A 72,089-nucleotide genomic window follows, 5' to 3' on the forward strand; every position below is an offset into this window, starting at 1 on the left:
CACAGGCACTAATGGAACAGTGGTACCAGGGACTTTCTCTGGCCATAGCTGAGTGCAGACTCCAGAAAAAAGATATAATAGCTCACGTGGGGCTGGAGGACTATGTGGTGGGGACTATGTGGTGTGCCCTTTAGTTCTATTCTCAACCCGACCAACCTCTTCCCCACCTCCAGAGACAATCTGTGGTATACAAACAAGCCTCTGCAAGATTGGGAGGACAGAGGCAGGATGATGCCACAGATGCACTGTTACTTAGAAGGGAAGGAAAGCTGTATTTGTTGAGATATAATGGTTATAAATAATCTGTTAGCTCTTAAGAGTAACAAAGATGTAGTATATTATATTGCACAACAAACAAAGTGGGAAAGAAAAATCTAATCATTATATTTCTACAAACAGAGATTATTAAGGCATGATCCACTTCAGTAATATGTAAGTAGAGTCTGAATGAGCTCTTCCCTGACATCTACTGAAGAGCTGTGGAAGATGATTTCAGGAGCCAACTTCATGTGCACGGATATACCCACTCTACTTAGATGAGCAACATGATGAAGCTGCTTTGACCAAATGATCACATTTGGCAGGTATTGGATTGCACTTTGTTACTGAGTCCAGGGATACTAAAGGGTTGTTATCCTTGTCACGTGAATCAAGGGGAATCAATCAGAACCGTGCTTGGTATGCCCGGATTCAGAGGTTCATCCTCAACTGAACTGTGGTTGCTAAGCAGGGGGTAGGGGTGCCAAAGCCTACTACAGATGAGAGAGAATGGGGACAGGGGTTTGTGCCTGATAGTGTGGGTATTGCTTAAGGGTTCTATACCCCATTTGATATTTTTGGAGATTTTAGAGTCAGTGAACTAGTATGTGGGTCAGTGAGGGATACCTCAGGAAGTACTTTGGGGTGGAGGAATTTATAATGGGTAATTTTCCCAGGTTACTGGGAGGAGGCTCGAGACGTTTCTGTGTCGTATTGTTAAAAAGGAACCCCTAAATATTAAATCCAGCCCTTTCCGCTGCTGACTCTACCTGGCAAAAAGATTAAAAATAGAAGGCCACTGTTCAAGTTCCATAGCATTTGTTTTGAGATAATTGTAATTTCAGGAAGTCATGGCTATTGAGAGTCCACCTTCAGAAAGAATTACAGGACAGGTACTGTAGCAGTTTTATAATTACTGGTTTCATTGTTGTATTGTATTCATAAATTGGCATTTACACTCCCTAGAGATTCTATTTCCCCCTTTCTTTCTCTTGCTCTCCTTCTTTAGATTGAGGATACAGAGACTCTTAAAAGTTCATTTGAGTGCCAATCACACTATTAACAATACTCCAGAGACAGCATATCCTTTCCTCAGGCAATGCTGTGCAAGGTTATTCTTATTAACAGTTACTGACAGTAATAAAATCTGGGAACATACCAAGTTCAAAATGGATTCTGTCTTTCATACTCATCCTACAATAACTCAGTGGATTACACAAATTTAGTCTCTCTGTCAGAATTATTTCTTGTGAGGTCAGGCTGGAAGAAATACAGGAGGCAAAGGATGTGCTTTAATTAGGCTGCAATTTCATTCACCTAAAAGGTCTGTGAATATACATTAATAAATCATACAGTGCAGGTCATCATTATTTCTTTAATCATTTCCACCTATTTAGGAGGGTTGCCATCAGCCTTCTCCTTTTCCTAACCTTGTCTGAATTAGCCCACAGCTGGGACCCCACTGCCCTATCCTCTTATGAGGGTTAATAATACTGAAAAGTAGGGAGTTCAGCATTTCCACTATACTAGATGCTAGGATCCCCAAATGCCTCTTCCCCAGCTACCTTGAGGGATGCTTTCCTTTCAATTGCCTTCCTATCCATTTTGTCCAATAACTGTATCCCTTACATGATGAGTATCTGCACTGGCATCTGCCACAAAGAGGTGCCTACAATTAGTTTGGCTGCATCCCTCTACTCTGCCTGGGTTTCCAAATATTTAGCAATTCCTTCCATACTATATGACAAAAATATATCAGCTCCCCAATCGGAGAGGTGTGCTCTATCCTCCCTGAATAACACAAGTGCCCAGTAAATTATGTCCAAATGAATAATTACTAATCGGGCTTGGCTAAATATGAATGTAGCCACATCCCTATCCATGAACCTCCTTGCCTCTCACTTTATCAACCCATGGAGGCTTCATGCCTTCCTGCTATACCAAATAATCATCACTCCCAGGAACAAAATCTAGATCCTCATCAAATCTCTCTTAGCTCTGATCAAGTCAGCCCCCTTATATATTCCCCAATCATTTTCACTGAGGTGAAGAATAATCACATCCGATGCCTGCTTCCAGGCTTCCAAAGAGAGTACAAGGGGCATCGTCTGAACCCAGAGCATGTCCCTCCTTTTATGCTAGTTCAGGACTGCTTCAGTGCATAGGCCAAGCTGTGGTGTCGCAGCATCCTGCCTATCTGCTCAGTACACAATGTTGTGCCCACAGAACCTCACACAACTCGCTTGGCCTGTTCGTGTGATTCTGATATTGCAAACATAGACAATTAGCTCTGATCCTTTACCTGGGGTCTCATGTACACTCTATGTACCTTTGAATGCCATTGCCAACTGCTTGACCTTAGATGAATGGGAACCCAATTCATGTACCTGTAGCCCCAACTTTGAAGAGATCCTTAGAATCAAGATTACCACTTTCTCCTCCCACTATAAATCCCTCCACTCCAAAGTACTTCCTGAGGTAACCCTCATTGACCTACGTAGTAGTTCACTGACTCTAAAATCTCCAAAAACTCTACCAGTAATGCAGCCTTGAACAAAGTCATGACCTGTCTACTTCTGCATATTTGTTTCAGGACTTGCCCGAGATCCCTAAATCACTGAACAGTGATGGGACATCAAAGATCCTCCATAGACCTATATTTCAAGAGTACTCCACTAATAATCTCCAGACTGAGAACATGCTATGAGGATCTCAGTAATTCCTCATTCAACTGGCAAATGTATGACCTGATAGGTGGCTGGAGATGGTAGATGATGACAGACCATTGGTTGTCAGCAACACCATGTAGTGAAATATCTGGTACTCTGGAATAGGCCATATCACAGGCAGACCGTCGCACCTCTGAAATTACACAAAATCATTAGAACTCCTGTCACAAGTAGACAGGGGAGAAGGCTAGAAGGAAAGTCTAGAGAAGCCCAAAATCTCAAAGAGATGGGATTGCTCTCCTCCTCCCCTGTGCCTAGATAGTAGGTAGACATGGGGAAAAGCCTTATGTGATGGAGAAAAAAAAACATTTATAAAGCACATTGTGTTGAACTTGTCACTAATGTGTATGAGGACTCTTCGAAGTAAGAATCCAGGGTGAGTGCCCTGTAACACTCCACTTTTGGGTCCTCAGAAATAGACTTTGGAGAAAGATGAGCAGATGGGGATGTTGGCTGACTGAAAGATGGGAGAACAGGAAGGAGTAAGTTTCACCATGATTGCTGCCAGCCATACTATCTCATGGTTACCTGAGATCTACTGTGACATGGTTGGGCCTTCTTTGTCCTGATCCTGAAAGACGTTCTAACCAGACTGGGTCACAGTGATGGACCCAAATGACTTTGCCCCTGCCATCTCCACCTGCTTTGGCTTAATCCTAAACACTATCTGAGATGTGATACTTTGTCATCCCCTTTCCGTTGTATGTCCTTTTTCTTCCCTGCCTTATTTCTTCTTTTCCCTGTCCTTCGCCTTTTGCCTTATCTCTAGTAAGAGTGGCCTAGCTGGCCCAGACTGTATATTTTGAAACACTGTTGTAGGATTGTTACCAAAGAGACACTCACTAATTTGCGCAATGCTGGTTCAAGTTTGGCAGATCTTGTGGTGGTGGATAAGAAGATATGCTGGGCCTCCGTTTCTCCAGCAATACTAAGTATCAACACCAGAGGCAGAAACTGCATTTTCTGTCTTTCCTGTTCTTTCCTTTACTCTTTTGCGTATGTCTGTCTTGTTTTGCCTTCTAATAAGTGAGATTGGATTTTAATAACAACAGCTTTAACCTCTCTCAACTAACTTCTCTCTTCCTCAGAAAGAACAGTTTTTACGATCTTTAATACCATCTGAGAGACTGTCATACAGAGTCGGTGGGGGAAGAGACAGAGGGAGAGGTTCCTTCTAAAAACTCTCTTCAGCTAAAGGAAAAGAGAACAAGCAGTGTTGTTAAAATAAAAACTTTACATAGGATTTTACACTACAAACAGTTTAACTGTTTTTCCTTCTGCACTGTATTTTTGATAAGAGGTTGTATCAATTACACTGCTCTACAGCCAAAATGCTTCTGAAATAAATGTAGTCCAACTTTACTAATTCTGGGTCACTGAGAACGAAAAAGATGCTTAAAATTATTGATTGGCTCTAGTTTTCAAGGTATGCTATTGGGTCAGTATACACGACCCTTGACTTGGGAATGGCAGAGGATAAGTGAGTTATAAAAGGGAAGGGATCTCAATTTAAACCAGAAATGACTAAAATACATCTTTGACTGGATCTATGAATAAATCTATGACTGGGTTTGCACAGTACTTGCTTTTTAGGCAAAACAATGAATGATGCAATCTGAAGCTGGTATTGCATCATACATGATATGAATTGTATCATGTTATTCCTAGAAGTCATGGATGATGCAATCATAACGAAGCTTACATCACTCTGCTGAACAAATTACCCTATATCAGCTCTAGAAATCATACAGTGTCATGCTCTCTTATTTGTCAGTGTATGATTTTGCAAAGGGACACATTTCTGTTTAGCCAAAGTGAGCAGAGATGCCTCGTAGTTGTGTGAAGAGTGCAGATAACTTCTGCTATGTTTGCGGTGAAGTGACTTTTGCATCACAAAAGCGTAGTCTAACCACTATGGTTAAGAAAGCCTATCACCTTTCTTTTGGCTGCAAAATTGGAGATCAGGACAAGAGTTGGGCCCCACATATATGCTGCAACACTTGTGCAACAAATCTTGGCCAGTGGTTGAACAGGAAAAGGAAACCTATGCCTTTTGCAGTGCCAATGATTTGGAGAGAACCAACAGATCATACCAGCAATTGTTACTTCTGCATGGTGCCTCCAGTTGGGAAAGGTGTGTCAAAGAAGAAAAAGTGGACTGTGCATTATCCAAACATTCCATTAGCTATACTCCCAGTACCCCAGTGAGAAGGACTGCCGGTTCTTGGTGCACCAGAATCATTCTCACTTGAGTAAGACAAGGAAGAGGAAGAGGATGAAATTTCTGGTCCTGAACCATCAATGTCACAGGACCCACATTTTCTCCCATCCTCCTCCTCTGAACCACACCTCATAACACAGGGTGAACTGAATGACCTTGTCAGGGATTTGGAACTACCCAAGAGTAAAGCAGAGCTGTTCGGCTCCAGACTACAGCAGTGGAATCTCCTGGCAGGCTATCAGGGCAAATGGAGCCCATCATTGCTTGCAGACTATTGCTGGACAGTGACAAGAGATGCTCCATTTAATGAATACAAGAGACAAGCCAAGAAGCGCCGAGTAGACACTGAATAGGACTAAACTATGTACAGAATAGTTTTTTGCCTTTTGTTTCATAATAAATTTTATTTATATAACCCTTTTGCTGATTTTTAAAGTGTTACATAAACAGAACAGGTGAAATATTATCATGTAAAGCAACCATAAACACATGCAAAGACCTAGGTTTACAATTTATAATTAAAACTCTACTATCTACACAATATACTTAGACATAAAATGTAAAAACTGAAATATCTTAGAAACAGTAGCCAATCAGTTGTTTTAATTGTCATATTTGAATTCAGCACATCAAAATACATAATAAATATCACATTTTATCTCTGAAGCAGACGACTTCTCAAAAATTGTAGACCAGTGTAATATGTGCTGTCACCAAATTCATCTATAAATAAATCACTCAAATTCAAGACAAGTATCTCCACCCACCCATCCCCCACCTCTGCACTGTGTTCCTCATGTGAAGGCCAAAACTATAAGATGGTTAAAAAAAATTAGGAAAGTCCATGTATGATGGATCTATCAATGGCTATTAGCCAGGATGGCGAGGGATGCAACAGCATTCTCTGAGTGTCACCAGCCTGTTTGTTCAAAGCTGGGAGTGGACGAATGGGGATGAATTACTCGATGATTGCCTGTTTGGTTCATTCCCTCTGAAGCACCTGGCATTGGCCACTATTAGAAGACAGGATAATGGACTAGATGGACCATTGGTCTGAAAAAATATGGCCGTTTTATGTTCTTATGATATTAAGAGAACATAAAAGCAGATTTAGTGTTCCCATTGATTGAAAAACTTGTGAACACAGATGATATATTTCCAAAGCAAACGACATCAAAGTCCAAGGAAACACCTATCTATCTATGATACTTATATAGCCCCCATTACCATATATCTGAGGGTTAGATGCACTAAAGACACTCAATGGCACAATGCCCAACTATTAGGCAGCTAAAAAAACACAGGAACAGCCATGAGGTGCTCCTGTTTCCATCTACCAGATAGGGCACCCTGGCAAGACAGGTATGTATCATCTATTCTCGGTTGCTTTGTGTATCTCTAGAGCTTAGGCAGAAGAAAGGTGTCCTGGCATCTAATGTGAGACAGCTGTGCAAATGCCCAGAGGCTGAAACATAGGCATCTAGGGAACTTTAACAGAAGTGAGTTTAGGCAACTATGGGATTCTGCAAGGTGAGGATTGTATATCACAGTAGGGCTGAAACTGTGACTTACGTGCCTAAAAATGGAACTTAGGCTCTTAACTCCTTTTGTGCATCCAGGCCGGAGTGTCTCACAACATCCCATGAGATAGGGAAACATTATTATCCCCATTTTACAGGTGAGGAACTGAGGCACAGATAAGCTTCTTGTCCAACATGCCACAGGAGGAGCATGGAGCATGTATCTAATTTTGAATTTGAATGGAAAGTCTTAGTGATAATTAATTGCCAATTTTATAACTATAGAACATCTGAAATTCAAAAATACTAAATTGTTAAATTATCTACACAGCCATCAAGGTTTGCCAACATTTCTTTCCTAAGATTTCATAAAACTACTAATGGCACCTTCAACAAACCCTCTTTGCTCCAGGCTTAAGAAAATCGGTCACTTCAAAGACTTGTAAATGTTGTCTGCTAACATAAGTTCCCTTCAATAAGAGAACAAAGAGACAATGAGCTAAAATTGCAAACTCTTTTTTTTTTCCCCAGGATTGTTTTACCAGTGAGTATATGCTGATACAGATCTTTTGGCTGCATAAAAGACCTCTCCTACTGCTTATTCTTCAACCACAGAGCACTCTAATCTGATATCTGTGGTTTCAAATGCTCAGGATTTCAGGTCACAGAGAAATAGCTGGTAGGATATAAAGAAGCTGCAGCGCAGGAGACAGATTATTTTTTTATGTTGAGAAAAATAGGGTTGTAAAGCAAAATCCACCATAATTACATTAGACAAAAGACACCAGGGAAATATAAAGACTTCTGTGCTAGTTCAGATAATTATCTGTAAGATATTATACTATAAGTTAGGTACCTGGGAGTTCAAATGCACAGATGAGAGCTGACAAGTGGAACATTCCTCGTAAGAGAGAAGCATGGTTCCAAAAGGGTTGTAAGTTATGCTTCACAACATTTTATTTTTTAAATAGTTTATCTAACATGTTTTCATCTTGAATTTGCAGCTGTTGCTTGTAACTGTTAATAACTTCTAGCATGAGCAATATACTCTTCATGATAATATGTTACATTTGTCTAGACTTGCATGGATATCCTTATAAACAGATATTATGTGGTTTTATAAAACCTGGAAAAAATAGTTCATATAGGAGTTTTGAATTATTATTCCGAAATTTAGTTAGGAGCAAACTGTGGATCTCTTATTCACCCTGGTGAACACTTATTCATGCAATATATATTCACTGAAGTCAAGAAGTGATCACCAGTGAGGATGGGTTCCAGTCTGATCTTTTGTAATTAAAAGACAAATTGTGACAAATCCAGCTGATTGCCAAGTAAATCATTTTAAATGTTTGTGGGGGTAAAAATGTAATTGATTGTGGCTTTGCTCTAGGAATCATCCTGTACTTGAAGTTGAATTGGTCCATCTTCCAGGAGTGGTTAGGGACAAGCAAGTAACTGCCTCAAAGGTTTAATTCCCTGCTCCACCACAGATTTCCTGTGTTAACTTGGGCAAGTCATTTAGTCTCTTTTTGGCTCAGTTCCCTGATCTATTAAAAGAAAATATTTAAATAATAGGGATAATGATACTTCTTTACCCAATGGGGGAAGTCTGAGGATCACAATATTAACAATTGTGATGGGCCCAGTTGCTATGGTAATAGAGGCCACATCAGTAGCTAAGAAAGACACACTGATCATGAAAAATCAAGTTAATCTTGAAAAAGTCTGGAAAGTGAAGTGTTGGTTGCTGAATACATGTAAGGTAAATAAAGCAAAACAAAATAGAGCTAGGACAAGCCATAATGGCAGATTGAGTGAACATAATGAATTTTTAACATGGAGTCATACAACAAAAACACCTTCGTCACAAAATGCAGGAACATTCTCAGCCTGAGAACTTGCCCATAGCATTTGCAGAGGAGAAAGTTACACATCAAAGGAGAGGTGATAAAGTACTCATCAAAAAGGTAAACCTCCCGCAATACCTCCTGCCTGAGCTGCTGCAGGGGCTGTTTAGCAGACACTAAGGCTGAATACATCTTGTCAAAACAGTGCTGTGTGACATGAATATTTTAAGAAACACATATCTGTTACTCAAAATTATTCCTGATTTGGCTTCACATAGCCACTTCTACCACTTGTCACTACAAAGAATGAGGAAAGTGATACTAAGAACATACTTCATAGACAAATCCACTCATATGGGCTGTGATTTAACTGTTGTAATTTCTCCACAGAAACAAGATAATGGCCAAAAAAGTGGTATGTCTAGATTTTCTTTTTTTATTCCAAGCAGACAATTTCTTATTAATTGCTGCTCAAGATGTTATTTTATCAGAAGAGAAAGCTTTTGTTTTCCTGCAGTTTGGCAAAGGAAAGATAGAGCTCTAACATGAAATCCTTTAGCATGAAACAATGGGCTTGCGTCTTTACTCAGTGGCATCTAGGACAGAGAGTTACAGTGCATTCATTCTCTCTCTGAGAAAGTGGATTCACTTGTGCTTTATAATCTTCATTACAAAAATGGACACTCTTTGTCTCTTCCACAAAAACACAGATTTTAAATGTTTTTGTAGTTAATATAATTAATTAGATGGCATCCCTGAATTCTAATGCCTGATCTATGACACAAGGGTTGTTGTAAGAAGAAAAAAAATACCATGTCCATATTTGCAGGAAGAATATGTACAAAACCAGAAAGATATACAGATACTATTGCTTAATAATTATATACTTTGCTATGGTGCTCATGTCTGTAGTATCTCAGTACCTCACAAACATTGAGTTTATCCACAATACCCCTGGGAGGAAGGGCCAAAGATAAATACATTCTTCCATGTGGCACACAGAAAATATTAATTCCTGTGTGAATACAGAAAAGAAAAATAGGAAGAAAGGGCAATTGAACTCTGCAGTTCACAGGGATCCAGTGACAGGACTCAAGAAGGGGGCTGACAGTTCAGAGTGACTGGAGAAGAAGATTTATTTAGTGGTTTGCTATTGCTAAACTGAAGAGAGGGAAAAGGAAGAGTTAGAGAGCTCTGGAAGAAGTTCTGAGTAGACCAGATAAGAGATCTATAACATCAACCAGGCTTTTGGTAATGAAGATGGAGAAGTATGGGTGAATTTTAGAATCACACTTGTTTCTGGGAGGACCTTACACCCTTTGTGAACATTCCCTGCATATTACTCATTTAGTATGTATGTTTGGTTGTCACACTCCCTACAGCAGCCTCATAAAATGAAAAATGGGGGAACAGGCAGTTTCAAAGAAGCGCCCCTGTCCCTTTCAAATATCTGGAGGTTGTAAAGACTGTGATTTTAAAATCTGCATTTTAGATATCCCTTACTACCTGAGCGGTTCAGCTGAGCTCAGAACAGTAGAAGTGTTACTGTCTCGTAAATAGGAAATAGCCAAATGATGGCACCACAACTAAAGTGAGGTAGAATTTGTCTGAGGCTTACCCAAGGAAGGGCAGCTCTGCTTTGTGGGGGACAGGGGAGGAAGGAAGTCAGAAACTGCTGTAAAAAAGGTGCTCAGTGGTTAGCTTTGCTGCAGTGACTCACTCCCCGCCCCCATGTGCATACAGGTATGAAACCTGGGTGGTGCAAGTCTCCTTGCTCCATGCAGTGAGGAAGCCAGCATGGCTCCAGGGAAGCAGCAAACAGGATTGTGAAGCAGCTTGGCTCCAGGGGCATGGAGAAGGGTGAACTCCGGAAAACAGGGGACTGTTTCTCCCAGGCCCCACAGGCAGGAAAGGTCAGGCAGAGGCAAATTACAAGTAGGCCACAAGGGGGGTGATTTAGTAAGTGAAGCTCAGTGTCTACTGCAGTCACGAGACAGTGTGGCTTCAGGCCCATGCAGAAAGGGGATAGTGGAAAGAAGGGGAACTAGCATCCCCCTGCCTCAGGTGAATTGGCACCCAAGGCTAGTCAGCTTCTGAAACAATCAGTCTGCATGGGGAGGGGGAGGGAATTTAACTGTTTCATGTACCAGAGAGCAGGTTGCTGCTCAAGTGTCTGTACTTTTGCTGGAAAGGAGACAAGCAGAGGCAGCAGCTGCAGCACAGGGTAGTCCCAATGGAGCCTAAGGGCTGTAAGGGGACCCAAGAGAGACAGTATTGCAGCAGAGGCAGTAGGTGCTCAGAAGTGCAAGGCCTACTAATGCCCTGGGTGGTATGTTTAACAGCCCAGGGCATAACCCAGGACAGCCTCATGGACTGAGGGAGGGAAATGACCAAGGAGAAGTGTCCACATATGCAGGTGGGTAGGCTGTGTGGATTAATGGGGTAATCAGCAGAGCTGTGCAGCAAATGCTCAGTGAAGTTGTTTCTGGGGTTTTCTCTACAGCATTACAACACTTTCAAAGGGCACAAGATCACCTAGAACCAGGATGTTCTCATCCACTGAACACAAGGGATGGCAATAATGCTGATCCCAGGGATAAGTATGATTTGAACCACATAGAGTTTTGAGGGATGACTGGCAGAGGTGGTAGCCGGACTTCCAGTCTAGCAAGGGGCAGTTGCAGGGGCCACAGTGAGGTGCAGGAATCGTGCTCAACCAGTCACTCAGTGAGTTCACCTGAGGGAGACAGAAGTAAATACTCTGGGCCCAGGAGTGGGAGGTCCAGAACCCTGGGCCGACTCACCTAGGGGTGGCACCTTCAGTAGGGGCACTGATGGTATTTCACAGTTGCTGCAAGCTAATTTGCATTTACTACAGCAGCTTCGGGCAGCTAGGTGTGAGGGGTCTGCACAGGGTGACAGGGTAAGCACAAATATGTTTGGGGCCATGTCCTGGTTTAAATATGATGAGCAGTTTCAATTAAGGGCAGCAACACAAACTGGGATAAGGTGGGACATACCGCATCACACTCTGTGGTTGGAGTGGATGACACCAAGGGCGCTAATAGTTCACACAGACAGTGGTTTGTTCATACTACAGCAAGCTCAGGAGGGGCCCCAGGCACATAATAGTATTTGCGGGACATTTAATGAGGGTGGTTGTTTTTTCAACCCCTGTAGATACAGGAATGTTTGTGAGACATGTTTTGGGACTCATTCAACCCGTTCTTGCCAGAGTGGAAAGGGAAGATCACAGGGAGGAAACAGGAAAGTGTCAATCACAGGTTTGGTGCAGGTGGAACAGGGTCTGGGACACAGAGCACAAGCTGGGGAGGGGGATGAGCTGGGGTTGGTGCAATGGGCATGGGCTCCAATGCCAATTAGGCTGAATATATTAAGGGATCTCCTATGGGAGAGGATTACAGGAGGATTTCAGATCCCTTTTGTGGGAAATGGAATTCATTTGATGTAAAAAAATTTAAAGTCAGTAGCTGGGATGGGACATATTGTTCAAAAAAAGATTGCACAAGAATTAAAGGAAGATTGCTGGGCCAGGATAGCTGGGCCATTTAATCAATTGCCTATAGCACATTTGAGAGTTTCCCCCCTGGGGCTGGTCCCCAAGAAGACCCCAGGGACATATTGATTAGTTCATCACCTGCCATGCCCGTAAAGTGGCTCTGTTAATGATAGAATAGACCCAGCACTATGTTCCGTATGCTATTCCTCCATTGATGAAGCAGTTCAAATCATTAGGGCATGTGGCCCTGGGGCACTAATGGCTAAATGTGATATCAAGTTTGCTTTCTGACTATTGCCGGTGCACTTATTGGACTTTGACCTGTTGGGTTTCTGTTTTGAGGTGCAATTTTATTTCAATAAGGCTATGCCCATGGGCTGTTCAGTATCCTGTGCAGTTTTTGAGAATTTCAGTACAATGTTGCAGTAGGCAGTGGTGCAGTCAATGGGACTAAACCAAATAGTGCATTATTTGGATGATATTTTGTTTGCAGATTGAGCCGGGCCAAATGAGTATGTTCATCTGTTGAATGGACACACTGGCTAAAAATCTGGAGGTACCCCTAGAGGAGGAGAAAACAGAAAGTTTTTCCACTACATTGACCTACCTGAGCATTGAGCTGGACACCAGAGAGGGCGTATCTCGGCTTCCTCAGGATAAGCTTTGTAGAACTGATAAATGAAATTGTTTTTAATTGTTCATTTTGTATTGTAATTCAAACCCCATTTTAAAACACTCACTCCATTTTGTAAAAGCTTCCTCCAACCTTCATTTTTGCAAACCCTGCTGTAATCTTATTAGTTTAGTTTAGATGTGTGAATGAGGTATGTATGAATGATGGAATCAACCTCCAGCCCCAGCCTGTCCTGATGAGATAAAGTTCAAATATCAACGGCTGAAGACCTAGACAACAGCCCTAAACAAAGTAAGAAGCATCCACCCTAAAAAGAAAAGGACAACAGAACAACAGAAGGAAGATCAAAGCCAGGTTCAAGGCTGAAAGTCATGCCTGCAATTAATGGGTGATCAATCTAAACCCAGAGGCAGCGTGACACAGCAAGACCTATAGACTTTGAATCCAAACTAAAAGCCTATAAAAAAGAAGGGTGAGATGAGAAACTCTGGGTAACATTCTGCTGCCAACATGGAAGGACATCAGTGCCTGCCCAACAGAGATCCAGCTCAGCCTTGTGCCCAGCTTTCCTGGCCAGTTAGCTGCCACAAGCTACGAACCCAAGCTGCAAAATCAAGCCATGAACTTAAGCTATCTTCAGGACTGGTAACTATGCAGCAGCTGCAGAACACCTGATGAATGTGTGTGTGTGTGTATGTGTGAATGTGTGTATGTGTGTGTGTATAGGTATTAGGTATAATGTGAATGTGTGTGTGTGTATAGGTATTAGGTATAATGTGTGTGTATAAGAATTAAGATATTAGTTATTAGTCATAAATTGTTATCATAATAAATGTGGCATCTTTGCCTTGTCCCCTTTAATAAGATCCTGCTGATTTTTATTGGTCTAATATAATTGGTACAACATTTTGGTGGAGAATAGTGAAAGGGGGATTATTGGTATTTTTGTCTCACTTATTGTAAACCAATCTGTGTGCACACAACCGGCTCTACAGAGCACGGTTCTATTCTTGGTTAACCAAATCCTGCTGGCCCCCGTGTGGGTAGCAGGAAAATAAAGAGCTCTTAAAATTGTTAACAAAACCTGCTGGCCTCCGCGTAGGTAGCAGAAAAACATAAAATTGTTAACAAAACCTGCTGGCCTCCGCGTAGGTAGCAGAAAACTTAAAATTGTTAACAAAACCTGCTGGCCTCCGCGTAGGTAGCAGAAAAACATATTTTGTTTAACAAAACCTGCTGGCCTCCGCGTAGGTAGCAGAAAACATATTTTGTTAAACAAAACCTGCTGGCCTCTGTGTAGGTAGCAGAAAACATTTTTGTTTTGTTTTGTTTTGTTTGTTAAAACCTGCTGGCCTCCGCGTAGGTAGCAGAAAACTTTTTTTTTTTTTGTTAACAAAATCTGCTGGCCTCCGAAGAGGTAGCAGAAAGAAAGAAAGAAAGAAAGAAAGAAAGAAAGAAAGAAAGAAAGAAAGAAAGAAAGAAAGAAAGAAAGAAAAATCAGGGGCAGGAAGAGGGTCCCAGGGGCCAGCAGTGCTGCTTGCTGAACAAAATTAAAAATGTTTAAAAAAAGGCAAGGGAAAACAGTCTCAGAGGAAGGAATGGCATCAAAAGTAGCTTCTACCTCACCTTTTATTAAAAAGATAATGCCTTCTAAACAAATCCTGCAGAGATATGGGCACAGTCCTTAGACTAAACAAGCCCTTGCAAATATCTGCACCATTTTAAATCTAGAGGATAGCTTGGCCCAATATATCCTCATATGTAAACCCCCAAATGCAACAAAAAAAAAAAACACTGCAGGGATCTGGCTGCTGTGGGAGGCTTGTAATGACAGCTACCTCCACCTAACAGCCTGTAAAAAAAAAAAAAAATCTCTAAAAGAGAAACTATTCCAACTAAAAAAAAAAAAAAGAAAAACAAAAAGAAACATTTGAGACCCCAAAAGGGGCAGACTTTTGGGACCCCTTTGGAGAGTGAGAAGGGGGATATTTGGGTAGATTCCTCCTCCCAGGGCCAAAATGCCATTGCAACAGTAACAACAGTGCCTGCTTCTGCCTCAGACCTCCAGGCCATGGCAAAGTGGCTGGAAATTTTAAAATGGAAAAAAAAAAATCTAAAGTCACAAAAAAATAAACCACCTAATTAGCATTTGTGCAGCCCCAAGTACCAAACACACTGTGGCAAAGACTGAGCAGGATCTGCCATGTGGAAGCACTGTCCTAATTTGTTTCTAAGCTTCTATTTTTCAGGCTCTGAACCAGAACATCAGGAGAGCTGGTACCAGCTGAAGAGTTATAAAATACCATGGTTATAGTGTCGCGACAAAGTCTGTGTTCAGTGTTCTGTGTTGCAAGTTCTGTGTCTGTCTCTAGTGGTGTGTGTTCAGTGTTCTGTGTTGCAAGTTCTGTGTCTGTCTCTAGTGGTGTGTGTTCAGTGTTCTGTGTTGCAAGTTCTGTGTCTGTCTCTAGTGGTGTGTGTTCAGTGTTCTGTGTTGCATGTTCTGTGTCTGTCTCTAGTGGTGTCCTGTGCTAGCATTGGGTCCAAAAAAAAAAATTACTACACTAGACAGGACAAATGTCTTTTCCTTTCTTTACTTCCCCCAAGTCCATCCAACTTAGCAATCACAACTTGTGTCCAAAAAACTTTGGTCCCCAGTGCATCAGGTTTATTTTTTGTTAGGTTATCTAATAGTCATTTTGCTGTTAATTTTTGTTATTGATACATTTGTATTGTTAGTTACATTTGCTTATATTGTTAATTCCACACTTTCCTCTATGCACTCTGGTTCTACTCCCCCAAGCCCTAAAGGGTAGTTCTTGGGCCCCCATAACCTGTAAAACCTTGGTCCATAATTGTAAGGCCCCATCTTTCAGGTCCCCAAAAACCTCTTAAAAACAACTGTTAAAAATAAAAAATTCTGCAACATTTTAGCAACAAAATGTTACTTTAAGTCCAAATCAGCTTAGCCTTGCATGACAACTGTGGTCCTCCTACAAAATCTTATTTGCTGTGTGTGCTTAAAAAGGTCCTAATTTCAGTAACTTTTATTATTTAATGGCTAATGCTGCTTCAAACTTGGTCCTCATTTTATTTGTCAATGTACTCAATGATTGTAATGGTTTTATTGTTTTCATTTATGTGTAGGTTATATCTGGTGTTTAGTCAATTGTAATAGGTTTAGTTATATTCACCTAGTTATAATTATTTGGTTTGTTTGCAACAAATCACTTTGCCCTACAATGTCAACAACTACTGTAATGGTCATAAATCAAGGGGCAAAGTGTTGTAAAAGCAGCCCACCTGGTCAGCACTTCTAAATATAATTTTTCATCCCCTCATTGTCCTATTAGTAATCCTAACTGTTATGTTGGTTCTGCCTTAAAACAATTACATAAAGTGTGACCCATTCAATGCCCCTGGATTGAAGGGTCAAAAGGGGGACAATGTAGAACTGATAAATGAAATTGTTTTTAATTGTTCATTTTATTAATGTAACTTCTGTTCACCATTCACTACACTTGTCTACACTGTAACTTCTGTTCTATATTGTAATTCAAACCCCATTTTAAAACACTCACTCCATTTTGTAAAAGCTTCCTCCAACCTTCATTTTTGCAAACCCTTCTGTAATCTTATTAGTTTAGTTTAGATGTGTGAATGAGGTATGTATGAATGATGGAATCAACCTCCAGCCCCAGCCTGTCCTGATGAGATAAAGTTCAAATACCAACGGCTGAAGACCTAGACAACAGCCCTAAACAAAGTAAGAAGCATCCACCCTAAAAAGAAAAGGACAACAGAACAACAGAAGGAAGATCAAAGCCAGGTTCAAGGCTGAAAGTCATGCCTGAAATTAATGGGTAATCAATCTAAACCCAGAGACAGCGTGACACAGCAAGACCTATAGACTTTGAATCCAAACTAAAAGCCTATAAAAAAGAAGGGTGAGATGAGAAACTCTGGGTAACATTCTGCTGCCAACATGGAAGGACATCAGTGCCTGCCCAACAGAGATCCAGCTCAGCTTTGTGCCCAGCTTTCCTGGCCAGTTAGCTGCCACAAGCTACGAACCCAAGCTGCAAAATCAAGCCATGAACTTAAGCTATCTTCGGAACTGGTAACTATGCAGCAGCTGCAGAACACCTGATATGTGTGTGTGTGTGTGTGTGTGTGTGTGTGTGTGTGTGTGTGTGTGTATGTGTGTGTATGTGTGTGTGTATAGGTATTAGGTATTAGGTATAATGTGAATGTGTGTGTGTGTGTGTGTGTGTGTGTATAGGTATTAGGTATTAGGTATAATGTTTGTGTATAAAAATTAAGATATTAGTTATTAGTCATAAATTGTTATCATAATAAATGTGGCATCTTTGCCTTGTCCCCTTTAATAAGATCCTGCTGATTTTTATTGGTCTAATATAATTGGTACAACAGCTTCAGGAGCTATTGGGGTTGCTTCAGAGAGCACTGAGGGCTTAAAAAAAAATCAGGCTGCAGGAACAGCAATCTATTTTGGGACACCTGAACTTTGCTTGCCCTGGGGCGGGCATTTTGTGCCTGGCTGGCAATGGTAACAACAAGGCATAGCCAGGCCACACCATTACATACAAGTCACTAGAGAAAGGAAGGAAGACTTAGGGGTGTGGGAAAGATTTCTGAGTCCATTTAATGGGGTATCATTATGGAGGGAGGAATGGTTATTACAAAGGGGGTTAAAAATCCAATCAGATGTGGCAGGGGGTGCAGGTGTTTGGGGTATTTTATCAAGGCAAATGGTGTGCACAAAAATGGCCCACAGCCTGGATACAAAACAGGGTTGTGTGTGACGTGACCTTCTTGGAATTTTTCCCCATTTTAGTTGCGGTGGTGATCTGAGCTGGCTAATAAAAGCATGTGCTTCTGGTGCAACAACATGGCAGTGGTACAGGTTATCAATCGCCAAACTTCCAGATCACACAGGATTATGAAGTTGGTAAGGGCGTTTGCTCTACAATGTCCTTACCAACTTCTGTTTTTCTTCAACATCTGTTTTTCTTCAAAGCACGAGCTGGGCATGGATAAAGGCATAGCAGATGCCTTGTCTCATTTCCAGTTTGACAGATTTCACAAGCTTGCACCAGGGGCTAGCAGTGAACCCAAGCAGATGCCACAGACTCTCTAGATCCTCCGAATGTCATGTGGTTGGCGAAGTACAGATTTTTGGCTTCAGCTTACAAGTTGTTTATTTAGTTTTCTTTTAAGAAGTCTTGTCAATTCAAGGATCCAGAGAATGGGTAGCCTATACAGCCTTATGTGGAGGGAGCTTATTGCAGTACTGGGTCAAGGACAATGCAGCTGCTGTTGCCCCTTGATGATCACAAATGGGACAGTGGGTTATTTTTCCCCAGTAGGGCTGCTAGGCAACAGGCCATTTGGAAATATCTGGGAACCGGCATGATTGTGAGGAGGCAGCCAAGTAAATTGCTGGTGCCTCCTTGTGCCAGATGTTCAGTCCATAGGGAAGGCAGCCAGTGAGCAGATAAATGACCTGGTAAAGGACTTAAAAGAGGTACTGGATAATGGAACAGACCGGGGGAGGGAGTTGAGGACTCCTATGATTGGTACACAGGGAGTCAACCTGCCCCCCACCCATTCTCATAGCCCACCTTAACCCTCTTACGAGGCTGGTAGATGGTAAGGTCCAAGCCAGGGGTCGACTGGGGGACCTGGATGGAAACAAAGAGGGGTTGGTGGAAGCCCCAGAGAATTGGTTTAAATAAGCATGGATTTGCCTGCACTGTACACTTTATCTGCTGGGTAGTCCCAGACATCAATATAATAAAGTTGCGGCCTGATTAAAATCCAGAACAAGTGTCCTGTCCTTCTTGTGGTGTATCCAGACAATTAAATCGTAATGGTGACAATAGTGTTTTAAAGTTTCCAGACATCTTACAAAAATGTCATGACCATGGCATTTAACATACATTATCAGCACTCCAAAAATACACATACAAATTTCAGTTACAGATTTGCTGGACAAAAGCAGTAATACACTTGGAAATAACAGGACTATTTTTTTTATGTCTAATTCATTATTTCATTTTATTTGATTTACATAGGTATTTTATTTTACTGTGACTCTTTGCACTCAACCTAACTAAAAGTACTGTTTACTACCCCTTGATAGTTTCAGGCATACACTAAAATAAGCCAGCAAACTTAATCTGTTTGGTGCCATATGCTGAAAGAACAGTGGAGGTGCTTACAAAAGCAGTAAGATGGGTGCTTGCCTTTTCTTTGTTGACCTTTATTAGAACATTTCTGAATACTTAGCAAACAGGTAACCTGTGGGGTGGGTTACCATCAATGTCAGCAAACCCCATATTGCTACAAAATGACAAAAATACACCTTGAGCAAAATGGTCTAAAAGTTCTGCAAATCTCCTGCTTCCTCCCACCAGAAATCTGAAAACAGAAACCTGAAATGTGTTGAATAGCCATCTGGTATATGATGTTTATGGGGATATATAAATTCAAGTGGGAGACTGCTTGTTTTTATTGTACATATAATTGATAGCATTTTGTAATTTAAACTTACCAAAAACAAACAAACAAAAACTATAACCAAATAAAATAAACCTTTTCTATGTTTTAATGGCGTTACAAATAAGCATTTCAAACTAGAATGTACATCTGAGCCATTATTTAGTTTCTTTACCAAGGTGTACATTTTCTAGGAAATTGCTTTATATATCTTAGTTCCAAATTCATTGTTTACAGAAATTGAAAGCTCAAGGAAATTTCCTGAATCTGAAATAACATCTTTCTTTTTTATAGCCATATGTTCATTTCATCACACTTAACAGAAAAGCTGCTTAAAAATATCTAAAGCCTAAATTAACTTAAACTTAAGCTTCAAACCTAAAGAAATACAAACTGCTACTTAATGAAGAATGTCAGTGTTTTAATTTAATATGTGCCAGTAGAGAAGAATCAGCTTCCCACTTCTCTGCATAGTGTGAAAATATCTATGACACAAGAATAATTAACTTATTACAGATAAGCAAACCAGTACGAACAATGTAAAAATCAACCAGAATATGTGGCAAGCAACTGAAACAGAATTGAGGTAGAACTTTTCCTGAGTTTTGTAAAAGTTCAGTTAATTTTTTTTCTTGACATATTTGAATATATTATTATTAGCCTGAGAAGTCAGAAGACCTTTCTCACAGAAATTCCAATACAACTATATCTGGAAGTACTGAGAAGCACATTAAGCCACTTCTTCACGTGAAAATTCATACCTAATGAATAAGCTCAAATAGTTTCAGATGAATCAGAATTCATTTTAGAAGAACAAGATGATAATGATAATAATAATAATATGTCTTGCTTATCTACAGCCTACATATATTGAAGTGAGTTTAAAACTCATTTATTTCAGTGGTACAGAATAAGGGCTGTAATGCCTTCCTACACAATCTCATCACGCTTTACAAATATTAAATAATTTAGACTTCAAAAACACCCTTGAGGTAGATAAATATTTGTCCCTGTTAAATAGAAAAAAACTGAGGCATGATTTAAATAATTCAAAATGTTGAGATAGAATGGGTTTTGTGGACAGAGAACTAGGCTGGGAGTCAGGAGATCTAGGTTCTGTTCCTGGCCTGCAACATCAGAGGGCTTTTCGTATACCCAACTCATATGCAAGATTAAGAGGAGAGAGGGTCTTTATGCCTGCTCCCTCCCTTCTGTACTACAAAGGCAACAGATATAATCTTGTATTTAGAGGTAACCTGGAAGTGAGTCAAGTATCAGAGGGTAGCCGTGTTAGTCTGGATCTGTAAAGTGAGTGTGCAATTTGGATTTGGTGATGTTCAAAATGCACCACATATAGGGGTTGCATCTCTATCTTCCAACTCCATCCACACCCCTGTCACAGATGGCTATTCATAAGTGTTCTGTCCAGGATACAGATTAGGATGAGGCACCTTCATGTTCCCAGAGCAATATACAGTCTTCTTAGGCTATATCTACATATGAGCTAGGAATATGTTTCTGCAGCTCACATATATATGTTAGCTGTAGATTAATAAGAGCTAGCACAAGTGTAAATAGTAGTGTAGTCACAGTAGTATAGGCAGTGGTAATAGCTACACAGTTTAGCCATGCTAAGTACATACCCATGGGTTTCAGGAGGGGTGGATTTGGCACAGCTAAGCTCTTACAGAGTTACCACAAATATACATATGTGAGCTGGGGAATCACACCTCTAATGCACAGTGTTGACATAACTTTTTAGTGTAAGTGAGAATCAAGACCAGAAGTCAACTTAATACATATGTAGATCACTGAAAAAAATATACTGCATTATAAGATAATAAGTAGACTTACTCATTCAAGGTGGAAAGAAGACTGAGAGGAGCTTTAGGGCCTGATCCAAAGCCACATGAAGTCAGCAAAAAGACCACCACTGACTTCAATTGGTTTTGAATCAATTCATTTGTGTGTTTGCATTGCTGGCTTAGATGCGTATAAGCTATTGACCTGCTCACTAGACAGATGGAAGGAAGCAGGGTGAATAATGAATATTTTAAACTTGCATAAAATATTTGCAAAAGAAGAAATAAATGGCTATTTGAACCAATTCTGGACAATTCTTATACTTACAGACAAAAAGTAGAGCATGAGGATTCTTTTCAATGTAAACTTTCTCCTGATTTTTTCAGCCATGTGCCCTCACAAATGATGGGAATTGTTCAATATCTTACATCTCCTCAGCAGGAGGAAGTCGTGTGAAACTGGAGCTTTCCTTACCAAGTGATAGCAAGTTGTAATACATCAATAATGCAAATGTTGACTGACATGGATTGCACCTTCCAAATGTCCTTTTTTTCCAGAGGTTATTTTTATTTGACTCATGACACCTTAAGCATCAATTAATTTTAGTTAGTAGTAATTTTAGTAGAGAAGAATTTTTTAAAGAGTTGGTTTATCTATTTTGTGTGTTTCTATTGTGCCTACTGGTTTAGTAGCTAAACCAGGGAGTGGCAACTTTTGGCACACAGCCTGTAAGGGAAATCCGCTGGCAGGCCGGGACAGTTTGTTTACCTGCAAAATCTGCAGGTTCAACAGGTAGCAGCTCCTACTGGCTACGGTTCGCCCTTCCAGGCCAATGGGGGCTGTGGGAAGCAGCGCGGGCCAGGGTATGTGCTGACAGCTGCTTCCCGCTGCCCCCATTGGCCTGGAACACTAAACTTCAGCCAGTGGGAACTATGATTAGCTGAACTTGCAGATGCTGAAGGTCAACAAACCATCCTGGCCCGCCAGTGAATTTCCCTGATGGGCCTTGTGCCAAAGGTTGACGATCCCTAATCTAAACACTAAGGACCAGATCCTTGGTTGGTATAAGCTGGTGTAGCTCTATTGAGCTTGTGTTCTCACATGAGGAATTTTTTTTGTTTGTTTGTTTGTTTAAAATGTCACTTCATCCAAGTGATGCATTGTTAAAATTTTAAGAAAGGGATCCCTCATACATGTTGACATTCCCAGGTAAAATACTCCTTTAACTCAGAATACTGCATCAGTTCCATACTCTTCCCTTTACCAAATAAATCTCATTCCTTTCTCTCTCTCTCACACACACACAAATACATCAATCTGTCCACTTTCTCAAACCATCATTCTTTCCCCAACTCCATCACCTACTACAAGTGGCTCCCCTACTTGATTTCTGTTCTGCACAGCAGTTCTGTACCCATTGAAGGTTGGGCATTCTGTGGACTCTGCCTTTGAAATTGTTAACTGGGTGTGAAAAAGACAACTTCTGGTGTTGGGCAGGTTGACTGCTTGAGGAATGGCTACTCTTTGGTTACTGAAGTGGGCAAGGCAAACCTGATTTGTGAGGAAAGTGGTTGGAATAGTGGGTCTCCTCTGCTTTCTAGCAGTCCCTTCTACCTGGTGTGGAAAGTGAGACTAGAGGTGGGGATTGAGAAGAAAACACGGGAACCGAAACATGGGATTGAGAAGGAATCACGAGGAAGCTGACTCTTCAAAATGTAGGCTGTGATTGGGTTAGTAAAAATTGGCAGAGAGAGAAGAAATCTACAAAGGCTACAATACTCTACTCTATATAGCGCTGGTTTGACTCTTCCTCCATTCCTTCCGATCCTGGCACACTGCAGGAGCAACTGGATGACATGGGAGTTATGTAGGAAATATCTCATGTTCTTTTAGCAGCATTTGTCTTCCTTGAAGCAAAATTGAGGTCCACATTGCAGCTATGTGAGTGAGCAGCAGGCAGCTCAGTTCTACACTCAGACAGGATTGGACATTTTAACCTCTTTCATATTACCCAATTTCTGCCACCATTATTTATAGCTCTATGTGTGGAACTAGCTAAGGACTTTGCAGAAATGTCAGCAAAAGGATTTCTTGAGAAATACCCCAAACTTACTTGTCTCATTTTACATAAATGGAGTAAATGGGGGTTGGGGGGGGGGCGGTTACAGCATGTTGGGTGTTGAGACCAAACTCTTACTCTTTACAATCCTAGAAAGTGATTTGTATTTTTAAGACTACTCTCAACAAGAAAAGAGTAAGAAATTCAATAAAAATTAAATAAAAGTAAGATTCGAGTTCACAGGGCCCAAAGTTCTCCCTGCTTCAGGAACTTATTACTTGATCCTTCCTGAAAGGATCTGCTATTCTTTCAAACAAAAGAAAGAAACTTTGCTGCCTAATCTCTACAGTGATATGTAACAGCTAAGATTTTTTTGTTTTTATTAAGAAAAGCTGATCCAGTTGGCCTCAGATTATGTTTCCCATATACAAAATTGGAGCCTCACTGTTTTAGAATTTGGCCTCACTGATTTAGAAATCTTTAAACTGTTTTATTTTCTTCTTTAATTAAAACATTATAAACATATTTGCAGTTTCAGAGAACAACTGTTTGGGTCTTTTCAATTTTCTCTGAATATTCTTGCCTTGATTAACTATTCATGCTCATTCTTCATGCATCATTTGTTGTATGAGAAACACCTGCTACCTGCTTCTACTTAGAAATAAGGACATATTCACAAACTATAGTGTTAAAAAGGAAGAAGATCAAATTAAAATCTTGTTGTTTGATTTGCTTTAATTTAGAATTGCTGATCTGTTTTATTCATCCACATATTTTTTGTCTGAATGGTAGAATAATATCATGGAAATGATCATTGGATGGATGGATAGGCATAAACATACATGGATAGATATGTCTTAGGTCTGGAAACATTAAAATCTATACTAGATAAATTAGGAAGCAATAGGACAAATGAAAACAGGCCACTTTCTTGGCCTAGCCTCCTGATAACTTGTGCAGACTCACAACAGTACCTATCACATCTGAAATTTTATGTGACTAGTATGATCACACTATATCCTCAGCCTCTATAGATATTGGCCTTCTTTGCAGATCATCTGATGGTTCGTCTCCATACTGTGAACTTATAGGCAACGAAGCTGCTCTGCCATGATTTACAGGTAGATATCACCCAATATTAAGACTGAGGACCAGTGTGCATGCTTGTACTCACCTCTGCACCATAGGTATTGGATGTAAGGTGAGGGAGAAAGAAGATGCAAGCAGGGAGACAAAGAACTGAGGGCAAGTATATACTACAGTGCTGCATCAGCGCAGCTGCATTGTAGCACGTTTGGTGAAGAGGCATTATGCTGATAGCAAAGCACTCTCCCATTGGCATAATTACTCCACCTTGGTGAAAAGTGGAAGCTATGTCAGCAGGAGAGCATCTCCCATCATCATAGAGCTGGTGTGGATAGTGCAAAACTTGTGTCACTCAACGCAGAAGTTACATCCTTAAGCAACATAGGTTTTATGAATTAGGCTGAAGGATAGACCTGCCCTGAGAGTAGATTGATAAAGAGTGAATGAGGATGAGAGCTAGAGAGGAAATCAGAAAGATAACATTCTCACAATTGGTACTAATCACTATGCTTGTAGGCACTCTGTGCAGAGAGTCTAAGAAATGAGTTAACTTAGAAGTTGAACCACTCTATGATCCATAGACGTGGACTCTCCAAGTCACAGCTGGGGCACATAGATGAACCACTCTGCAGAAGACTGCGCTGCTCCATTCCATTTTTCTATATATGCAATTCTTGTGAAAGGTACCCCATTGATAGATCTGGAGATTCAAGTCAGTTATTTGTTAACATACTTATTTTCACTAGGACAAATACTTGATTTGAATCTCCAGATCTACAAAAGAGGTACCTTTCACAAGAACTGCATTCACATAGGTCTTCCTATGTGTGCACAGGGCCTCACACAACATGGGCATTATTGTCACACTACTATTACTAAACAACAAAGCAAAGCACTGAAAGGATGAATACAATGCAGTGAGGTCCCAGAGGACTGGAGAAGTGAAACATTGTGCCTATCTTCTAAAAGGGGAACTAAGAGGACCCAGGCAATTATAGACCTGTCAACCTAACTTTGATACCTGGAAAGTTAGTGAGGCAATTATTAAACAATCAGTTTGTAAGCATCTAGAGGATAATAGGTTCATAAGAAATGGCCAGCATGGATTTGTCAAGAACATATCATACCAAACCAGCATAATTTTCTTCTTTGACAGAGTTACTGGCCAAATGAATAGGGAGGAAGCAGAATACAGTTCTTGCTTTTAGTAAAGCTTTGGATGCAGTCCACTTGACATTCTCATAAGTAAACTAGGGAAATGTGGTCTAGATGAAACTATTATAAGATGGGTGTAAAACTGGTTGAAAGGCAGCACTCAATGATTCACATTCAACCTAGGAGGATGCAGCTAGTGGGATCTTGCAGGGTTCAGTCCTGGGAGCAGTACTATTCAATATTTTCACTAGTGACTTGGATAACGGAGTGGGGAGCATGCTTATAAAATGTGCAGATGACCCCAAAGTTTCAGATGGGTTCCAAAAATTTTGGAAGACAGGATTACAGTTCAAAATGACCTTGACAAACTGGAGAATTGATTGAAATCAACAAGATGAAATTCAGTAAACACAAGTACACTTAGGAAGGAAAAAATCAAAAGCACAAATACAAAATGGTGAGTAATTGGATATGTGGTAGCTCTATTGAAAAGATCTGGGGACTGTAGTGGATCACAAATTGAATATGACGCAACAATGTGCAGTTGAAAAAAAAAGTCCAATATATTCTGGGCTGCATTAACAGGGCTGTCTTATATAAGACATGGGAGACTATTGTCCTAAGCTAGTTGGGACTGGTGAAGCCTCAGCTGGAGAACTGCATCCAATTCTGGGTGCCACACATTAGGAAAAATGTGGATAAATTGAAGAAAGTACAGAGTATAACAAAAATGATAAAAGGTTTAAAAAAGCCTGATCTGTGAGGAAAGGTTAAGAAAATTGGAGATGTTTAGTCTTGCAAAATGAAGACTGAGTGAGGACCCGATACCAGTCTTTAGATATAGTAAGGTTTGTGACCAACTGTTGTCCACATCCACTGAAGGATAAGAAATATCACCTGCCTGAATCAACGGGAGGGGAAATTGATGGGAACAGCAGGGAAAGGGGACAGTCACAGTAGCAAAGGAGGGAGGCACTTGCCAAGAGACAATATGTAGCACCTACCAAGGGAGTTTCTGGCACCCACTGGCCAGCTTGGGGAGAGTGGTGCTGATTAGCCAGTATTCCTTAGGTCCCAGTATTTAGCCCTGTTCTCATTTTGCTGCTACGTCCACATCAAATTAGTTGGATATTAGTAAAGCTCTTCTAACTATAAGGGTAGTTATTCCAGAACTTAAGCTTCAAAAGGAGATTGTGGAATCCCCACCACTGGAAGTTATTAAGAAAAGGTTGGACAACAAGTGAGGGATAATGTAGGTATACTTCATCCTGCCTGATTTATCAAAGTCCCTTCCAATCCAACATTTATTGATTCCCTGATGATTATAAAATCAGTGTTAAATAGACTGTATTTAGTGTGCATTAACGTATATATCTGTCACATCCTGTCACACCATTAAATAATATATCAGGAATGTTGTATGTTTGTGGCCTCCACTTTATTTGTAATTACTCTGATCACCTATCCTGTTATCTACAGATGAATTGGACTATTATTTGTAGGTACTCCAATTACAGTAATTAGGGAATTAAGCTTTTCACCAATTGGTGCAAAGAAACTGTGGTTAGAAGAATCTTACTCAGTTTAAATATTCACAGGACATATGTCATAAAATGTTACAAGCTCGATTGAGTTCCAGCGCTGTTGAAATGTTAACAAATCTCTCTCTCTCTCTCTCTCACTCTCTTTCTCTCTCTCTCTGAGATTAGCAAAATGATAAAACTATAAGTAATACCAGAAGAAAATACAGATAATTAACAGTATATGTATATAGTGTGATGGGGCAAGGCCAGATGGCTCCAGTAAAGTCCTGAGGAACAGGTATGTTAACCCCAGGCTAAAAAAATCCCTAGGACCAAGGGATCCGAGAGGTCTTCCGCGAGACCTCTCCGGGCTGCCGGTTTTCTACCAAGACCTCCTCCGGACCTGGAAGCTCTTTTCAACGACCAGGTCCCTGGTGGCCACCGTGGGGGTTGACCTCCTCGCGGAGCCCCTGCTACACAATCCCCAGCTTCGTGTGCAGGTGGCGGAGTCCCCCACGGTGTGCCAGAGGTTGGTCTCGGCGGGAGTCACCAGGGTCGGAGACCTCCTGGACTACGACTGGGGAGACTGGCTGGATCCCCTGACGCTCGCTCAGCGCATGGGGCTCTTCAGACCTCGTACTCCCCAGCGCGTACTTCAGGAGGTGAAGGCCGCTTTACTGCCCGCTGCTCGGGCTTACCTCGACCGGGTCCTGCGAGAGGGCACGCCCCGCCCACCCTCCACCCCAGGCCCCGTGGACATTTTTATCAGGCCCCTGCCCCGTGGACCCAATTGGCCCCCTCACCCTTTCACTGCCAGCCGGCTGCATGATCTGCAGCCGGTTTTGTTCCAGACCGCGCCACGGAAACATCTGTACTCGCTCGTGCTCCATACCCTTCACTACCTCACCCTCGCATCCCGCCCCGATACCAAATGGCGGGACCTCCTGCCGCCTCTCGAGGGTGAGGAGCCCCGGTGGGCCAGCTTGTACTCTGCCCTGGTCCCGAGGCCCACCGGGGATATCAGTTGGAGGCTCCTTCACGGAGCCGTGAGCACGGGCGTGTACTTGGCGCGGTTCACATCTGTCCCTAGCACCTGCCCTTTCTGTGCTGAGAAGGAGACCTTGGCGCACGTTTATTTGGAGTGTGCCAGGTTGCAGCCCCTGTTCCGGCTCCTCCTGAATATTTTCCTGCGTTTTTGGTTGCACTTTTCCCCTCATCTTTTTATCTACACGCTCCCCATCCGTGGCCCCACAAAGTCGCGGGATCTCCTTCTCAACCTCCTCTTGGCCCTGGCCAAACTGGCCATCTACAACACCAGGGAGAGGAGGTTGGCCGACGGGATTTCCTGCGACTGTAGGGCCTATTTCCGTTCCTCCGTCTGCTCACGCATCCGGGCAGAGTTCCTCTGGGCGGCGTCCACTGGCTCCCTTGACGTCTTCGAGGAGCAGTGGGCGTTGTCCGGGGTTCTCTGCTCGGTGTCCCCATCGGGTTCCCTTCGTTTAGCCCTATGACCTCACTCCCGATCCTGTTTTTTTCATTAGTTGTCCCCCGTAATTATTTGGTGTCCCAGACCTGTGGGTCCTCCCCTTAGGCTGGGGGGAGGCCCTTTAGAAGTGGGCGGGCTTCGCCCGCCCACCCCCGCTGGATGCCAATAGGACCATGGTAACCAAATGGCAGTTGCTCCAGGTTAATCAAGGCACCTGGGGCCAATTAAGATCTTTCTAGAAGGCAGTGGAGATAGCTACATTGATTAGAACACCTGCAGCCAATCAAGGCAGGCTAATTAGGGCACGTGGGTTTAAAAAGGAGGTCACTCCAGTCAGGCAGGGAGGAGCCAGAGGAGAGGAAGTCCGTGTGAGGAGCTGGGAGCAAGAGATGCAAAGAGCTGATACTGAGAGAGTGTGATACTGGAGGACTGAGGAATTATCAGACAATCAAGCATTATCAGACACCAGGAGGAAGGTCCTGTGGTGAGGATAAAGAAGGTGTTTGGAGGAGGCCATGGGGAAGTAGCCCAGGGAGTTGTAGCTGTCATGCAGCTGTTACAGAAGGCACTATAGACAGCTGTAATCCACAGGGCCCTGGGCTGGAACCCGGAGTAGAGAGTGGGCCTGGGTTCCCCCAAACCTCACAACTCCTGATCAGACACAGGAGGAGTTGACCCAGACTGTGGGTTCCACCACAGAGGAAGATCACTGAAGTGAGCAAGTCTGCCAATAAGCTCAGGACCCACCAAGGTAAAGGAGGAACTTTGTCACAATAGCTAATGTCTATTCTTAGAATGTCTGATTTTTCAAGTATTTCCAAATAACCTGTATGATTATATTGTTCTGTATTCATATTTCCAGGTTCTTTACATTCAGCAATATGTTCAAGCTATATAATATTCTTAATTTTCCTATTTGTAACTTATTTACTATGGGGTCTTGAGACTTATATTCTAGAACAAACCAATTTGAACTGTGAAAATCTTCATTTCTGCTGGGAATTTTATTTTTATATTTTTAGCTCCCTCTCCATCTGCCTTTGAGCAATTTTCTGTGCTTCAAGGATGAGCAAGCAATATTAATCCAATTTCTAGTTTCTGTGAGGCACATCAAGTTAGATCATATGCACCTCAATTCTGCTCCTTGGGAACTATGTGTTCATTTAACTGTTTCATTGTCTCATTCCTTCTGATCATGTGTACTGAAAGAAAGATTATATATCGTGAAAAACATAGATGGTGGTGGTTGTTGCTGTAACCCTTTCTAAAGGAGAGGTATTACTGGATGCTGAGAGGTACCTTATCAATCTTGACCCAAGGGGCAAATCCTAGTGTATCTCCTTCTCCTTGTCCTACTAAGAACATAAGAATGGCCCTACTGGGTCAGACCAAAGGTTCATCTAGTCCAGTATCCTTTCTTCTGACAGTGGCTAGAGCCAGGTGCCTCAGAGTGAATGAACAGAACAGGTAATCATCAAGTGATACATCCTTTGTCACTAATTCCCAGCTTCTGGCAAACAGAGGCTAGGGACACCATCCTTGCCCATCCTGGCTAATAGCCATTAATGGACCTATACTGCATGAAAAATAACTGAAAAATGTGCTTATATAATGGATGTCTGATTGCAAAGTTAACTGTGGAGAGATGAGTATGTCTTTTTTTAAGTATATACACATACATATAACATGATTGATTTTATCATTGAAAGTATAGGGAGTCCTAAAACTTTTTACGGGTTGGGAAAAATAATTGATGTTTCTCTTTCCATTAATAAGACAGCTAGCTCATTTTAAATTCCAGGGCATCTTTCTCTGTCTTTCTTTGTTCTCTGTGCTCTGAATAAGGAAGCACATGTGTACTTCCTCTGTTGCGTTCCAGGAGTCAGGCATGCAGAACTAGCTGTGCATTTGGGGCACTTGTATAGCCCCAGAGAAACTTTCTGACTTGTATCTCTGCTGACAGGCTGGTAAGATTTGTGGGTCTGCTTTTAAAATATATAGTCTTGCATGACACATCTGAGATATAGCCTGCAGAAAATGATGAGTTGAGAGAATGAATCAAGTGTACACGTGTATTAAAGTGGACAGCAATTTTTTTCTACTGTTATGTTTGTTAAATGAATAACACAAGCTATATTTAAAAGAAAATCACATCTATAGGGTCTGACCTTGCAAATAAGTCTTTAACTGGAGTCATACAGGTAGTTCCATTGAAATCAATGGAACAGCTTGTATAAGTAGAGTTGTAGCTCTGTTGATCCCTGGATATTAAAGAAACAGGGTGGGCAAGGGAATATCTTTTACTGGACCAACTTGTGTTGGTGGAAGAGACCATCTTTTGAGATCTGAAGAAGAGCTTTGTGTAGCTGGAAAGCTCATCTCTTTAATCAACAGAAGTTGGTCCAGTACAATATATTACCTCGCCCACCTTGTCTCTTTCGAATGAGTAGAGGTACTTGATGGTTGTTGGCTGGGTCTGGCCCATAATAACCTATATTCTGATCTTTGCTTCACAGTTGTAAATCTATAGTCAATTGAGTGCTATCTTAAGTACTTATATAGACCCCAATTCCATAATAGCTGAGCAACTATCAATCATTTGATGTATTTATTCTCAGAACACCCCCGAGAGACAGGAAGTGATATTATCCCCTTTTATGTTTGGAGATCTGACAGAAAAACTAAGTGTGGTGAAGCAACAACTTGCAGCCAGATATCCTGAGTCACAGGCTAGCGCCCTAATCACTTCATCATCCTTCCTCTCCAGTTACTCCGTCTTTGCACCAATATCACTGAGAGCAGATTGTTTTATGATATTTGCTTATTTTATAATCTAAAATATTTTTTAAGAGAAAAGAGGGTTTGTTCTGTGCATATAATATTCCTTTACAAAATATTAGTCTTGTTTTGTTGGCTGTACTTGGGATTTCTATATGTGTGTTTCTCAAACTCTTACTACCAAGGTAACTTTTAGTACAGTAAGTGAACTAAAGATAATAGCATAACTGGAAAAAACGTAAACTCTTACAAAATTGTAAGGATTTGGAAATATATCTCTCCCCAATGTTACATGTGGCAGAAATACAGCATGATTCCTTTATAAACAAACTAAACTTTAAATTGGTGTGGATTCCTTTCTTAAAGTGAGTGGCAGCATGTTCTGAAACCCTACAGAAAACGAGTGATGGGGGGAAATGAAAAGAGGGACAATTTAAATTTGTGAAATTTTAATGAACTCTCTTTTTTTTTAAAAGAATAAAGAACTTGTGTAAAGTGTCATTGGAGCAGAATGTGAATTCTTCTTTAGCTAGATGTTTGTTTCAGTATGTACAATCTAATGCCAGGTATTAGGACATGAAGTATGTTGTTGTTTAAATTCCTGTGTTTTGTTATTTGGCATTCTGACTTTTTTCCTGTTTAACAAATGCATATGGAGTGTTTATGATAGGACAAAAATTAGAAGTCCAAATTAAATGCACAAATTGAATGCATCTTGGAACTGTGTATTATTGGTCTGATTTTAAATAAGGTAATCAAAATCATATAATGTAAAAGATATGCAGATATGAGTTAAATGAAAAATACATTTAAAAATTTATAATTAAACCACTGATAAAAATATAACCTATGAGGAAACTAAGTCTGATGCTCATTTTTCTGGGGGAAAAAATTCAAACTGACAAATTATCAAGTGATTTTTGACTCATTTCACTAAGTCAAAACAGAAACTCATCAGCACAGTTTAGCAGTCCAAAACATTTTGCCTGGTAAATCAGGATAACTCACTATTATGTTATCTTTTTTCTTTTAAGCTTATATTAAATCAGATTAACTATGATATATACCTAATCAGAAAGCTTCAAGTCATTTCTCTCTCACCCATTTGCCCCTTCTTTCCTTATCTCTTTCAGGCACAGAAATTGAGGATGGAATTACCTAAAACTGGGAATTGATAGAATATTTTTGTACATTATTAAAATGTATTGAAGTAATAGTAATTTCTTATATTGCTCTTGTAACTGCTCTTTTAAGGAAAAATTAAACCCAAAAGTTGTTTGCCATTAAAATATCCAATATTGTCCTTAAAAATAAACAAAAAGAATAGGAGTCATGATCAGCATTCACAACGCACTCCCCGTTAGTACCTGTCCCAACCAGATGATCCAGCCAGTGGACCAAATTAGGTGATGAATCCTGATCACGTGCACCTGAGGCACATTGTGCATATGCTAAGAACAACAACGAAGAAGAAGAAGAGCTCTTGGACCAAGAGAAGCCATAACAGGAAAGTTCTCTTTTTTTTTTCTTCTTCTTCAGAAAAAAAATAAGTTGTTTAGCATATTCAAGTGGGGAAAAAAAGCTCTAGACTATAATATGGATAGCAACAGATGCCAAAATAAAGTATGATTGCAATCTGATTTATGCATTTTCTTATTTCTTATCACTTGTTTTGTATATCCTGCAATTGCCCCCAAATCATATATTATAATGTATCATTTAGGTAATGTTAAACTAAAGTTCCAGTAATGTTTGATATGTAATTTTTTCCTATTGCTTCAGCCCAACGTAAGAAAATTTTTCTTACTTATTCACTCTGGGGTGGTGAGTTTAACTGTCAATATAGTTGATGCATGAGTAATGTTTTTAGTTTTTCATTGGATCATTATAGTTGAGATCAAGTGAGTTGCTTGGGCTAATTCATATTCTTGACATTACTGCAAGGCCAATTTACTCATGGTTTTTTAATCATTGTAGATATACTAGTCCTCAAGTTGGGATCTGAGCAATAAAGACTCATCTACTTCAGGTTCTTTTACAGTCACAACTGATAATTATGCAAGGTTCTTTTAATATGGTAACTGTGATTCTTTCTTTAGTATTTCCAGAAGTAGCTAATTGTTAATGAATCATTTGACAATTCGCAATGATTTATAAAATGTAGCAAAGGAGCTTTTATGTCTGTATTATCCTTCTCTGGGGAAAGCTACCAATTCTTACATTTTTAAAGCAAAACTTTAGACTGATGCCTTTAGTAATCAGTCATCTAGAACAAACCACCAGAACTAGCTGAAATAACCTGGGCTATCATGACATGCTTATCTTTTTGTTACGCTTTTGGATTCCAGCATTTTCCTTAATTAAATTGCATTGCTAGCCCAGCTGCAAAATAGACATGACTTTGTAACCCAGTGCTGAGTGTGTTATAGATCCCTTTCTCTGACTGACCTACAGAGGATATGAATATCTTGCAGCCCCAGCTAAAGAGCATTGGCCCTTTAGATCAAGTTGTAGCAGCTCAAGCAGTTTAGAATTCAGTCACTGCTTCTGGAGAAAAGGGCAGCTTTCACATAGTGGGAGACCATTCACTTCAACTCTTGTAGGTCTTACATGTTCAGGATGAGTTTCCCATGATTACACGAAGTGCATAAGCCACAGGTCAGTGTGTGTTGTTTTCCCCCATTCTGTGCCCAATCCACAGAGGGTGTGAGACTGCTACCACCCTAGCCAGCAATGACAAAATGGGGAATAAGGAGAGACAATTGTACTAGGGCGAAAAACAACTCTAATGTCTGTATAAATACAGTGAAATGGGAGGGGATAGGGCCCCAGTGAAAGTAATGTACAGGACCCCAAATTTCTCTCAATGGGCCTAGCCCCAGGTATAAAGCCTGTTTTTTAATTTCTATAGCTGTTTATGCTTTTAGCTCTGAATATTCTTATTTCAATCCCTGGTGTGAGACAAGATGGTAGCCATAAAAAGTTATGATTTATTGATTTATTTAGTGAGAGGAGTATGCTATTTTTGGAAGATGCAGGAATGATCAGAAAATGGTAAATATTTTGAAGAAAGAAAAATAAACATGGGGTGGAGGGTTCCAAAAAGGCTGTTTAAAACACATACACACACACCACTAGATGGAAAAAAGTTCACCCAGGTCTAACCAGGGACTTTGTGGTCCACTATGCAGCCAAAAGAAAGGTGTGTTAAGGGTTGTAATCCACAGAAACATTCTTCTAAATGGTCTATGTACATTAATGGATAGCATGTTAGCCGGTTATAAGATAATATTATTCATAGTGAGCATAATAATGCTCAGAAACACCCAATAGAAGATTTTCTTTAATCTATGGCTTTTTGGGAAGATTATTTGACACTACATATCTGTGTTTTTATATATATATATATAACAAACGCACAGTGATGCTCCCTAATTGTTAAGCATGCAATGATCTTTTCTTTCCCTGGTAATCTGCAATGGCTTCCTATTAATGTATGGGTAGAATCTAATTTTAACTTATAAAGCCATAAAAATTTATCTGAGGGACTTCTTTTCCTCCCAACATAGAAGAAACCACAACCACAGTTGTGATCAGTAGTAAAGCTCAAGCTTGAACATCCTCAGTTGAAATTGTAGAGGCTTACAGGCAGGGCATTGACCTGTAAGAGCTTCTCAGCTCTAGAACTTTCTTCCCTCTTGTACGCAATTACTTATTGCTGAAATTGCTACAAAGATAAATATGACTGTGAATGGATGATGAAGTGGGCTGCGATAATTTAGGAATAGTGTATATTGACCTTATTATTGGCATGTGTGCTATATAAATATAGGTGTTTAACAGAAAGCTGCAAGGAAAATCAAAGAGGAAGAAAACAATGGCTTAGCATAAACCACCTCTCAGTAAATATTAAGGGTTGATAAGAGAATGCCTAAACCATTAGCTGTGAAGACTCTTCATCTTGGCCCTAGCCAATTTACAGAACTGGTTTTGACAAGCTGAGCCAAAGTTCAGGAACTGACAAGAACAAAGGAATGCTGGCTCTGTTAAAAGGATCTCTCTCTAAAGAGAGTAAGTAGTTGTTCGGAGGGACCACAATGACACAAAGGATGGTGCTGGAGTGTCTGAAGAAGTTAAGTCTGCCTAGCTTACCAGGCAGGACTTTCGATAAGGTGAACATGCATGTATGCTGTTGTTTTACAACCCCATTTGTCCAAATGCTTTGTTCCTACAATAAACCATATGGTTGTAAGGCTGTTCGGTCACTATATTCACTACTGGTTACAGACTCTTGAACCCAGTCACCCCTGCTGGGTAAATATTGTTGATGTTCAAGTTATTGTAGCCTAGTCTAAGGCTAGGAAAACGGATTCCACCCCATGAGAGGTAAAATCACAAAGCCTGACACCTTTGGGTGCACTAATAGACTAGGAAAGAGACAAAGGAGCAGTTAGCCCTGTAAATGTGACACACCTTGTAAGTTTGAGAATTCTTGATCTATATGAGATGACTCAGTCGGTAATGTCTTTTTAGAATTTAGAGAAATGTATTAAATTAAATGTCATTTTTACAAGGTTTGTACCCTCTTTCCATGTCTGAATATTTAAATCTCGCAGGGTACTAAATGTTCCTTTTCTTTTAAAAAGTGAAATGTAGCTCTTTAATGAAACTGTCAGACTTTTATTTTGGTCTGACAGGACAGTTACATCATTAACTGCACCAAAAAGCTTTTATAGCCATTAAATCTGATTCTGAGTTGTTGCTTGTTCGCTAGCTGCCTTCATCTACCTTAGGCACATTTCTGCTCTTTGCCACTTCATTCATTAACAACAAATCCTTGTTTCTCTAAAAAGAAAAACACTCATCATTTAAATGTGCCCTTGCTATCACTTTCAGAACGGCACAAGCCAAAAGTTTTCATGGATTATAAAGCAAGAAGGGCCATTGTGATCATCTAGTCTAACCACATAACACAAGACACAGAACTTCCCCAAATGAATTCTTGTTTGAACTAGAGTAAGTGTTTTAGAAGAAACATCCACTCTTAATTTAAAAATTTTCACTGATAGAGAATACAACAGAGACCATGGTAAATTGTTCTTCAAAATTGTGCCTCATTTCTAGTTTAAATTTGTCTAGCTTTCACTTCCAGCTACTGGATCTATTGTATCTTTTTCTGCTAGATTAAAGAGCCCTCTCTTATAAAATTCCTGTCCCCATGAACATACTTATAGACTCTGATCTATAAGTTAGACTCTTATACTTATAGACTCTGATCTAGCCACCCCTCAACCTTCCTTTGATAACCTAAATAGATGGAGCTCCTTGAATCTAGCACGATAAAGCATGTTATCCAATCCTTTAAAAATTCTCATGGCTCTTTTCTAAACACTCTTCAATTTATCAACATTCTTCTTGAAGTGTAGACATGAGAACTGAATACAGTATTCCAGTAATGGTCACATCAGCGCCAAACCAATAGTAATATCACCTCTCAAATCCTACTCAAAATCCCCATTTAATATTTTCAAGGACCACATTAGCCCTTTTAGCCACAACCTCATGCAGAGAGTTCATTTTCAGCTGATTATCCATCATGACCCAAAGTCTCTTTCAGAGTAGCTACTTCCAGTATAAGCAACTACCCTGTAAGTATGGCCTACGTTTTTTGTTCCTAGATGTATGGACTTACATTTGAAAGGCATATTGTTTGCTGGTGCCCAGATTACCAAGCATTCCAGATCACCTTGCCTCAGTGACCTGTCCTCATCATTCTTTACCACTCGCCCAAGCCTTGTGTCAGTTGCCAAAGATAGATAGATAGATAGATAGATAGATTTTGTTTTCTTCTAGATCAGGGTAGGAATGTTAAATAGGACAGGGCTAAGAACCTATTTCTGCAGGACCACACCAGAAATGTAAGTGCTTGATGAAGATTCCCCAATTCTCAAACTGTAGTTTTAAATATCTGATAGTCAGTTTTTAATCCATTTTATGTGTGACATGTTGATTTTGTATTGTTTTAATTTCTTAAACAAAATGTCATGTGGTACCAAAACAAATGCTTTGCAGAAGTCTAATTTTTTTCTTCAGGAAGATTACATGAGAACTATCATATAATCCATTCCTTTGACATGTCTTAACTTCTTGAAAATAATTCTTTTCCAGCTGAAATTTTCTATGGTTGATTTCAGACCAGAGTTAGAGTCTGAGAGTTTGAACTAAATTCATTCACTCATATTTGAATTAGGAAAAGATTTTAAAAAATAATTATTTTATAAATAAATAATTAAGAACATTTTGCTTTCACATACCTCAATTACTGTTAACTGCTTGCCCCTTAATTTCCTCCATATATCTACCTATCTAGACAGAGATATTAGATAGTGTAGATAATATCGGTCTCTGCTACTAAATTTGCAAACAGTTAAACTAGTAACCACCAAATTATTACCATACATACATGAAATCAAGTTTTTACATGCTTTTAAGACTCTTGATTCTTGGGTAACCTTGTTTCTATTGAAGACATGGGAAACTTCCACTAATTTCAGTGGAATCAGAGTTAGGCCATACAACTCCTTGGAAAATTCTGTATATAATTCATTATACTCCATCTGTATTACACTATTCAAGTGCATTTTATTGTATACTTTTTGGTAAATAACATTTAGGAACCTATGAAATCTATGCAACCAGAAATCTATGCAACATTACAAGAGCTACACAAGAGTGTCTAATGTAGAAAGGATAGTCCCACTGGACGGGGTTTTCAAAAGATCCTAAAGGATCTAAGTGCCCAGATCCCATTGAATTTACTTAGCTCCCTTTGGCTCCTGTGAAAACCCACCAAAACTACATTATTGAATAATAATGTATTTGTAAGCAGTTAAACTATTGCTTTGCTCCTCCAAACTTGCACTTACTAACTTTACATCCATGGGATATGGTCCAAAGCTCATTGAAGTCACTAGGACTTCAATATGACTATTCATATGGGTAAAGTTAAGCAGGATCAAGGCCTAAATCTTAGTGTATTCAAAGAGCCATAATATATTATCAAGTTTAAGTAAGCTGTCCTTTCACTTTAATGAGGAGCTCTGCTTCAAAATAATGGCACAATATGGCTCTTGCAAGTGGACACAGTTAAGGTTACTAAGGAGACAAAGGTGAGTGAAGTAATATCTTTTATTGGACCAACTTCTGTTCATCAGAGAGACAAGCTTTGGAGCTTGCTCAGAAATCTTCTTCATGTCTGGGGCCTGGTCTACACTACGGGGATAGGTCAAATTTAGCTGTGTTAGGTCAATTTAAAATGAATGCGTCCACACAACCAGCCCTGTTCTGTCGACTTAAAGGGCTCTTAAAATCGACTTCTGTACTCCTCCCCGACGAGGGGAGTAGCACTAAAATCAACCTTGCTAGGTTGAATTTGGGGTAGTGCAGATGCAAATCGACAGTATTGATCTCCGAGAGTTATCCCAAGTGCTCCATTCTGACTGCACTGCGCAGCACTTTGAACTCCAATGCACTAGTCAGGTACACAAGAAAAGCCCCAGGGAACTTTTGAATTTCATTTCCTGTTTGGTCAGCATGGCAAACTCAGCAGCACTGGTGACCATACAGTCCCCCTAGAATCGCAAACGAGCTCCAGCATGGACCGAAAGAAAGACACTGGATCTGATTGCTGTATAGGGAGAAGCATCTGTGCAGGCCAAACTCCAATCAAAAAGAAGAAATGCAAATATATTTGCCAAAATCTCACAGGGCATGTTGAACAGAGGCTACAGCAGGGACATACAGCAATGCCGTGTGAAAATTAAGGAGCTCAGGCAAGCCTACCAAAAGACAAAGGAGGCAAATGGTCACCCTGGGTCAGAGCCCCATACATGCTGCTTCTATGATCAGCAGCATGGCATTCTCATGGGGACCCTACCACTATCCCACCATTGTCTGTGGACACCTGCAAGTGGGGAGTCTCACGCAACAAGGAGGAGGATTTTGCTGATGAGGAAGAGGAAGAGGAGAATGTGAAGCAGGCAAGTGGTGAATCCAGTCTCCCTGGTAGCAAGGACCTTTTCATCACCCTGGACACAATATCCTCCCAAGGTGAGATCCCCGACCCTGAAGCTGGAGAAGGCACCTCCGGTGAGTGCACATTTGTAACTACAGTACAGGGTTTAAAAGCAATAGTGTTTAATGTTTGATTTGCCATGAAGAACTGGGGTGCATTCGTGGCCAGTACAGCTACTGGAAAGGTATGTTCATATGTCTGGGGATGGAGAAGGAATCCTTCAGGGACATCTCCATGAATCTCTCCTGGAGATACTCTGAAAGCCTTTGCAGAAGGTTTCTGGGGACGGCTTCCTTATTTTGTCCTCCACTGTAGGACACTTTACGACACCAAGTCAGTAGCAAGTATTCTGGAATCACTGCAGCACAAAGCATGGCTGCGAATGGTCCTGGGTTTTGGTCACATTCAAGCAACATTCGGTCTTTATCTTTCTGTGTTAGCCTTAGTAGAGTGATATCATTCATTGTCACCTGGTTGAAATAGGGGAATTTTTGTAAGGGAATAGTAAACGGACCCCATTCATGCTGGGCTGTTTGTGCTTCGCTAAAAGGGATCATCCCAGAGAATAGCCACGTGAAGGGGTGGGGGTAGGTGTGTGCTGCACATCCACCTGAAAACCGCAGCCTCTCCTTTTAAATGTGAAACCCAACCCATTGCTTGCTCTTGGAAAGGACGACTCTGCAGTTTGAAAACATTCCCACGTGTTATGAAGGCATAAGAAGCCAATCCTGCATACCAAAAGGCTTACCATGGCTGCAAGGAAACCGAATTCTGTTGCCCAGCCGTGTGTAATATGTCACCATACTGGCAGGCCCTCAATATAAAGCAAAATACTACCTTGTACCTAAAGCACATGTGCTGTCTGCTGTGAATTGCTTGATTCACTGTGAAAGATTTGCCCTTTTGTTGTCAGAAATGCATCATCTTAAAATTTTATTCTCCCTTTTTATCTCCCCCCATGTGCAAATGTTTCTACACTCTCCCTATCATCTCTGTCCCTGAGGTTATCACAGATTAGAAGGCAAAAAAAACGCATTCACAATGACATGTTTTCTGAGCTCACACAGTCCTCCCGCACTGATAGGGCATAGCTTAATGCATGGAGGCAATGAGTGGCAGAGACCAGGAAAGAATTAAGTAAGTTGAAGAGCACAGGCAGGACGTGATGCTGAGACTAATAGGGGAGCAAACAGACATGATGAAGCATCTGTTGGAGCTGCAGGAAAGCCAGCAAGAACACAGACCCCCACTATATCCACTGTATAACTTCATGCTCTCCTCCCCAAGTTCCATATCTGCCTCACCCAGATGCCCAAGAACGCGGGGCAGGGGGGAGCTCTATGCATCCAGCCACTCCACTCCAGAGGATGGCACAAGCAACAGAAGTCTGTCGTTCAAACAGTTTGATTTTTAGTGTAACTACAATAAACAATGTGGCCTTATCCTTCCCTCCTCCCCCACCTCTCCTGGGCTACCTTGTCTCATTTTTTTTTAATTAATAAAGAAAGAATGCATGGTTTCAAAACAATAGTTACTTTATTTCAAAGGGAGGAGGGTGGTTGGCTTACAGGGAATTAAAATCAACAAGGAGGCAGATTTGCACCAAGGAGAAACACACAGCTGTCACACTGATGCCTGGCCAATCACAAAACTGGTTTTCAAAGCCTCTCTGATGCGCAGCATGCCTTGCTGTGCTCTTCTAATTGCCCTGGTGTCTGGCTGCTCTAAATCAGATGCCAGGTGATTTGTCTCAGCCTCCCATCCCTACATAAATGTCTCCCCATTACTCTCACAGATATTATGAAGCACACAGAAAGCAGCAATAACAATGGGAATGTTGGTTGCGCTGAGGTCTGATCTACTCAGCAAACCATGCCAGCAATCTTTTAAACATCCAAAGGCACATTCTATCACCATTCTGCACTTGCTCAGCCTATCGTTGAACCTCTTCTTACCACTGTCCAGGGAGCCTGTGCATGGCTTCATGAGCCATGGGAGCAAGGCTGGGTCCCCAAGAATAACTATTGGCATTTCAACCTCCCCAATGGTAATTTTCTGGTCTGGGAAGTAAGTCCCTTCTTGCAGCTGCTCTAAAAGCCCGGAGTTCCTAAATACGCAAGCGTCATGCACCTGTCATAAACAGATAGTTAAGGGTTAATGTCTCTTTTACCTGTAAAGGGTTAACAAACAGGGAACCAAACACCTGACCAGAGGACCAATCAGGAAACAAGATACTTTTAAATCTCGGTGGAGGGAAGCCTTTGTTTGTGTTTTTTGGGTTTTGCTTTGTTCTCTCTGGGATCTGAGAGTAACTGGATGTACTACAGGCTCTAATTTTCTATTCAAGTAGTAAGTGCAGGTAGAAAGACAGTTTAGTCTTTTTTTGATTGTTTTTCTTTATTTGCAAATGTATATCTGGCTGGTAGAGTTCTAATGTGTATTGGCTGAAAGTATTTTAAATTGTATTTCTGTTGGAGGAGGCTTTTTCTCCAGTTTCTATAAGCTGACAGACCCTGTAAGTTTTACCATCTAAAGTATAAAGACACCTTTTACTTCTTTCTTTTTATTAAAAGTTTTGCTTTTAAGACCTGTCTGATTTTTCCCCTTGTTGAGGCTCAAGGGAACTGTGTCTGTACTCACCAGGGAAATGGTGGGGAGAAGGGAAAGGTGAATTTCCTCTTTGTTTTAGATTCTCGGAGTTTGAATCTGTATTGCCTCTGGGTGAAGGGAAAAGAGGAGGGGAGGAAGGTAACAGTCCTCTCTGTGTGCTGATTCATGGAGTTTGAATCACAGTGATCTCCTGGTATACCCAGGGCGGGAAAGAGCTGAGAGGGAGGAAGGAGGGGGAAGGGAAATGGTTTATTCCCCTTTGTTGTGAGACTCAAGGAATTTGGGTCTTGGGGTCCCCAGGGAAGGTTTTTTGGGGGACCAGAGTGTATCAGGCACTGGAATTCCTGATTGGTGGCAGCTTATCAGATCTAAGCAGGTAATTAAGCTTAGAGGAATTCATGCTGGTACCCCAACTTTTGGACTCTAAGGTTCAGATTGGGGAAAGATACCATGACAGCACCTTTCTCAGCATCCCACATTGATGTCAGTAAAACGTCCCTTGTGATCCAGCAGTGCTTGCAGCACCATGGAGAAGTACCCCTTGTGATTTATGTACTGGTTGGCAAGGTGGTCCGGTGCCAACTGGGGATATGCGTTCCATCTATCACTCCACTACAGTTAGGGAACCTCATTACAGCAAAGCCATCCAGTATAACTTGCATATTTCTCAGAGTCACTACCCTTGATAACAGAATGTCAATGATTGCACTGGATACTTAGATCACAGCAACCCCCACAGTAGACTTGCCCACTCCAAATTGATTCTCAACTGACCGGTAGCAGTCAGGTGTTGCAAGCTTCCACAAAGCTATAACCACTCGCTTCTCAACTGTCAGGGCAGCTCTCATCTTGGCATTCCTGTGCTTCGGTGGGGTTGGGGGAAAGTAACTCACAGTGTTCCAGGAAAGTGGCCTTATGCATGCAAAAGTTTGAATGTGAATCAACCCATACCCGCAACATTATGCAGTCCCACCAGTCTGAGCTTTTTTGCCTGGCCCAGAATTGGCGTTCCACTGTATCAACCAGCCCCAGTGCCACCATGATGTCCCAATTGCCACAGCCTTTGCTTTCAGGAATGTCTGTATCCATGTCCTCATCAAAATGCTCCTCGTGCTGGTGTCCAGTTTTGCATATACTTCAGGATAGTGCGTGAGGTGTTTACAATGCTCACAACAGCAGCAGTGATGGTGAGCAGAGCAGGCTCCATGCTTACTGTGGTATGGCATCTGCATGGGTAACCCACGAAAAAAGGGGCAACTGACAGCTTGTACCTGAAACCACCCGCAACAATGTGTTTGCCCCTCAGGCACTGGGAGTTTAACCCCGAATTCCAATGGGCAGCAGAGACTGCGGGACTGTGGGATAACTACCCACAGTGCACGGCTCTATACGTTGATGCTAGCCATGGTAGTGATGCACTCTGCTGACCTAATGAGCTTAGTGTGGACATACACAATTGACTTTATAAAATTGATTTCTAAAAATCGACTTCTATAAAATTGACCTAATTTTGTAGTGTAGACATACCTCGGGAAACTTACTCAGAGTGCCAAAGCTAAATACAAGGTGGAACAGATTACGCTGCTCTACAGCCAAAATGCTTCTGAAATAAATGTAGTCCAACTTTACTAATTCTGGGTCACTGAGAATGAAAATGATGCTTAAAATTGTTGATTGGCTCTAGTTTTCAAGGTATGCTATTGGGTCAGTATATGCAACCCTTGACTTGGGAATGGCGGAGGATAAGTGAGTTATAAAGGGAAGGGATCTCAGTTTAAACCAGAGATGACTAAAATACATATTTGACTTGATCTAGGAATAAATCTATGACTGGGTTTGGACAGTACTTGCTTTTTAGGCAAAACAATGAATGATGCAATCTGAAGCTGCTATTGCGTCATACATGATATGAATTGCATCATGTTATTCCTAGAAGTCATGGATGATGCAATCATAAGGAAGCTTACATCACTCTGCTGAACAAATTGCTCTATATCAGCTCTAGAAATCATACAGTGTCGTGCTCTCTTCTTTGTCAGTGTTTGATTTTGCAAAGGGACACATTTCTGTTTAGCCAAAGTGAGCAGAGATGCCACGTACTTGTGTGAAGCGTGCAGATAACTTCTGCTATGTTTGTGGTGAAGTGACTTTTGCATCACAAAAGCACAGTCTAACCACTATGGTTAAGAAAGCCCATCACCTTTCTTTTGGTTGCAAAATTGGAGATCAGGACAAGAGGTTGGCCCCACACATATGCTGCAAGACTTGTGCAACAAATCTTGGCCAGTGATTGAACAGGAAAAGGAAATCTATGCCTTTTGCAGTGCCAATGATTTGGAGAGAGCCAACAGATCATACCAGCAATTGTTACTTCTGCATGGTGCCTCCAGTTGGGAAAGGTGTGTCAAAGAAGAAAAAGTGGACTGTGCATTATCCAAACATTCCATTAGCTATACGCCCAGTACCCCACGGAGAAGGACTGCCGCTTCCTGATGCACCAGAATCATTCTCACTTGAGTCAGAAGAGGAAGAGGATGAAACTTCTGGTCCTGAACTATCAATGTCACAGGACCCCCATTTTCTCTCATCCTCCTCCTCTGAACCACACCTCATAAGACAAGGTGAACTGAATGACCTTGTCAGGGATTTGGAACTACCCAAGAGTAAGGCAGAGCTGTTCGGCTCCAGACTACAGCAGTGGAATCTCCTGGCAGGCTATCAGGGCAAATGGAGCCCATCAATGCTTGCAGACTATTGCTGGACAGTGACAAGAGATGCTCCATTTAATGAATACAAGAGATAAGCCAAGAAGCGCCGAGTAAACACTGAATAGGACTAAACTATGTACAGAATAGTTTTTTGCCTTTTGTTTCATAATAAATTTTATTGATATAACCCTTTTGCTGATTTTTAAAGTGTTACATAAACAGAACAGTTGAAATATTATCATGTAAAGCAGCCATAAACACATGAAAAGACCTAGATTCACAATTTATGAATAAAACTCTACTATCGACACAATATACATAGACATCAAATGTAAAAACTTAAATATCTTAGAGACAGTAGCCAATCAGTTGTTTTAATTGTCATATTTGAATTCAGCACATCAAAATACATAATAAATATCACATTTTATTTCTGAAGCAGAGGACTTCTCAAAAATTGTAGACCAGTGTTATTTAGCATAAGTAGTTAACACATATTTCAAGGGACCATTCAAGGTGAAGTGGTCCATTAACACTCCTCCAGTTATAGGGAACAAAGGAAGGGAGAGGGTTTGTTAGTAGGTTACAGATTGTAATAAGCCATAAATCCAGTGTCTCTGTTCAGACCATGATTTTATGACATATGAATTTAAGCTCCAAGGCTCATCTTTTGAAAGTGTTCTGCCGGTTCCCTTTGAGGATGAGGACTGATAGATAAGAGTGATCGCTTTGTGAAAAGTATTCACCACAGATGATAGGGCATTTTTGTCTTTTATCATTTTCCTGTGTGAGTTCACTTGAGAGCACAGTGATTGTCTGGTTTCAGCTACATAGTTGTTATTGGGGCATCTAGTGCACTGGATGAGGCGCACCACACATTGTGATAGGCATATTTAGGACCTATGAGAGCTCTGAAGAACAGCTCTGGGTAAGCTCCAAAGCACGTCTCTCTCATCAACAGAATTTGATCCAATAAAAGATATTATATCACCAGCGGTGGCTCTAGACATTTTGCCACCCCAAGCAGGGCAGCATGCCGCAGGAGGCACTCTGCTGGTCGCCGGTCCTGTGCCTCCGGTGGACCTCCCAGGCACGCCTGCGGAAGGTCCACTGGAGCCACCTGCCGCCCTCCCAGCGACCGGCAGAGCGCCCCATGCAGCATGCCGCCTCAAGCACACGCTTGGCGTGCTGGGATCTGGAGTTGCCCCTGTATATCACCCACCTTCACTCTCTACTATCCTAGAACTGAAACATTTACAACAACATTGCATAGTTAAGGTTACACAGTCCACTTTAATTTTTGCATTGCCTGACCTCCCAGCATTTAATATGATAACCTTAACCTTAATTGATGCATAGTTTTGTATTTTATTTTATCTAAAAAATAAAAGTGTTTACCAACCTCTCAGTTGACAATATTTTTAAAAAAACACAAACCTACTAAATATCTCTGTGAAACTGCAGTATGGTACTTGAGTTTTACCATTTCACAGCAAATATATTCAAAAGGTAAAAGAGCTTTTTAATTCACTAAGATGGTTCAGCTAAAAATTGGTTTTGAGAAAAGTAATAATAGGAATGCCAAACAATTAAAGTTAGTGACAGTTCATGCTGAATGGAATATTTAATGCCAAGAAGACAAATAACAGATGGCTAAAAATAAGATAAAAATGCTGAAGACAGCCGTTAGGGAATATGTGACCAATCCAACTCCTATTGACTTAAATGGAAGATGGCTCAGCCCCTATTTGGGACATAAAGTAAACAGGGTATTTATCATCTAAGTGCTAGTTTCCTTAGATACACAGAACTTTTTTTCATTCATTTCAATTTTTGTGTTATTTTTAATATTTGATATGCATGAGTCGCATGATCTCTCTGTCTCTCATTTAAATGGGAGAATTTTTTAATTAGCCACCACTCTAGACAGCCTATTATTCTTATAAAGCAACTGTTCCAATTAAAATGATGCTATTAAAAAAGTTGTACATGATGTACTGTGTTATACTGAATAAGATACAAGAAAAATATTTACCACATCATTTATGTATATTTCTTTTATTCTTGTATTTGACAACTTCTTTCCTAAAATAACAGTTTAGAATCTCATCCCTCTTTCTCACACAGTTAAGTACCATTTAATAACTTGCCTATCCATAGTACAATCACACTTTCACTTGCAGTGTAGAACATATTCAGAGACCTCCCAATAAATAGAAAGCTTAAGTGCCCAATTAAAGCCCAGTGCACACTATAAAGCTAACTATGACAGGGATGGTTAATTGGTACAGTTAAGTATATCTATGTTGTAACTTTGTGTGGAATAGGATTACATGGTTATAGAGCAATAAATCATGGAATGCTCTAGATCACCTTAAATATGTATGAAAACATGGTTAGAGGTATAACGGCCTGAATCTCATTTACAGTAAGTCCCCTTAGGACTTCCTGGCAGTGCAAAAAGGCCTTACAGTGGGCAGAAATTACATTTACATTCACTTTAAATGCGTTTTGCACTGCCAGAGTGGTGCTGTACATCCAAAATGTAAATAAGATTCAGTCCTGTAATAAGAACAGTGGGAGAGGTTGGCCACCTCAAGGACAATCCTATCTGAGACCCTAGATATATATTCAGGCAGCTAGTCCCTCCTGCCATTTATGCATGACTACATGACTAAACTACAATTTTTAGCATGCTAGCTTGATCAGAGGATATATATCCTCAAAATGGAAATTACACCTTCTAGCTTCAGTGTACATATACTCTCAGTCTCCAGAAACAGGACTAATTACAGCAATGGAGGATAGTGGTTCAGTAGCTTTGGGCTCTAAGTGAGGAGATAAAAGTCAGTCTACACAAAGCATGTAGAATTTTATTGTTTGTACTATAAGAAAACTTAGTGGGATAGTTTTCCAGGTAGCATTGGCTGGAAAGTTACTTCAAAAACAGAGTATAAGAAGCACAAGGATAATAAATTGTACTTGGCTCTCTGTGCCAGAAGATATTATCACTGAGACTGAGAAATGTAGGAGCCTGAGTCCCAGTAAATTTAACACACACACACACACACACACACACACACACACACACACACACACACACACACACACACACACACACACACACACACACACACACACACACACACACACACACACACACACACACACACACACAAAATTCAGCATCTTTATTATCCAGATAGCTGTCCAAATAAAACCTAAGGAGGCATTCATTGTGTATTAGCTGTATCTTTCTGGAAAAATCACTTCATTGTTATACAGTATCATAAGAACCAATAGAATGTGTCCGATTGGAAAACAAGAGAAGTGTTTTAATCATCTAGAAGCCATTTCTTAGTTTAAATCTTCCAGAGTTATAGCAATTTTTATCTTTAGAGGTGTGTGAAGCATTTGCTTCAAAAATGAAAAGTTTAAAAAATTGTCCTGGTTATTTTTCAAGGCTTTCTTGAAAATGTATGGAATTTCTCATGGAAGCAAAAATGCTATTAAAATCAGAATATGTTACACAATGTTAGTGTCTGCAAAAATTTAGCTGCTATTTTATATTGTGTAGTTTTTAAATTTCAGCTGGCTTGCCTGATACTGGCCAGATACTTATAGTCAGTCAGAATATTGGTTCTTGTTTCCTGAGTTGTTGAATCTATCTATCCTGAGCACTCAGGAGAATGAACAGAAAGAAAGGATATAGTTAAGTTGCTTTCTTTGAGCTTGAAAGGGAATGCTCACCACCAGTGCCACCTAGTGGTCAGGCAGAAGTGTGGCAGGTTGTCTCCCTCCTCCATGTTCTCCCTTTTTCGTTACAGTTTTTATCTTGTGGAGTTTGACCCTTCTTCTGTGGCTCAGACCTCCAGCCGGTCACACATTGCAGTCCATGCCTTTTGCGATTGTAAGCAGAGTCAGGATAAGCTCTACCCTGACATCTGGTGGAAAGAGTTTCAGAGAATGTATTTGCATAGGCACGCCTACCCTATCCCAGACTGCCAAGCTGTGGGACTGCTTGGTGACAAATGACTCACCCTCAGTTGGGTGGTACTTGCTAGACAAAGGACATGGGTTCCAAAACCCAGTGAATTGAGAGAGGCTGGGGACAGGTATCTGTGCCTGGTGGTGCAGTCTCATTGTGGAGCCAGAAGCACCATTTCCACTCTCTCCACTGTGGAATGTCAGAGTTGATTTTTTTATTCCCTCAAGAATCTAAATGCAGGTTACTGAGGTGAACTCACTTTGGGCTAATGGTGCACTAGCACTGGGGCTCCCCTACTAAGAGCTGAGATCACTAAGAGTTGAAATCACTAAAGAGCTGAAATTACTGAGCTGAGAGCACTGAGTACTGTGCTAACTAGTGGGGGAGCCTGAAGCTATACTGCGGAACTGAGCAGCTGGCGGAGTGGAGCAGTTGTGGGGACGGCTGGAGCGGATCACGGGACAGCTGGTGGCAGCGGAGCAGCTGGCAGAGCAGAGTAGCTGTGGGATGGGTGGAGCGGCCCACAGAGCAAACGGAGCTGAGCAGTTTGCAGGGAGAACTAGAGCAGCTCATGGAGCAGAGCAGCTGGTGGAGCGGAGCAGTTTCTGAGGACGGCTGGAGGAGCAGAGTGGAGCGGCTGGTAAAGCGGAGCAGTTCGTGGAAAAAGCGGAAGCAGAACCCACGGAGAGGCAGGGCAGTTGGCCCCGGACCATGTAAGGTGCCCCTTTCTACCCAGGCTGGGGGGAGGGACCTCTACAGATAAACTCTCGAACTCTGGGGTGGCATTGACCAGAGACTTTTGGGTTGTTGGACTTCTGGGTGATTGGACTTAAAACCCTGTTTTCAGAGAACTATGATTCCAAGATCTCCTTATTGAGTGGTAACAGCTAATTTAGACCCCAAAGTTTTATATGTATAGTTGGGACAGTGTTTTCCAATGTGCATTACTTTGCATTGATCAACACTGAATTTCATCTCCAATTTTGTTGCTCAGTCACCCAGTTTTGTCAGATCCCTTTGTAACTCTTCACAGTTTGCTTTGCACTTAGCTATCTCGAGTAGTTTGTATCATCTGCAAATTTTGCCCCTTTTTGAGATCATTTATAAATCCGGTGAACAGTACTGGTCCCAGTACAGATGTCTGGGAAACATCACTATTTACCTGTGTCCATTCTGAAAACTGACCATTTATTATTACCATTTATTATTTATGTCCTATATTTTAACCTGATCCATGAGAGAGCCTTCCATCTTATCCTACGACCACTTATTTTGCTTAAAAGCCTTAGGTGAGGGACAATGTCAAAGGCTTTCTGGAAATCTAAGTACACTATATCCAGTGGATCACCTTTGTTAATGCTTGTTGACCCCCTCAAAGAATTCTAATGGATTAGTGAAGTATGATTTCCCTTTACAAAAAACTTGTTGACTCCCCCCAAACAAATCAAGTTCATCTATGTGTCTGATAATTCTGTTCTTTACTTTAGTTTCAAACAATTTGCCTGGTAGTGATGTTAGGCTTATTGGCCTGTAATTGCCGGGATCACCTCTGGAGCCCTTTTTAAAAAATGGTGTAACATTAGCTATCCTCCAGCCATCTGTTACAGATGCTACAGATAGGTTACAAACCACAGTTATTAGTTCTGTAAGTTCACATTTGAGTTCCCTCAGAACTCTTGGTTGAATACCATCTTATCCTGGTGAATGATTACTGTTTAGTTTATCAACTTGTTCTAAAACCTCCTCTAATGACACCTCAATCTGGACAATTCCTCAGATTTGTCACCTAAAAAGAATAGCTTATGTTGGAAAATCACCCTCACATCATCAGCCATGAAGACCAATGCAAAGATTTCTTTTAATTTCTCAGTGATGGTGTCATAAACAGATAGTTAAGGGTCAATGCCTCTTTTACCTGCAAAGGGTTAAGAAGTTCACCTAGCCTAGCAGACACCTGACCAGAGGAACCAATGGGGGAACAAGATGTTTCAAAACGAAGGAGGGAAGTTTCCTTTGTTTAGAGTCAGTTTCAATTTCAGCCAGAGTGGATAAGATCCAGGAACCAGCCTTTTGTCAGAGTAGTACGTTTTAGAAAGGAATAAATAGGTTTATGTTTATTTTCTTTTGTAACTTGTCTTGATGCAATTAGGAGAATAATCAAATTTGGGTATTCCTGTGTGTACTAAGGTTTTTGCCCAGGGGAACACTCTGTGTTTTAAATCTGTTATCTGTGAGATCAGCTTGTATGCTGTCTCTCAGAGGTTTTTTTCTTTTACCTTTCTTTTCTTTAATTAAAAGCCTTCTTTTTAAGAACCTGATTGATTTTTTCCCGGTTTTTTAGATCCAAGGGAATTGGATCTGGACTCACAGAGGATTGGTGGGGGGAAAAAGGCAGGGGGAAGGAGTAATTCTTCCTTTGTTTTTAGATCCAAGGGAATTGGCTCTGGACTCACCAGGGAATTGGTGGAGGAGTCTCTCAAGGCTACCCAGGGATGGGAAGGGGTTTTTTTGGGGGGCGGGGTGAACAGAGTTTTCTAGATGACTCAGACATCTGGATGGTGGTAGCCAAACCAGATCTAAGCTGGTAATTAAATTTAGAAGTGTTCGTGCAGATCCCCACATCTGAACCCTAAAGTTCAGAGTGGGGGTGAAACCTATGGCCTTATCTTTCTTGAGTGCTCCATTATCATCTCCATCATCCAGTGGCTCCACTGATTCTTTGGCAGGCTTCCTGCTTCTAATGTACTTAAAATAATTTTTGCTGTTACTTTTTCAGTCTTTGGCTAGCTGTTCTTCAAATTCTTTTTTGGCCTGCCTCATTATATTTCTACTCTTCATTTGCCGGAGTTTGTGCTCCCTTCTATTTTCCTCAGTAGGATTTATCTTCCACTTTTTAAAGAATGCCTTTTTCTCTCTAACTGCTTCTTTTACTTTGTTGTTTAGCTATGGTCCTCTTACTATGTTTTTGCTGCTGTTGTTGTTGTTTGTTTGTTTTAATTTGTGGTATACATTTAAATTGAGCCTCTATTATGGTGTCTGAAAAATTTTCCATGCAGCTGCCAGAGATTTCCTTTCGCACTGTATCTTCTAATTTCTGTTTAAGTAACTTCCTCATTTCTGTGTAGTTCTCCCCTCTGAAATTAAATGATGCTGTAGTGGGCTGCTCTGGTGTTTCCACCCCAACAGGGATATTGAATTTTATTATGTTATGGTCATTATTACCAACCAGTTCAGCTATATTAATCATTTGGACCAGATCCTGTGCTCCACTTAGGACTAAATCAAGAATTTCCTCTCTTCTTGTGGGTTCCAGGACTAGCTACTCCAAGAAACAATCATTCAAGTCAGTATTTCCCAAACTTGGGATGCCACTTGTGTAGGGAAAGCCCTTGGCGGGCCGGGCCAGTTTGTTTACCTGCTCCATCCGCAGGTTCGGCTGATTGCGGCTCCCACTGGCCACGGTTCACTGCTCCAGGACAATGGGAACTGCTAGAAGTGGCAGCCAGTATACTCCTTGCCCGCGCCACTTCCCGCAGCTCCCATTGGCCTGGAGCAGTGAACTGTGGCCAATGGGAGCCGCAATCAGCCAAACCTGCAGACGGGGCAGGTAAACAAACCGGCCCGCCACTTCAGGGGCTTTCCCTACACAAGCGGCATCCCGAGTTTGGGAAACACTGATTTAAACTGTCAAGAAACTTTATCTCTGCATCCTGACCTGAGCTGATATGTACCCAGTCAATGTGGGGATAGTTGAAATCCCCCCATTATTATTGAGGTTTAAATTTATTTTTATTTTTATAGCCTCTCTAATCTCCCTGAGCATTTCACAGTCACTGCCACCATCTTGGTCAGATAGTGAGTCTTATATCCTTACTGCTTTATTCTTATTATTCAAGCATGGAATTACTATTGAAAGAGACAGTAGTCTTAGAGTTAATGACTTTTATTCAGTTCCTTCTATAGTGAGGGCCTAGTTGGAGGAGATTTGCAGTCAGCAGATTTCTATATCCTTTATGAGTGAGCTCAGCAAAAGAGTTGAATTTGCTCAGAAAATAGAAAAGCCTGAATAATTAAACCGACTGTTTTGCTTTATTGATCCACCAGCCAAGTTTCTCCCCCATGGCTGCTCCAGCAGCAGAGTTTACACAAAGCACACAGCATAAATTGTAACCCCTTGGATACCTACCAGCAGAATTTGTATACAGCTTTCCCCTGCCTGCTCAAAGAAGAGTTTGCACAGAAAACATTGCTTTGCCTTCAGAGAAAAGAGAAATCACAGAATTATCCAACCATTTTCTAGTTATTTCAATTATAAAACAACTATTTTAAAAGGTACATATTTTTATCTAGTTTCATTTTGCGGAAAGAGGAGGAAAATGAGAAAGAATAATTTAACTATTGCCATAAAGGAAAATATATAGTGAGATATTAGATGCTAGGGTCTAGATCAGAGATTGGCAACTTTTGACACATCTGCAGGTTCAGCCGATTGCGGCTTCCACTGGCTGCAGTTCGCTGCTCCAGGCCAATGGAGGTGGTGGGAAGTGGCAGCCAGCACATCCCTCGGCCCGCATGGCTTCCTGCAGCCCCCATTGGCCCGCGATTGGCCAAACCTGCAGACACAGCTGGTAAAGAAAACTGTCCAACCTTTACAAGGAAGATGCTCTGTGTTGCCATAGCTAACTTTTAGATGCCCAGAAAAATCACTGGGATTCACAATGCCTGATTTCATCACTCAGGATTCTAATACAATGAATGGGGAGAGATAAGTGTCTCAGAATGGGATTAATAACAGCCAGTGGCCTAAGCAAGCCAATAGAAGAAACTAAAGAGAGGGATGTGTTCTAAGTCATGCCCAGCTCACAGAGTTCAGCATCTAAGTCCAGACTTGAGGGAGGCACCTGCCTCCACTTGAGATTCTAAGCTATGAACCCTCTCTTGAAAAAGGGCCCTGATGCTGTTTTTGCAAGGGGGAAATAGAGTTCCCCATAACTTTTGGCCCAGTGATTAGCATACTCACCTGGGATGTGAGGCTTGCACACCTGAGGGGGATGAGGCGTTTGAACAGCGGTCTGCCATTTTGTAAGTGAGTGATCACACCACTGTGCTATGGGACATGCTGATAGGTTAGGGGTGGCAAACTATGGCCAGTTCAGATCTTTCAATCCAGCCCTCGATCTCCCACCAGGGAGTGGGGTCGGGGGCTTGTCCTGCTCTGGGGCTCCAGCCAGGGAGCAGGGTGGGGAACTTTCCCTGCTCCGCCTGTGCCATGGCTCTGCGTGGCTCTGGGAAGCAGCAGCATGTCCCCCCATCCTGCTTCTACATGTAGGGGCAACCATGGGCCTCCACACGCTGCCCCCACCCCAAGCACCATCTCTGCAGCTCTCATTGGCTGGGAAGCTGTTATCCCCCCCTGCCCCAGCCCAAAGCCCTCTCTCACACTCTGAACCTCTCAGCCCCAGCCCAGAGCCCCTCCTCCAAATTTGTGAGCATTCATGGCATGCCATACAATTTCCATACCTAGATGTGGCCCTCAGGCCAAAAAATTTGCCCACCCCTGGGATAGGTAACTCAGTCTTTCCTATAGAAGCTGTTCCACTATGGCTAACCAATGAAAGAGTCATTAGAGTAGGGCACTGGACCCTGGGTCTCCTATGTCCTAGGTGAGTCCTTTACCCACCAAGCTATAAAGTCAGTCTCATAGCAACTCACTCTTTCTGGTTCAATGACTTAATTATTTATCCACAGTGCAACAACTTCAACAGAAGAGACTGAGAGAACTCTATATTAGGATATCCCACACTCCACTCACCTGAGAGATTACAAAATTCCTGTTCAAATCCCTTCTCCCCTCATGTGGAGTAAGGACTTGAATAGGAGGGAGAATGAGTACCCTAAACACTAGGTTAAAATTAAAGAGGGAACTCCCCCACCCCCATCCCTGGCTGTTTACATGAGGGCCTTGATATGGTAAGCAGACTTGGATCTCACCTAACAGATCAGGCCTCATAGGTGAGTTAAGCAGAGGAATGCCTGTGTTTCCCCAGTTCATGAATTGCACAGGGGTGTAGAAGGGAGATAGGCATCTGGACACCTAGACTGAGCCAGCAGTGTGCATGCTCATAGGCAAAAGCATAAGCAGTTAAGGAATATTTACTGGAAAAGCTTAGGTGCTAAGTGATTTTAGGTGCCTATTACTCCTGGGGGAATTCTGCGCCACTGTGCACGTGCAGAATTTATTTCTCCCACAGATGTCTTTGCTTCCCCGCAGAAAAATGACTTTCTGAGAGGGAAGCAAAGGGAAGCCACAAGAGCGGTAATGTGATCCACCCCAGCAGTATGTTTCAGATGCCCAAGGCATCCAGCAGAGAGGTAAATCACTGTGGGGCAGGAGGTAGGACTAGGGAAGACCCAGCTGGTGACTCCTACCCTGTGCTGGGCTCAGCTGCTAGTCATGGATGGGCTGGAGAGGGTGGGACTTCCTTTTCCTCTTCATGGCAACAGGACCAAGTCAAACCCACCCCCAGATTTCTCCTCCTAGATGCAGAAAGCTCTGCAAACTTCTCCTCACCCACACACACACACACCACTTCCTGCACCCATAGATCCTCAGCTGCATGGGGAGGGATCTGTGTACAGGGAGCTTCTCCCCCATCCACCCAATCCCCATGCATCCAGATGCCCTTATATCCAGACTCTCTTATCAAGCCTCAACCCCCCACACTCAGAACCCCCGTAATGAGCCCCACTCCCCCTGCACCTGGACCCCCCTGAAGAGCCACCCGCACCCGGATCCCCACTCACTGAGCCCCATTCCCCCAGCATGTGGACCCGCCACTGAGCCCCCCCACACACAGACCCTACCCTGCTGAGCCCCGGCCACCTTCTCCTGGACCCCCGTGCAGATTCCAATTACTGTTGCACCCAAAACCCTCCAACAAGCATCTGGATCTCTCACTGAGCTACCTGCATTCAGATTGCCCCCACATAGAACCTTGTCAACCCACACCTGCAGCCCCTCATATTAAGCTCCTCCACACTTGGATCATGTCTTGCTGAGCCTGCCTGACCACACCTGGTGCACTTGGCACAGAGGGGCAGGGCCCTGGGGTGTTTCTGGGGCAGGCCTGGTCCTTGCACTGTGTCAGGGTTGGGTGCAGCCTCATCACTGAGACTATGTCCGGGGGCGAGGGTCAGGAGAGCTGCACAGTGATCTCCCTTCTCTGTGCAGCCAGTGGCCTGTGCTCCCCAATGCCATGCTGGAGTCTCCACATTTATTTGACAAATACAATTTGCAGAGTTTTGCAGAATTTTAAAATTTTGTGCACAGAAATTTTATTTTTTTGTGCAGATTATTTTTCAGCATAGAATATCCTCAGGAGTAGTCTGTATGGTTTGGCAGCAGCTGAATAGGTGTTTTTTGAATCCCAGTGGGGCCTGAGTCTGGAATTTAGGACCCTAACATGTAACATGGCACCTACTGGTCTGAGAAATTTTGTGAATCTAGCCCTAAGGAAGTACTGGGTAGTCTAACAGTGGAGAAGTACGTACACACATCCTACCTACTACCCTGGCAGCTGATTCATATACATATTTTCTATTTCTATAATCTGAATACAATTAATAAATATACAACAGAGATGCATATTCTTCTGACATTATAACCAGAGTTGGGATTTTAGGAGTTATTTTCAAGCTTTTGGTTTTTCTCGTGATATCCAATGATCTCAAAATAGCCACTATCACCAATTATTATCAAAGGCAATGAAGGCAGGCTGACTTTATAATATTATTTCTCTGACACTATTTATTTGAAGGATTAGCAATTGGTGCAGCCCCTTTCCTATGTGGAAATACATTTCTTGCTTTTGCGGATTTCGGTCTATCTAAGGATTCTATAAAGAGCATGGCGAAGAAGTGACATTTTTGACCCACTGCAGCTTTTCAGTTATACCTTTTGTTAAGTCTGTTTTTGCCATGTAATTCTTGCATTGAATCCACGTAGGCTCAATTTCTTCAGTCATAATAAATGGCAATGATAATCAAGTACCTTTGTAATCTGCAGTTACCATCTGTGAACCCTAATACTTTCATTCTCTATGACTAAAGTTTCTTTTTTCTTTTCAAAACTACAGCAATTTTTTCTCAGTTTTACACAAGGAAATGTTTCTTCTTCAGAAATGACCAATAATGAGGTCTCTATATGTATCACTTTCTACTTACATAGTAACATCATTTACAGTCATTTTAAACCAGTGTATTAAACCTGAGTAATGTCTATTCTGCATTGCATACATGTAAGAAGGGGCTGAATGATCTCTCCTATATTTGCATAGACTCACCTACTCTGCCTAAGGCTTCAGCAGACAGACCGACTTTGCCAAAGTGATCAATTTGGGCTGGTTTTGGGTCACAATTCCTTTTAGTATTGAATGCTGGGGTAATGAAATGCTGTTGTCCTTATCGTATGAGTAAAAGCCTGAAGAACTGTACATGGCTTGATTGAGGGGGTCACCCTAAATTAAACCTCACTCACTAAGCAGGGGTATGGATGTCAGTTCCCACTAAAAGGGAGATTTACACTTGATGATGTGTGCTCTGCCTAAAGAGGCTTAGGGTATGGCTACACTTGAAACTTCAAAGTGCTGCTGTGGCAGCGCTTTGAAGTGTGAGTGTGGTCACAGTGCCAGTGCTGGGAGAGAGCTCTCCCAGTGCTGCACGTAAATCACATCCTCTATGGGTGTAGCTTGCAGCGCTGGGAGCGGCTCTCTCAGCGCTGTGGCACTGATTAAACTAAGGCTTTACAGTGCTGTATCTTGCAACGCTCAGGAGGGTGTTTTTTCACATCCCTGAGCGTGAAAGTTGCAGCACTGTAAAGCGCCAGTGTAGCCAAGCCCTTAGGCACCATTTGACTCTCCCCTCCCCTCCCTTCTTCTCTCTATCCCTTAGACATAGCTGATTGAACTCAAATGATTGTCCTTGCTTTTGTTCAGTGACTGTTAGAGCTGAAATCACTGAGAAGCAAGTATAGGGGCTAAACCTTTGAGGTATGGTGACAGTGTTACACTGAAAGGTAATGAAGAAGATGAAGTATAGAGATTCCCACTACCCACTAAGAGTTGGGCTAAGTGGAGGAACTTCAGAATACAGCATCACCAAAGTGTCAGTGAGCTGCGACAGCAGCAGTGATAGCAGTAGCAGAAAGAACAGCAACAGGGGTGGGAGCAACAAACAGCGGCAGCAGAGATAACAGCCTGCAGCAATGGGCTAGTCGCAAAGGCAGTAGTGGAGGCATTGCTGGACACATACACACCCTTTGCAGGGGTGGGAGGAAGACCCACACACATGCACATCTGAACTCTAGGTCTTTACTGACTAGGATAACCAACTGTGAGAAGGGTGCAGCAGATAGAAAGGCGAGTGTCACATTAAAAGGACATTCGTTCACTGGACTTTCACACAGCAAGGTGGGAAACTGCACGCCTGTGGTCCCACCCCTTACAACTTATGGTCATGTTCCATTTTGGAGGGTCATGAGTCTGGGTGCTTGGTACTACCCCTTTTGATTCCCATGGGACGGGTAAGGAGTGAGGTTGTGTACTAGCCAAGGCCAGGTTTTTCTATGGCTTTTAGTGTGTCTTATGCTTCCCCACATCATCCCCCTTTGCCCCTCCTGACTGTTCGACCTTGGCTTGAGAAAGGAGCAGAGCAGCCTTCCAGAGACTGCTCATATATCACACTCCCGCCATACCCAGTAACACTTTTAACTCTATCCCTTATCCTTTCCTTTCAGATTGTACTAATGTGGCCAGGCAGAAGCAACACATAGTGTCTTTGTTCTCTGTTCACACTTATTAGTAAGGATAAAAGAGCATCAAAAAAATCAAACCCAAAATTCGATCTAAGGCTAACAAACAGGCCTACTGTGACGTTACACCCCATATTCTTCGTGGAAATATGGTTATGATATGAATATGGCCTAACTAAGATATATTTTATGCAAGATGAGTCTTGTAAGGTATCATTAGAAAGGTTATAATTTACTGAATGTGATTATCCAATTTGAATGCATGTATCATTTCTGTATCTAAAGTTAGGAATATTGTCTATGTAACAATTACAGCTGTGTGTGTATTTGGGAGATATCCACCAGACAACCAACCATCACAACCTTGGTAGGCCATTAGGAAGAAACAATAAGGCTGTAAAGATACTAATTTCTCTCCTTCCCGAGAGGCATCCTGAGACGTAGATGTGACATCACCAGGTCAGGTGGTCCTGTCACCTGATACAAATACCAACTTGGACACTGCTGGTACTCTTCCTCTGTAGGGGGATGGTGATCAAACAAAGGTTTATCACTGTAGGCAAATCCTTTTCAAGGCTGGGGGGGTGGGGTGGGGGTGGGGGTGGGGGTGGGGGTTAATCTAGGCTCCCCTCCATTACCTACCCAAGAAGAAAGACTGCAGAAAGTACCTGAGGGGAAAGGTGGGGAAGAATCCAGACTGAGACAGGGGTCCAGGCTGTAAGAAGAGATAACTGGAACTCTAAGCTATAGAAACTCTGCATCCTGCCTAATTCAACATTTAGGGTGAGAAATTACATTTTGTAGCCTGCTCTATTCTGTTTGCTGTCTCTTATAATCACTTAAAAATTGTCTTTTGTAGTTAATAAACTTATTTCTTGTTTATAAAATAACCCAGTTTGTTCAATCCATATCTGGGGGGGGCAAGAAGCTGTGTACATCTGTCTTCACATTTTCATTGAGGAAAAGGGCACATTTTTATGAGCTTGCATTGTGCAGATTTTTCTATACAGCACAAGACAGTATACCATTGGGTCTGCATTCCAAGGGAGGTGGGCACCTGAGTGCTAAGGCAAGTCCCTTAAGCTAAGTCTTCCCAGAGTTGATCTCAGTGTCTGTGTCTTTCTGCAGCTGTGTGTGTGCTAGAGGAGGCTTAAGAGCCTGCCTCAGCAAGACAGAGTAAAGGGGGCCCAGGTTGCTGGAACAGGTGGACTCAGTGGTATCCCAGTACATGAGGTGGCACCTTAAAGAGGGGCAACCCATCACACCTACATACTAACAACACTGTGCATCACTTATATTTTACTCATCAAAAGAAGATATGAGAAAAGTAAACTCTTCCTGAAAGTGTGTATCTTGTCTATAACATGCTAATTCCATTTTACAAAAAGGCATAGGCCTTAAAAATTTACATGTGCAGTACTGAGAAAAATTCATAACATAATTACACACATATCGTGTGTAATTTGGTATAAGTAAAAACTCAATACACCCATGTTGCAAATTTGAGTTAATGACAACTCAGGATTGTTGAATTACAGGCTCAGTTGGAATTAGCTAATCAAAGATTATTAATCACAGATTAATATACCACTATACAGAATACAAAATGAATAGATATATTACCACCCTTGATGAAAGTTAAACAACTGGCTCTGTGTATCTTCTTTACTATTATTTGAGGAACAAGCAGTTTCAGTCACCAACTAAGTTCCAACATCAGTGTCATTATATACATTTTCAAACAAAGAGACCCTCTCAGTTTACCTGATTTGTGTGTAAAAGCATACTTATTACAGCTGAGAGGACTAACATTCTTCAAGATAATATCTTTCAGCTGGATCTTTCTTCCCTCATACTCATTCTTCTCGATCTGCTGTGACAATCATCCCCTTTATCAGTTCCCCTGGTTATATATGCTATGTAAGGGGATGAGACATATATCTGTGTATATGTGTGTCCTCTTTGGATAGAGGTCCTGTCCATTTACTGCATCAGAAAGAAGGCCCTGAATCAGTTAAACACAGCCTTTTAAACCAAAAGCTGAAGTTTAAACCAAAAGCTGAAGTTCAAAGGAGGATCCGAGAAATCAAGAACAAGTGGTTGGAGGACAAAGCAAAAGAAATCCAAACATTTGCTGACAGACATATTATGCAGAGCTTTTTTTGTGAGATAAAGACCCAGTATAGACCAAGCTCATGTGGCCTCACATCTCTGAGATCCTAAGATGGTAGTACCCTAATTAAAGTTAACAAATTCATCAAAGACCACTAGAAAGAACACTATCAAAAGCTTCTAAATCGAAAATCAGCTGTGACTGACGACACCATTGACTCTATCCATCAGCACGCAATCTGGGAAACTCTTGGCAACCCACCAACACCTGAGTCTGCAAAACAAACAAATGAAACAAATGAAGAACAATAAAGCACCAGGTCCTGATGGCATACCAGCTGAAGTACTGAAAGTGGCGAGAGAATCACTGACTAACAAGCTTCACTTGCTGCACCTCAAAATCTGGCTCATCAAAGAAATCCCTGCTGATTTATGTAATGCTAATATTGTCACCATTTTCAAAAAGGGAGACAGTGCTGACTAAGGCAACTATCGATGCATTGTCTTCCTCTCCATTTCTAAGGAGATTATTGCTAGAATCTTATTGAATTACCTGCTCCACCTTGCAGAGAAAATACTTCCAGAGTCCTAGTGTGACTTCAGATCATCACAAGGCACAACTGACATGATTTTCACAGTTGGGCAGATACAGGAAAAAACGTCAAGAACAACACCAGGAGCTGTATATGGCCTTTATTGATCTGACCAAACCCTTCAACTGTGTCAACCATGAAGCTTTGTGAAAAATCATGTCAAAGTATGGCTCCCCAAACAAATGTATCACCATCGTAAGACTCCTCCATGACCAGTTGACTGAATCCATCCTGTTCATTGGCTCTCCCTCTGAGCCCTTTGTCATCTGAACTGGCATAAAACAAGGTTGTGTACTGGCACCCACCCTTTTCTCCATCTTCTTAGTAGCTATGAAAACATTAACCAAAACTGTCTACCACAGGGCATTGGCATCCAATATTGGATTGGCTGCAACCTCTTCAACCTTTCTCATCTCGGTGTAGGAACTAAAGTAAATTGGTAACAATAACCAAACTCCAGTATGTAGATAATTGTGCTGTAGTTGCACCCCTCAAAGGAGAATCTACAAACAGCCCGTAATGCTTCTCGGAATGCTTACAAAAGCCTACGGATAACTCTAAACATGGGCAAAACAAAAGTTCTCTACCAGCCTGTCCCCGGTCAACCCTAAGAGGCCCAGCGAACGAAAGATCTACACAGTCAAAAAGAACTGGAAAATGTAGACTACTTTGCCTATCTTGGTAGTCATCTCTCACAGAGGGCAGACATAGACATCGAGATTCAGCACAGAATTTGCTGTGCCAGCCTTGCTTTTGGCAGGACTGTCTTGTGGGTGTTCAACAATCACATCAGGAACACCAATATATACTTTTAGTTATACTTTTACGTTTAGTAATCTAAACTCTCCTCTACAGCTGTGAGACTAGGTGACTTCTAGTAAACACCTGAAAAATTGGAATGCCAGCACCAGGACTTTCTTCAGAAGGTCCGCAAAGATAAAGGGAAGGATCATCAACTAATGTCAGTGTTCCTAACAGAGGCCAACATCTTCGGTGTTGAGGCCCGATTATCCAGTTACCAGCTGAGCTGGAGCGGGCACGTCTGTGCATGCTGATGTATGCTTACCAGAACAACTGCTGTATGCCCAACTCACCAGAGGAGAAAGGAAACGGGGAGCCCAAGACAAATGCTATAAAAACACCCTCAAGATAAACACAAGAGATGTGGCATGATACTTCCTGCTGGGAGACAGCAACCAGGATAGGGATAACTGGGCGAATAATTGTCAGAGAGGGAACATCCACTTTGAGGAAAACTGCCTGCATCTGGTTGCAGAAAAATGCCAGAAAAGAAAGGAAAGACAACTGTCATGCAGCATCACAACCCAACTCTGTCTTCAACCCCACCTGCAATGTCTGCCAATGAGCCTGTGGCTTAAGGATTGGACTCCTCAATCGCCAAAGCACCAATGAAAAATAAAACCTATGAAAGAGATCATCCTGACCTTGAGGATTGCCGACAACAATGTGAGTGATTCAACCTTCATCACTCCCCTCTGTTTTAGTATTTACTATATTTTATTGATGTTCATCCCCAAACACTGCAAAACTGGATACATATTACTTATTTTAATTAGTATGAGTCATTGAGTACTGAGACAATGGGTACCATTTACAAATACATGAATAAATGAATCCATCAAATTGTTTGTACATGTATTGATTATGTATTTATCCCTGACAGTGTGCTTTGCTCTTTCAGTGTAAAAACCATCAGGAGCTAAATTTAGAGCTGAATCTAACAGTATTCCCAACTCAAATCACTGAAATCATGAGTCAGACAGGTCCCAAAATAATCTTACGATTAAGGACTAATATTACTGCTACAACTAGAGTTCTTTTATTTGTCTTTTGATGTCGAGTTTTTAGTATGGAGGCCACATTTTCAAACTTTCCTCTGCAAACTGAGGAAGGAAATTTTATTTTTGATTAAATGAAAAATGAAAGATTCTCATGCAATCAGAATCTCCAGGGTCTGGGACTTTAAGCAAAAGTACATAATATTATGAGCGACACAATAAAAATCATGAAACTAATTGCCTCATTCATATACACTAAGGCCCCTTTACTCTACTCTGGGCCAGGCATACCAACCTTAAGGCTCATTTACAATAAACACATGTCTACGTTACAATGCAAATTGCCAAAAGCATAAAATTGCTGCAGTTAGAATATCACTTGTGTGCATGCACACTTGGCTGCTTGCATCTGCACTGCACATACTCACCATGAGTGCTTGAGTTGATGTACAGTAGGATGCTCCATCTGTAAATATCCCCATGTGCCACTCACCACTGTCTGGCTCATCTGACTTTGGAAGGAAGTTTTCACAATGTATGATGAGAAAAAAACAAGTCACACAGGGTGATGTGAGCCCCACAATGCCATCCATAACCCATTTTTTTGCCTTTTTTTAGACCTGCAGAGCTCTGCACTATTCTCATGAACATTGTAAGCCCAGGACAAATGATCCTCTTGTATTTGCAGAGCCACAGAAGAATGACAAAAAGAGGGATTGTGATGATTACTTTGAGGACAGATTTCTATGGGACATAGGGAAAAACAATTCAAGATTGTTGGTAGTGTTCATGGAGCAGCTGCCACTTCTGGGCCTGAGAAACAAGCACTAAATGATGGGATCATATTGTTATTCAGGTTAAGGATGACAAGCAATGGCTGAAAAACTTTTGGATGCGAAAGGCCACATTCGTGGATCTATCTGCCGAGCTCATCTCAGCAGTCCAGTAAATGGACACCAGAAGATGTACTGATGATTGAGAAATAAATGGTGATGACACTGAGCTTTCAATGGTGGATTGCTACTAGTCAGTGGGCAATTGTTTTAGAGTTGGTGAAACCCACATTGGGGACCATTGTCATGTCATTGTATGGCCATTAATTGTCACCTGCTAGGTGGGACTGAGACTCTGTGACAAGGTGGGCTGGCTGCCAAAATAAGGGTATATGTGCCATCTATTGCCCCACCGCAGTTCAGGAATCCATTGCTGCAAATCATCTACTGCTTCCTGCATATTGTCCAGACTACATCAATAGAGAGGTATATTTTTCCATGGTTATGCAAGAGCTGGTGGGTCACTGGGGATTCTTCATGAATATCAGTGTGGGCTGATCAGGGAAGGTTCATGACACTCGCCTCTTTAAGAACACAGAAAGCTGCAACCAGGGAGATTTTTTCCTGACCTGTGGATTATCACTGACAATGTTGAAATTCCAGTAATTATCCTGGGGCATGCAGCCTATCCTTTGCCCCTCTGGCTCATGAGGGCTTGAAAGAGCACTTTAATGGTCAGTCACAGTAATGTGGTGTGCTGGACTGTACTCTCTCTGGCCCTGGTATTTTGGGGGCTGCTAGGAATTAGTGTTGTGGTTGGTATACATTTATGAATATCACACTGTCTTTTAATGAATTATGAATTAAAATTGAATTATACAGTGCCTGCTGTACATGTATAATTATTACACTGCATTTGTCACTGAACCTATGAATTCTGTGTCCTGTACAATTACAAGTATTGGGTGCTTTGAGTAGTGCTAGGCATTCTGCAGCATCTGCAGTGTTGTAAAGTAATAAATATTAATTTACTGTTTACCAGGGATCAGCAACTTTTGGCCCGCGGCCCGCTAGGGTAAGCACCATGGTGGGCTGGGCCGGTTTGTTTACCTGCCCCGTCTGCAGGTTTGGCCGATCACGGTTCCTCCTGGCTGTGGTTCACTGTCCCAGGCCAATGAGGACTGCGGGAAGTGGCGCAGGCCGAGGGATGTGCTGGCCGCCGCTTCCTGCCACCCCCATTGGCCTGGAGCGGTGAACTGCGGCCAGTGAGCGCCACAATTGGCCAGTCCTGCGGAAAGAGCAGGTAAACAAACCGGCCCAGCCTGCCAGGGTGCTTGCCCTGGTGGGCCACTTGCCAAAGGTTGCCAATCCCTGCTGTATACTAGAGTATACTAGAGCACTGTTTACTAGAGCATTAGAGTGCAAAAATGATGTGCAATTAGGAAAAATATAATACAAACCTCTACAATAAATTAATGTACCAAAACTTCAACATTAGAAAGATGCAAACATTCCTACTATTTTAGTCCATTTTGGCTACCCATCTACCAGTCCTGGCTCCCACAGGTCAGTGTCTGTCAAACTCTGCTTGCCTTACTATCCCCAGTATGGAATGGCAGCAGGAGGGATTGTTGTATGTTTGGATTTAATAAGTCCTAGTGTCAAAGAACGAACTCAACTGAAGTTTTATTTAATTACAACAATTAAGCAATACTTGGTACAGCACTATACAGATGCAAAAAAGAAAATATATGAACCAAATGTGAGGCTGGAGAAGAGAGGCATCTTACATGAGTCCACTTCTGACTAGCTCTCTAAAACTCATCTCTTATATACTGTTCAAAACATATTCACTCTTATTTTGAATCAATAAATCAATGATGTTTGTAATGGATTTGTCACTCCCAGGATCATCTGTGACTCCAGTTAGCTTTTAATACTTAGATATAACTCCATATGACAATGATTTGCTGATATATTGATTATAAAACAAACCTGCTATTGCACATGTTCCTTGTCTATTTAATCAGTTAGTATGTTTATCAATTACAGAGCATTTATGGGCATTCCTTATCAATTACACCATTTTGTCCGTTACAAGTTACATCTATAACAACAAGCATCTCTTTATATTATGTATGTTCAGAGACAAGAGACAAAAATGACATATTGACCATGGACATTTTTTTCATGGCTTCTGGTTTACATAATTGATTATCTAACGTCATCTGCTCAATCATCCACTAGTCTATCAATTATGAAAGAGATCTATAATGCAGTCATTATGACAGAGGTCATCTGTTAGAGTAATTTCTGATCAGATAAAAGCATCATTTGATAGACCATTATCTTATTAATCAGAGAAACATCAGCTACATATTAGTTACAAATGGTTCCTTTCTGGACATCTGGACATTTCTCTAAGGGTCATGAGTTTAGAGTAGAAAGGACACCCAATCCATTATTTAATAATACATTAAGGTCCAGTTACATGTCATCTTATTGATAACACACTAGGTTCAGCTTAAGTTCAGAGTAAAAACATAATGGAGAATATAATACAGACCTACTAGAACATAAACAGTTATTCATCCAGAAAAAAACAACCTCTTTAACATTAGAGTTTATCCAGAACCTTTGGGTAACAGAGAAACAATGATGGACAGTCTAGTCGAGAGAGTCTAATGTAAAAATATTTACTAACAGGATGAAGTTCCTGATTACTACATGAAATGTGACGTGTAGGCACCTGCTGAAATGGACTTTTTCTTTGACTGCAAAAGGGAGACAAAGCCCATGATTGTTGGACCTGTAGTTCAACAAGAGTCTGCAGCATTTATGTTTGCTGTCAGAGAAGCTTCATTATATCCTGATTCATATCCCTCTCCTTCTCCTGCTGGGCCTCCTGGGCCTGTCAGCTCTTTTCTTCTTCATGCAGTCTGCCATCATCACCCTCTAGGTCATCTGTTCATGGTGTGATGCAGCACTCACTTGCAGGGTCTTGCTGAACATTTCCTCCCTAGTCTGCTACTTTCGTCTCATGGTTCCACAGGTGTTGAAGGGTGTCATAACATTTCTTCCCAGATCTGGACCTTAGCGTCCAAAATATGGGTGTTAGTATGAAAACCTCCAAGCTTAGTTACCAGCTTGGACCTGGTATCGCTGCCACCAGCTAGGAATTATACAGTGCCTAGTACGAATTTAATGTCCTTCCTTTCGGTCTTCGAAATGCACCCACCACCTTACAGAGGCTGGTAGATGGTCTACTAGCAGGACTGGGAGAATATGCAGTTGCCTACCTCAATGGTGTGGCCATTTTTTCAGACTCCTGCAGCTCACCAGGGAATTGGTGGGAGGAAGAAGTCAGGGGGAAAATCTCTTTGTGTTAGATTTACTAAGCCTGACTCTGCATACCCTCTGGGTGAGGGAGAAGAGAGATTAGATCTCTTGGTACTTGTGTTTCCAGGACTGGAAGCAGGGAATCTCCTAGGGTCATCCAGGGAGGGGAACCTGGGAGGAAGTAACAAGGAAATAAGGGGAAGGGGTTATTTCCCTTTGTTGTAAGACTCAAGGCATCTTAGTCTGGGGGTTCCTCAGGGAAGGTTTTGGGGAGACCACAGTGAGCTAGGCACTGTATAATTCCTAGCTGGTGGCAGCGATACCAGGTCCAAGCTGGTAACTAAGCTTGGAGGTTTTCAAGCTAACACCCATATTTTGGACGCTAAGGTCCAGATTTGGGAAGAAATGTTATGACAAAGGGGCACCCCTCAAAGCCGCAGTGACAGCAGCTACAGATAAAAGACAGATATACACCTCTACCTCGATATAACGCTTTCCTCAGGAGCCAAAAAATCTTACTGCCTTATAGGTGAAACCGCATTATATCAAACTTGCAGTCCCCCCACCCCTGGTGCACTGCTTTACCACGTTATATTAGAATTTGTGTTATATCGGGGTAGAGGTGTAGCATTGTGTTTAAAGTCACAATGGAAAATGGAAAATAAGTTTCAGAACTCCATTCCCTGATCCCGTAAGAGTTTTAAATAAGACATGCTTATTGAAACTTTAGTTTTGGAGTTCCTCTTCACAATACCACTCTCCAGAACCAGACATGGTGAGTATGGCCAGCTGGTATGAAAGGTGGGGACATGAGGAGGGAATTGTTCAGTTGCATCAAACAATAAAATTTCAGCTCCTACTTCCATGGTTATTAGTACAGGCAACGACACTGAGGACTGGAACCATTTTTCATGGGCAGGGGTGATTTTAGCTAATATCTCACTCCTGAGGGTAACAAAGGCACAGAGAACACAGCTGCTGCTGGCATTCCGAAGCCACCTGGGCCTGTTTGTCACTAGCCCGTTTGCTGCAACAGTGCCTGTCAAAGTCATTGCAAGAGTGGCATTGGAAAGTGTCATATCACAAAGGAAGAAATAAAGCTGCCATTCCTAGAAATCTTCTGGAGAGAATTGCAGAATACTTCCACGAACCTCTCATTGATATCTCTCAGGAGAATACAAGGGACATCCCTACGTAAACAAGCTGCTCTGCATGCATCCCATCTAACCTTACCAGGAATGAAAAGCAGATAACAACTCTACTTCTGTATCGCTCCCTCTTCTTGTATGAAAAAAAAAGAAATGAAAAATCAATATCTGTGCTCTGGTAAGTTGGGAATGGGCTAGAAAAATTGTAAGGAAAAATGTATGTACACACTTACCTGAGATTCTTTCCTCTTCATCAGGCTTGTCCATGCTGAGCTGTTGGGACTCGCTAGACCACAATGGAGTATTGAAGCATTGTTGAACCCAATCTTTGTGTGTTCCCCCTACTTCTCTTCTTCACTGTTCATGGCAGCGGTCTGTGTCTTGGGCTCCTCTGAGTTCTCCACAATGGTCTATGGAGAGCTGGTGATGTCTCCGCCAAGTATGACATGCACTTTGTTGTAAAAGTGGCAGGTCTGTGGATCAGCACCACATTGATTGTCCTCCGTGGTCTTGTGCTACATGTGCTACAGGTTTTTTTGGCTTTCATGTGGTGCTGTTCCTGAACCATGTTTTTCCCCTTTGCCTACATGCCTTGTGCAATCTTTTCATAGATATCCACATTTCTACAAAAGGTCCGTAGTTGTGCCTGCACAGCTTTTTTAACCTACAGGCTCATGAGATCCAATGCCTCCTGTCTACTATAATCAGGAGTGCATCTAGTGCATGGAGCTGGTCTGGTAGTTGGGTTGCACACAACAAGAGGCAGATGATAGGTCTGCTTACCAAGCTGGGCAATCAGGAAAAGTCAAAAATATGTTGATGCTTTAAGTGTGTGTGTGTGTGTGTCTTTCTGTTTCTGTGAAGCCCGAGCAGAAGAATGACCACAACTGTGATCACAGCAGTCATTGTTGGGCATTGAGGAAAAGTTGCTGTAGTTTGTTAGGGCTGACATAGGTCCCTCAGTGTCTACACTTGCACTGGACACTTGCACAATGCTATGATTTTAAATCCAACTGTGACAGCTATTGGTGTGACAGATATTACAACTCCATGCAGGATCTTTGGGGAAACATATTGTATTAAGTGTCTGTATCACTCAGTACTCGGTGACTCACACTAATTAAAAGAGGTAATATGTATCCAGTTTTGCAATGTTTGGGGATGAAACACTCATTAAAATATAATGAAATACAGCAGTGTAAAGTGAGTGAAACAATTTACTGAATTATCCTACAAGCTACATGCAAAAATTATAAGTTTCACATATGGCATTTTCAGTCACAATGAAAGGAAGAGCTGCTCCTTCTAGAATGGCTGATTCCAAGTGGCAAGTCCTGGCAGTCCAGCAGGCAGTAATGGGCTCATTAAAGCTCAGTTCTCCCCTTTAGTCTTCACAATGGATCCCTTAATATCTATTCTGCTCTTCTTAAATGCAAACAACTCTCAGCGATGGCACTGGGGTTTCTGAATATGTAAAAAAGCATCAGAATATACCTAAAGAGCTCTGCCGTTCATCTCAGAGAAGAGAATTTAACCAGAAAATGCTGAAGGAAGATTTGGACTACGTTCTACTTTCATCCAATGAATGGAACTCTCACTGATGTGAGTGAGAGATTGGGGATAAACAGCAGGGATGATATGTCCCTAATTTTGTGGGTAAAAATCTTATACTTGCTATCTCCATTTAGATTTTTTACTGCTGCCCATCACTAGTATCTGACATCTTGAATTCCTGCCTGCTCTATTGCTCCTAGTAGATACACAAGACCCTGTGTATGGGTTTTTGTTTAGCAGTTAGCACACTGGACTCTGTCTGGAGATGCAGGTTTTTTTCCCATTTCTGCTGCTAATTCATCACATGCCTTTAAGCAACTCATTTTACCTCTTTGTGCTTACCAAGTTGTATAACGGGGATAAGGATCCTTCACATGGGTGTTGTAAGACTTCATTTTTATTTACAAATTGGTTTGGGATGCTTAAATGAAAGCAGCTAACCATTGCACAAAAGAAGTTAGGTTCTTGTACTAGTAATGGACTGTGTTTGGTACTGTACACTACTCATAGACTGCCCTGCTGATTATGTACTAGAAGAAGATAGATTCCTTAAGCTTTGTAAAGATATTGTATCCTTTTATTCTGTTTTATTAATGTGTCAATTGTAATCTAGTAAAGGATTTATCCACATCTTTGCCAGATACCACATAAAATGAAACTCCATTTACATTTAGAATCCTGGTTGAAAACACCTGCCTACCCCTTCAGAAAATCCTCACTATTTCACTGTGGCTACATCTACACTAGCAACTGTACACATATTCATGCACATGATTGTGCCATAACCTCTTATTGTCCACATCTAAACCCCAGAAGCATGTGTCAGAAGTCAAGTAGCAGGCGAGTAAGCTAGTAGGTCTGAGGGATGTTGGTAAGTACATACCTCAGGCTATAGCACAGTCCCCTACTCATGCCAATTTGCAGTGTGGATGATGGTAAGGTGTGTGAATCATGTCTCAAGCTTCAACAGTCCTCCATCTCCATTCCCACAATGCACTGAATCCCTTTCTTCCTGACTCTTACCAAGGCTATAAAGGTCCCTGTCCCCACGTTTTCTCCACACCAGAACAACTTTCTGCAGTGCTTTTTTGATCAATACAGGCAAACATGGATCCTGCTCCAAGAGCCACACAGGTGCTGATCAATGTGTGGTCGGAGTACACAATCCTCCACAATTTCCTCTGGAGTTGCAGGAGAATTCACCTCTAGTGGGAAATTTTACAGAAGCTGGACCAGATGGGCACTGAGCAGAGTCTGGCACAGTGCTGGGAACGCATAAACCACTCAAGGCTTCTGAACAGGAGGGCAAAAAACTCAAACAGTCATTCCAGGAGGGCTTCTTGCACATGATCTTTCTTCGACAATCTGGATTGAATGCTGTCATGGGCTCCCAGATCACAATCCCCTCCAAAACCCTGCCGGACTCATTGTACAACAGGATGCTGCTGATGGTCAGGGTAGGGATGCAGTAAAGACTACGGATGATGCCCCAGAAGACCTGGGGGATGAGGAGCATGTGATTTTTCATCTCTACCAAGCACATCCAGTTGAGGAAGCCCACGCTGATGAGCCCAAAGAGGACTCTGATCTGTGACAAGAACCAGATTCCCAGGTTGGCAAGTTTCAGTGGACCTCCAGCCTCTTGCTGTGTTACTATGCCCAAATCCCACTCAGCTCCACCCTAAAATGGTCCCTATGCAACTCACAGCTATAAATCAATGAGGAACCACTATTATGCATTTGACTAAAGTTACATCTTAACAAAAAATGTGACGATGCATTTCTTGGCTGTCTTTTTTTTTTTTTTTTTTTTTGCTAATCCTTGGACTTTCTCCTATTTGTCCATATTTTTCCTGAAATGTTGCACCCAGAACTGGACACAGTATTCCAGTTGAGGCCTAATCAGTGCAGAGTGGAGTGGAAGAACTACTTCTCATGTCTTGCTTATAGCACTCTTCCTAATACATTCTAGAATGATGTTTGCTTTTTTTTCCAACAGTGTTACGCTGTTGACTCACACTTAGCTTGTGATTCACTATGACTCCCAGATCCCTTTCCTCAGTACTTCTTCCTAGGCAGTCATTTCCCATTTTGTATGTGTCCAGCTGATTGTTGCTTCTCAGGTGGTTTATTTTGCATTTGTTCTTTTCGAACTTAATCCTGGCCTCCAAAATATTTGCAATCCCTTCAAGCTTGGTATTGTCTGCAAACTTTATAAGTGTATTCTTTATGACATCTAAATCACTGATGAAGATACTGGACAGAACCAGACCCCTGCAGGACCTCACTTGTTATGCCCTTCCAGCATGACTGTGAACCACTGATCACTACCCCCTGGGAGTGATTTTTTAATCAGTTATGCACCCACTTTATAGAAACTTCTTGTAGTCTACATTTCTCTAGATTATTTATGAGAAAGTCATGCAAGACAGTATCAAAAAC

This window comes from Gopherus evgoodei, chromosome 1 (genome assembly GCF_007399415.2).
Source record: "Gopherus evgoodei ecotype Sinaloan lineage chromosome 1, rGopEvg1_v1.p, whole genome shotgun sequence".
In the NCBI taxonomy this organism is placed as follows: domain Eukaryota; kingdom Metazoa; phylum Chordata; order Testudines; family Testudinidae; genus Gopherus; species Gopherus evgoodei.